At 38.8% G+C, this 72,089-nt stretch overlaps 1 protein-coding gene across 4 annotated transcripts; it reads left to right on the plus strand.

The window, feature by feature from the left end:
* Positions 1 to 3,489: 3,489 nt before the first annotated feature.
* On the plus strand, positions 3,490 to 44,815 carry LOC142339231 (uncharacterized). Of its 4 annotated transcripts, none has more exons than XM_075389087.1 (9): positions 3,490 to 3,752; positions 3,820 to 3,908; positions 4,476 to 4,571; positions 5,124 to 5,349; positions 5,856 to 5,981; positions 7,556 to 7,780; positions 10,674 to 10,799; positions 41,142 to 41,326; positions 44,007 to 44,815. In XM_075389087.1, exons 1-9 carry the CDS (start codon positions 3,491 to 3,493, stop codon positions 44,319 to 44,321), a joined length of 1,650 nt encoding a protein of 549 aa, XP_075245202.1. In that variant the 5' UTR covers position 3,490; the 3' UTR covers positions 44,322 to 44,815. The 4 variants fall into 4 exon arrangements, with proteins under 4 accessions (XP_075245202.1, XP_075245203.1, XP_075245205.1 ...); XM_075389088.1 differs by having other exon boundaries at positions 44,010 to 44,815; XM_075389090.1 differs by lacking the exon at positions 44,007 to 44,815 and adding an exon at positions 12,358 to 12,583 and having other exon boundaries at positions 41,142 to 41,277.
* The last annotated feature ends 27,274 nt before the right edge of the window (positions 44,816 to 72,089 follow it).

The following is a 72,089-nucleotide window of genomic DNA, read 5'->3' on the forward strand; positions in this document are numbered from 1 at the left end:
CGCTCTGCCTGCTTGAAAAACTCCCATTCTTCTGATATCTGTTATTTCCGTGTTTATGTTAAGGTGCTGCAAAATCAAGTTTACAGCTCGCTTATCATGCTCGTATCTCTGACGGGGGGTTTTGTCTTCTGATTCTGGGATTCCTCGGAGCCTTATACCATCCATTTCGATGTTTTTTGGTAGTGGGTCCGCAACCTTGGGTTTAGGTGGTGGCTGCTGCGGCTTTTCCTGGGCGGAAACCTTAAGCTGCTCTACAGCTTTTGATTTCGCTTATCTCTGCTTGGATTGAACTTAAAGCTGATTCCTGTCGCTGATGTTTCTCTTTGTTCTCCGACAAGTTCAGATGTTCTTCGTGACTATTCCTCTCTACACACCTATTGCACACATGCAGAACATTTTTCCAAGTTCCTTGAGACCAGCCATTGCTGTTTCAGAAAAACCCGTGCAACTTGTGGTCAGATGAAGAATGCAATCACACGCGACACAACGGAAGACTTCTTCACTTGAAGGAATGTCACTTTTGCATGTTTTGCATTTGCCTTGAGTTTCTGAGGCAGATTTTAGGCTTGTTTTATGCATTATGAATGATATGAAAGGAATTGAGAATGGAATGAACTGGGAATGGAATGTACTTGTACTTGAGCCCTGGTACCAAAACTAGGTCTCAGCACAAAAAACACAAGGGGAATGTTATGTACTTGAGCCCTGGAACAAAAACTAGGTCTCAGCACAAAAAGACACAAGGGGAATGGTATGTACGTGAGACCTTGTACAAAAACGAGGTCTCAGTACAAAAAAATACAAGTGGAGGTTCTATGTACTAGAGCCCTTGTACGGACACGAGGTCTCAGTACAAAAAGACTAGGGGGAAACAAGCTTTGGGGCAAAAAGATATCAGATATTGAACTCAAGTTGAGAACGCATCATAAAGATAGAACTTGAAACTGAGAAGAAATAAACTTGCACACCAAACCCTCGTACTTAAACAAGGATTCAGATAGCAAAAATATTAATCAAAGAATAGTTCATCTTCAGATATGTCAGATAGTTCGGAGTCAGAAAAAGGCTCGTACATATCTTCGAGTTGCAATTGATTTCGGTTTTGTTCCTTTAATTTGTTCCGTCTAGCCTTTGATAGTCGAGGGGGTCTTTTCTTTTGGATAATCGATTTAGCACTTCCCTTATGTCTCTTCACAATAAAGAAAGTCTTCAGTTCTGTATTTGCTGGCTGATGTAGTCGAAAGTATCTTCGTACAAACTTGGAATCTTTGGCTTTCTTTCGTGACAATATGTCTGGAATTATCGAGACCACTGGCAATTTCGTTTTCTTTAGTGTTTGAAATACGTCAGGAAGTTTTCTTCGTTGACAGTAAATGATAGATTTGATTCTGTTTGAAAACCGCGATAGCACTGGTTCAAGTTGGTTCTCACTCAGTTGGGTGTATCCATTACTCTTGTGTTGAGATAGGGAGTTGTTCACAACATCATGCCAAACCACTATACTTTCGTTGGGATACTTGTAGAGATAATATTGGGCGGTTTTCCGAAAGTTGTGTGCATTCAAGTTAAAGCTGAGGCCAGGTACTGTGATCATTGAACCATGAAGTCTCTTCTGTTGGTGTTTCTTCAGGGTTCTGATTGCACGATGCAATGAACTTGCTCCAAGAATCAACATAAAGGGACCACCACGGCTGTCCCTGGTTTCATCAAAAACTGAAAACACACTATTTAATAAGTTTATGTTTATTTCTGGCCAAACAGTCTAAAATACTTCATTCTGACATCAAATTGAACGTTTTCGACGACACATTGCTCTTTCGGAAAGATCTCAAGACACTCCTTTTGTTCAATAAATTTGATAACCATAATTTTGTTTGTTTTGATTGTTATGTATTGCCTCAGTGAGCAATTAAGTCTTATACTACTCCTAATGACCTCTGCGCTTTATGGATTTGGGAATGCTAGTTACTGAAGATCTCTGTTGGACAACACATGTTAAGATGAAACTTGCGAAATGTAATAAAATTTTTAATTTTTGAAAAGAAGCATACCGTTTCAAGTTTCTATTCTCCGCAAGAAAACGTTGTACCAAACGATGATTTTATCTGTGCTACTTTACTGCTCCCAAGCTTGGTGTGTTACAACTGGTATTTTGAAAGTGTTAGAAAAGTTTCAGCGCAAAGTGTTGCGCTGGGTTATTAGGTCTGAGGATTACAACGAGACACTTTCAAAACTAAATTTGTATCCAATTTGCTATCAAATTGCGCGAGCTGACCTTATTCTACTATGGAAAACCATGGAACAATGGAGAGTGACTTAAAGCTACATGTCAATAGTACGACACTCAGCTCCCGAGGATCAGTCAAAACCTTTTTTGAACGTTGAACAAAAAATTCAAAACTGACAACTGTTTTCGTAGTCGAACTATCCACTCCGCCAATTACTTAATTTCTATCAACGTCATTGACTTTAGGTCATCTTTCAATATTTTTTGTAAGAATTTAGATAATTTTCTCATAGCCAAAACACTTTCTTTTAATTACTATCGGCCATGTACATATTTTCTTAAATGTCGCTGTGTGGACTGCAGATCTTAATTTGCTACTGTGCTTTGTTAATTTGTACATTCATGTCTTTCTTTTACTATGTATTCCTCTTGTTGGAATTTAAGTCTTTTACTACTACTACTACTAATAAAAAACAGCAAGGTCCAGTTGCAGGCTGATGATATTAGTATTTAAGAAGTTGCTATCATCAGCAAACAGATGGTAGCACAGCCTTTAAAAGACTGATCAGCTCTCTTGTCTCTTGGAGAATCAATAATCTTCGTGTACGCTATTCACCAAAAGTGTTTTGAGGAAGTTAATCTTAACTTCCTCAAAACACTCCCCCCCCCCGCCACAACACTCCCCGTCCAGCATCCTCAAACTAGCGCTTTGATGATTTGAAACCAGTCCAGGTCTCCACCGCTTGACCTGGACCCCCATCGCAGGAGCTTTACACAAATTTGTTGAAAAAATTCATCCTTTTTGGTTTTTGAAACAGTGATATGCTGGGCCTTAAGAGCCACAGGAGAGCGTTGGATTAATACTACACTAATTTGGTGTCAAGCTTCCCCTCCTGCTCAACAAAAAAGATTTTGTTAGTAATATTTTCAAATTGTACAGACCGGACCAAAAATGGATTTTTCATGAGATATTTGATTACCTATTTCTCCGGAAAATGTCTGTTGTGTCCTTAAATGGGGTCTTTCCCATTATAGCCACCCCCCCCCCCCCCCAGCTTAGTGGTCAGATAACCTATAGCCCCCCCCCCCCCCCCAATCATGGTAAATATACCATGATGGGGGGATATATTTTCATGGGGGGAGGGGGGGGGGGCTATAATGGGGAAGACCCCTTAAATGTGCTCAACAGCTGCATATTATGGTGGCAAAATTTGTTTTTCTAGTGCTTTGTTGCTGAGTTTAAATGTGGCATTTTCAGATCTGATGACGCTGAATTCAAGTTCAGAATTTGATATTGGCGGCGTGGTGATAGGAAGAAATGAAGATGATCAAGATACATTTAAAGATACGAAACCAAGAATTCTTTTAACTGGAAGACAAAGATCTGGGAAAACTGCAATAAACCGTGTCGTTTTTCATAAAATGTCGCCGAATGAAACTCTTTTCTTACAGTCAACTAGCAAAATCCAGAAAGATTCCATCAATCATTCATCATTTGTTCGCTTCGAAGTTTGGGAGTTTCCAGGTTTGTGATTCCTGTTACAATATTTTTTGTTTAATTTATGGTGTCTACTATATGATGTTTTTTTTAGGGCAAGTGGATCTCCTGGATGCTAGTGTGATTGATTCTGAAAAAATCTTTTCGCAATGTCATGCGCTCATCTACATAATTGATTCGCAGGTTGGTATAGAACTAGTCAGTTTAGTAGTTATCATAATCCCATTAGAAAAACATGCAATCTGCCACAAAGCGGATCCTAGGTATGTAATAAGTTCTTTCAACATTACGTTGGGTGGGAACAAAAAATAATAGTATATACCAAAAATAGTTCAGGCTCATGCAGTTTGCTGTTACGAGCACTTAAACTCGTTAATTGAAACAAAACCGACTGTTAATGTTCGACGAAAATTTCTTCCATCGAACAGAATTTTTATATAACATCGTCAACAAAACTTAGTAATTTTGGAAGTGAAATGAACAAAAGGACAATTAGCGATCTGTACTGGAGTTTCTTCGCCAATAAATACAACTACGATATTAAATGCACCTGGCGGATCATTTGCAGGTACTAAAACTGCAATAACTGGAAGACATTAGAATAAACCTTCAGTCCAATGGTAATCTAAAAACTATCTAAAAAACTTGATGAGCTACATTTAGAGCTGTATTCAGATATTCAGATTGGGACTGAACACCCTTGAGGCGATACCTCAAAAGCCTTAACTACTACTACTTAATACTTTGCAGGACGATTATGCTGACTCCCTGGATATAATGCGAGCAGTAGTCACCAGGGCTTATTCCGTCAACCCAAATATCAACTTCGAAATCTTCATTCACAAGGTCTGCTGCTTTATATGACAACACATCCAAAATTTTTGTTAATATTTTTCAGGAAAAGCTAAATAGCTTACTCGTTTGTTGATATCTTAATCATTGGTTGTCTATAATCAGTATTTGGGGGCAGTTAGGGATAATTAATTTTAACGTTCAGTTCCTCATTACATTGAGGAAAATATTTTTGTTTATTAGCTCTCGAACGAAATTTGAACCAATTATTGTAGCCGTGTCATCTGTTTATTATTGTTGAAATATGGACAGTTGAGTTGTTGGAACCTTTTTGTTTATACACATCTGTAAATTAAGTTTATTAGAGTACTGTTTTTTGAAACTCGTTATTAGTGGTTTCACTCGTCATTCAGTTTCTGTTCAATCCATTAATAACCCGATGCGTCAAAAAACAGTAGTCTAAAGCCAAAAAGCCCCTTGGTGCGCGATTCAAACCCCACAATCGACTGTAGTAGCGTACAATGATAGAATCAAGCCCCCGAAAGTTGTTCGATAGCAAATCGGAAATCAGTCGGTTATGTTTGCAGTTGTTTTATGTATTTTAAGGTGGATGGATTGAACGATGACCACAAAATAGAAATTCAGAGAGATATCTACCACCGCGCCTACGATAAGCTCAATCAAGACGATCAGTCTAACATTACATTGTCTTTTTCCTTGACTTCAATCTACGATCACTCTATTTTTGAGGCCTTCAGTAAAGTGGTCCAGAAACTAATTCCTCAGCTGGCTACTTTGGAACAGATGCTGTCTATTTTTGTAGAGAATTCAGGTTTGAATACAATTCATTTCACTCATGAAATCATTTAAATTTGCTGATGCTTTGACTGAGGCTGTAATGAGCATGACATGGACTGGCATGCTCCTGCGACCTCAACACAAGTTTATGTTAGAATATAAGCCAAGTTCATCAACCTTGTTAATCAAGGACCAGACTAAAACATTGGATTTGGGAATGCAACTCAAGCGCTGTAGGCAAGTGACAACAGAGGTTGCTTTTCTTGCGTTCTGGAAAGCATTTTTAACGTGCCTATTTTTGAGGCGTTTCTTTAATCTTTCCTATTTATTATGTTGCGTATACAACAATTGCTGAACAAAAAGCCACAATTAAGAGTGTTTTGCCTTATAAGAGCGAATGAACTTGAATAGAAACCAAACGTGTGAGCCAACGGTAGGGCAAGTTACAATAAAGTAAAATTTTGATTGGTATAAAGGGGTGAATAACTGAAATGCTTTTAATGAAATGTATTGTCTACTACTTGTGCTATTGTTGTTTAGGTATTGACAAAGCCTTTTTATTCGACGTGGTGTCCAAAATCTACATTGCTACGGATGCCTCCGCAGTAGACATGCAGACATACGAGCTGTGTTGTGACATGATTGATGTGGTCATTGATTTATCAGGTACGTTAATTAACAAGTCACTTTGGCATTTGGTTTTGCACCATCATTGTGCTAGCTCAAGATTACAGTATGTTATTAGATTTTCAGTGTCGATTGAAAGCGATATTTTTGTTTGTGTCCTCTTGGTATTTTTACGGTTTTTCTCTTGATCGATTTTTCGTCTGGCGCGTTAGCTTTTCATCTTCAAAACGGAATAAACTGGTGAAGCCCAAGGGCATTAAGCACCCACCGAGCCAGTTAACCCTTATTAGGCGTAAGCTAACAGCTACGAACGGCAATGCCATCACCAGTCCATTGAGAGCAATTCGTCCGGCGTTAGTTGGTTATGCTCTTCAATCATAAGGTTTTATGTTCGGTTGAACATTTAATTGGACGAATTTTTATAAATTGCTCTTGAACGGAGTTTGAAGCAATTATTGTAAACGTGTCTTTTTTAATGCAAAAATTTTGCTTGACAGCTTTCTTCTAGAACATTCTTTCGATCGCATTTCTCGAGTGACTTTTTAACGCTTGGTTATTAGTTGGTATATGTTTTTAATAAGCGCACAGCGATAGCTGCGGCTATTATTGGCCTTCCCTTGGTTTTTTTAACAATTCAAAGACTTTCAATTGTTTGGTGAGCTGTCTTTTTTTTTAAAATCTGTTCACGCTTTTTGCGGCTTTTTCACGTCAGTGATGAGAAGTCAAATTAGAGCGGTGATTTTGATCACACTAAAATAGTAAAGAGAGCAAAAAATCGGGTAGGATTGAGGCGTACCTTTTTCAAAACATCTTTAAAGTGGAGTGAGAAATTGGTGTTTGAATAATTTGGCGGTTTTTGAGATGAATTTTTTTCAGATGCGTCAGTTTGACGTCTTTTTTCAGAGTCTCCTCTCCTTCAGTGGTTTTACGACGGTTCATAAGTATTCTAATTGTGCGTATTTGCCTTTGCTTGAACTCATTAAGGGACAGCTTTTATGACTTTGCAACTATTTGTGTTCATAAAATATTACTGAATTTTAGATTTTGTCCAATTTTAAAGTTATCTGTTGTCTTATTACTTGGTACCATTAATGAAAGGTCTGATTGGTTGCTAATGGGGCATAAAAGAACATAGTTAATGGCTCGAATTATAGCTAGTGGTTTTTCATGACTTTGACAATACTTTTTCCCAAAAGTTTTGAATTCTTCATTCCTGAAAGTTTTTACTGTACTTTTTGATGTCTTATCATTTAATCTCATTAGGGACAGGTCTCTGAAGCTGCTAGTAGGGGTTGAGTTTATCGATTTAATAGTTTTTGTTCAAAGCAAGGGCTTTCTATGATTTTGCCACTAATTGTTTTCAGTAATAATTATTGAATTTTTTGCGAGTTTTCCTTTTAACTTTATCGTCTTAGCTTTTTGTCTTTCTTAATGCTTTCTTTTTGAGACTTCAGGTCTACGAAGCTATTGCGGCTATTTTCTGGTAATCTGCAAGTTATGTTTGTTATATATCATTGCGCTAGGTACATTTGTATGCAAAATTATGTTGCCTGCCACTATTTGGGCCTGAAATTTTGAATTCAGTGTCTTTAATCTAATTTGGTTTGGTGTAGGTATCTACAGCAATGAATCTTTGCTTGAGGGTATGGAGGGAGATAGTGGGAGTGTGAACAGTGGAATGTTTGACCACCATCACTCTAACACACCCCCCTCAGTAGTGAGTGCCAGTCACACTCCCAATGGGGGCACAGCCATTCCTCAAACCACAGTAACCTCACCCAGTGGATCTTCTCCCAACATGGGAATGGTGCAGGCCAACAATACTGATAAGTTGCCAGGTAAACTCACTCACTCACAGACCATGATTCTTACACGTGTGTATAACATCTCAATATTATAGTTTTTAAAGGTACTTGAGCTGAGCTGCTCTTATGAATAATATTGTTCCTGTATGAATTTTTAAAAGCGTAAATTGTAGTTGTTGAGGCACTTTTCAACTTGAAGACTGCTTGATAGGGCACCAGACGAGTGGGAGGGGGGTCTCGCATATGGGCATTTATGGCCTAACATGTTGGTTGGCGTGCTTCACTTTAATGGCCTATTCTATTTGATAATCAAATTAAAAAAAAATAGGCAAACTTAGGATTACTCTTTTGATTAGTAACCGCGTCAGCTGCTCAGTCGGCTATTTTTGCGCCCCTATTTCTCTCCAACGTGACGAGGAGTATTGTAATTAATCGAAATTTTAATTAATCGAATTATAGCTAGTGGTTTTTCATGACTTTGACACTACTTTTTCCCAAAAATTTTGAGTGAATTTTTCATTTCTGAAAGTATTTACTGTACTTTTTGATGTCTTGGTACCATTAAGGACAGGTCTGATTGGTTGCTAATGGGGCATAAAAGAACATAATTAATTAATCGAATTATAGCTAGTGGTTTTTCATGACTTTGACACTATTTCCCAAAAATTTTAAGTGAATTTTTCATTTCTGAAAGTATTTACTGTACTTTTTGATGTCATTTAATCTCATTAGGGACAGGTCTCTGATGCTGTTAGTAGGGGTAAAGTTTAGCGATTTAAAAGTTTTTTTATGACTCCAGTTTTAGTAATTTCTGGATAAAGTTTAAAATTTTTTCAAATTTTTGGAAAATTTTTGTTCCAATTATATGGAACTTTATGTGCTTCTGAAACTATTTCTGGCTTGAAACGGGGATATCGGATAGTATTTTGAGTTAATGAAATGGTTCTTAAGATATTAATATCTTAAATTTTAGCAAGATTTTGAATTTGCATTTTTTCCCCAAATTTTTTAATTATTTTTTGTCCTTTTCTGAGTTTAACGACCAAAACTGGCCAACGAAACTTTTCAAGTCTCGTAAATGGGTTACTTGATAGAACTTTCGAGACAAAAATTGTTTTTGAACTTTTTTATTGCGAAGGTGAAAACTTTTTTGAATTTTTTCAGTTTAATGATTTTTTTTACTAACAAGGCTAGAAAACTAGAAGTTGCAGAGTCGAATCCCATCATGAAATTTTTTTTGTCTCTTTCTATCTCTGTCGGTTAGGGTTCCTTTCCTTCTCTTTCTCGTTCATGTTTTATCTCTCTCTCTCTCTCTCACTCTATCTTTTCTCTCTCTTTGTTGATGCCGCACTTCAGCTGCTTTCTTGCGGCGTAATGTCATCATCGCTGATCTTCATTAACAATGAGTTATAGTAGCAATGTTTTTTTTATCATAAATGGCTTGGCAGGAACTTTTTAGGAAATCCTTGTTAATTTCTCTCAAAGCAATTTTTAGCAAATATATTAATCCTGTTTCTCTTTTTTTGCAATTTTTCGCCTGGCCGATTTTTCGTCTGACCCATTTGTTTGTATTCAGAAACGGAATAAGAGGTAGCGCCCAGTTTGCATTAAAATCTCTTATAGGCGTTCAGCCAACTAGTCTTCAAGTATGCGATAAGTCTTCAAGTATGTTCAGCCCACTAGTCTCCGCTGCGTTCACTTTACACACCTTCAATTAATCTAAAGCTAGCCTCCCGAAACCGGGGCTAGCTACTGACGAAGCGACCGCCCCCCGGTCGTTTGAAAGAAATTCGCCCGACTTTAGTCGGTTATGTTTTAATTAATATCATTAGTGAGAGGACTCGACATTTAACGACAGGTCGCTGATGAGAAATGTTGTTTTATTGTTTAGTCTCTTTACTAAAAGCTCTCAGTTGCCTTTTGAAGCGGATTTAATGATTGTCAGTTCATGAATTAATACGATTCTTTGAATTGTATTTCGGACTTGTCCTGCTATGTTTTTTTTTAATTTCATTGTCAAGATTTTTGTTACGATCATGTGACGTCACAACCACTTTCTGCTTTTTGTTCATTCGTTCATGCAACTTCAACTGAAGTGCGTGCGTGACGTCATTTTTTGTTTTTAGTGAAGCAATTTCTTTTGTTTATTTGCGTGATTATGTTTTTGGTCACACTTGACTTACCTCTCTCTCTCTCTCTCTCTAAAATAACTTCCTGACTTTGAAATTGACTTTTATTTACTTTAATTCAAAGAGATAAGGACAAGTGAATTTGTGTCTCTCTAAGTGATGGTTATTTGGGAGCAGCTAATAGAGGCAGCAATGACTCATATAGATTCAAATCAAAATTTATCCTCGCAGCCTTCGATGAAAAGACTAATTTTTTTGTCTTTCTTAATGCTTTTTTTGAGACCGCAGGTCTACGAAGCTATGTTGGCTATTTTCTGGTAATCTGCAAGTTATGTTTACTATGTATCATTGCGCTAGGTACATTTCTTTGGTATTTGCGCTTGGTAAGTTTGGCTTTTGGTTGTGCACCATCATTGTGCTAGCTCAAGATTACAGTATGTTATTAGATTTTCTGTGTCGATTGAAAGAGATATTTTTGTTTGTGTCCTCTTGGTATTTTTACGGTTTTTCTCTTGATCGATTTTTCGTTCGAAAGCATTTTTAACGTGCCTATTTTTGAGGCGTTTCTTTAATCTTTCCTATTTATTATGTTGCGTATACAACAATTGCTGAACAAAAAGCCACAATTAAGAGTGTTTTGCCTTATAAGAGCGAATGAACTTGAATAGAAACCAAACGTGTGAGCCAACGGTAGGGCAAGTTACAATAAAGTAAAATTTTGATTGGTATAAAGGGGCGAATAACTGAAATGCTTTTAATGAAATGTATTGTCTACTACTTGTGCTATTGTTGTTTAGGTATTGACAAAGCCTTTTTATTCGACGTGGTGTCCAAAATCTACATTGCTACGGATGCCTCCGCAGTAGACATGCAGACATACGAGCTGTGTTGTGACATGATTGATGTGGTCATTGATTTATCAGGTACGTTAATTAACAAGTCACTTTGGCATTTGGTTTTGCACCATCATTGTGCTAGCTCAAGATTACAGTATGTTATTAGATTTTCAGTGTCGATTGAAAGCGATATTTTTGTTTGTGTCCTCTTGGTATTTTTACGGTTTTTCTCTTGATCGATTTTTCGTCTGGCGCGTTAGCTTTTCATCTTCAAAACGGAATAAACTGGTGAAGCCCAAGGGCATTAAGCACCCACCGAGCCAGTTAACCCTTATTAGGCGTAAGCTAACAGCTACGAACGGCAATGCCATCACCAGTCCATTGAGAGCAATTCGTCCGGCGTTAGTTGGTTATGCTCTTCAATCATAAGGTTTTATGTTCGGTTGAACATTTAATTGGACGAATTTTTATAAATTGCTCTTGAACGGAGTTTGAAGCAATTATTGTAAACGTGTCTTTTTTAATGCAAAAATTTTGCTTGACAGCTTTCTTCTAGAACATTCTTTCGATCGCACTTCTGGAGTGACTTTTTAACGCTTGGCTATTATTCGGTATATGATTTAAATTGCCGCACAGTGATAGCTAGGGCTGTTTTTGTTCTTCCCTTGGTGTTTTTAACAATTCAAAGACTTTGAATTGTTTTTGTGCGTTGTCTTTTTTTTTAAATCTGTTCACGCTTTTTTCGGCTTTTTCACGTCAGTGCAATGTCATTTTGATCACACTAAAATATTAAAGAGAGCGAAAAATCGAGTTGGATTGAGGCGTGCCTTTTTCAAAAGACCTTTAAAGTGGAGTGAGAAATTGGTGTTTGAATAATTTGGCGGTTTTTGAGATGAATTTTTTTCAGATGCGTCAGTTTGACGTCTTTTTTCAGAGTCTCTTCTCCTTCAGTGGTTTTACGACGGTACATATGTATTCTAATTGTGCGTATGGGACAGCTTTTTAGGGACATTAAGGGACAGCTTTTATGACTTTGCAACTATTTGTGTTCATAAAATATTACTGAATTTTAGATTTTGTCCAATTTTAAAGTTATCTGTTGTCTTATTACTTGGTACCATTAATGACAGGTCTGATTGGTTGCTAATGGGGCATAATAGAACATAGTTAATGGCTCGAATTGTAGCTAGTTGTTTTTCATGACTTTGACAATACTTTTTCCCAAAAGTTTTGAATTCTTCATTCCTGAAAGTTTTTACTGTACTTTTTGATGTCTTATCATTTAATCTCATTAGGGACAGGTCTCTGAAGCTGCTAGTAGGGGTTAAGTTTATCGATTGAATATTTTTTGTTCAAAGCAAGGGCTTTCTATGATTTTGCCACTAATTGTTTTCAGTAATAATTATCGAATTTTTTGCGAGTTTTCCTTTTAACTTTATCGTCTTAGCTTTTTGTCTTTCTTAATGCTTTCTTTTTGAGACTTCAGGTCTACGAAGCTATTGCGGCTATTTTCTGGTAATCTGCAAGTTATGTTTGTTATATATCATTGCGCTAGGTACATTTGTATGCAAAATTATGTTGCCTGCCACTATTTGGGCCTGAAATTTTGAATTCAGTGTCTTTAATCTAATTTGGTTTGGTGTAGGTATCTACAGCAATGAATCTTTGCTTGAGGGTATGGAGGGAGATAGTAGGAGTGTGAACAGTGGAATGTTTGACCACCATCACTCTAACACACCCCCCTCAGTAGTGAGTGCCAGTCATACTCCCAATGGGGGCACAGCCATTCCTCAAACCACAGTAACCTCACCCAGTGGAATATTCTCCCAACATGGGAATGGTGCAGGCCAACAATACTGATAAGTTGCCAGGTAAACTCACTCACTCACAGACCATGATTCTTACACGTGTGTATAACATCTCAATATTATAGTTTTTAAAGGTACTTGAGCTGAGCTGCTCTTATGAATAATATTGTTCCTGTATGAATTTTTAAAAGCGTAAATTGTAGTTGTTGAGGCACTTTTCAACTTGAAGACTGCTTGACAGGGCACCAGACGAGTGGGGGGGGGGGTCTCGCATATGGGCATTTATGGCCTAACATGTTGGTTGGCGTGCTTCACTTTAATGGCCTAATCTATTTGATAATCAAATTTAAAAAAAATAGGCAAACTTAGGATTACTCTTTTGATTAGTAACCGCGTCAGCTGCTCAGTCGGCTATTTTTGCGCCCCTTTTTCTCTCCAACGTGACGAGGAGTATTGTATGAGTGCCTTTTTTTGGAGTCAAATAAATCTTGTCTTTCTAATTAAAAGCTGTGTAGAAATAGCCAGGGCTATTTTTGATTGCTCTCAAACAAAGTTTGTAGAAATTATATTAGTCCCTTTAATAGACGCAAAGCGATAGCTGAGGCTATTATTGGCTTTCTGTTGGATTTTTTACACTCGAAGTAGTATTAATTTTTTTGAGGTTTTTTTAGCGGAAGTACTATTTGTTCAGACGGCGTTTTGACCGAAAATGTAAAATGAGTAAAATTGCCGCGTGAACTGATTTTTTTTCTGCGCGAGAGAAGTGCTCTGATCATACACTGCATTTAGTGGATAAATTTTTGACTTTGAGAAGAGTTTTTGACAGAATGGCTTATGGATATACGTTTATAGCTCAATGGGCCCAATTTTTTTTTGTAATTTGGTTTTTATAGCAATATTTTTAATTGCTCTTGAACGAAGTTAATAGCAATTATTGTAAACTTGTTGGTCTTTTTTAATGAAATTTTTTGCTTGACCATTTTGCGCTTTTCTTCTAGAACATTCTTTGACTTCTCAAGTGACTTTTTCTAGCTTTCGTTCTTCATTTTTGAGTGATCTCTATTGTTCTCACTAAAGTTTTTTGCTAATATAAAATCGATTGTAGCGAAGCAAATATAAGGGCGTGATAGCCGAGTGGGCAGTGCATATGGTTATAGAGCGGAACCCATAAACATATGGTTCGAAGCCCGGTGCTGTCAAATGTTTTTCCAACCGCCTGTCGTTCGAGAGCAATTCTTCCGACATTAGTCGGTTTGTTTTTTAAATTGTTAATATATAGCCCACTGAAATAGATACCAACGTGTTTTTGAGAGCCTAAAATAGCGTTTCAAGTTATAATGAGCAATTACTTTAAGAACTCATCTTGTCTATGACATCTTCATCAAAATATACATCTTTTCTCAAAATTGCTGATTTTTGTTTTGTGACAATTGTGTTTTCTTGATGTGACATTTGTTTTCTTGGTTCTACTTTTATAAGACTAATATAATGAGTTATTTTTTGACATTTTTTAAGCTTTGTCAGTTTTTTTGAGGCCATCCAAAGAATTTTGGCCATTTTTAACTTTACCAAATGATTTTATGGCAAAATGCAGTGCTTTTAGCTGTAAGTATGGTTCTGTGTGAAGTTTCCACGCATCGAGTTGCCAACGGAATTCGTCGGTTTCAACTGAGTTGCGTGTGTGACGTTATTTTACACCTTTATTGGGGAGTTTTTTTTCATACGCCTCATCAATTTTTTGTTCGCAATTGAATTACTTTACTCAAAAACGACTTCGTCACTCTGTTTGACTTTTCCTTACTTCAATTCCAAGAGATAAAGTCAAGTGATTGCTTGTCACTCTATTAGAAGGTTATTTAAGAGCACTAAAAAGTTCAACATATTTCAAATCAGAATATAACACCTCAACATCTAACAGTTCCTTTTTTGGTCTGTTTCTTTTTGTCTGTCTGTTTCTTGTTTCTTTTTTGAGACCGCAGATCTACGAAGCTTTTGCCGCTTTTTTCTGGCAGTTGTTACAGCAAGTTTTCATCGTCAAAAACAGGATGTACAAGTAAAGTCCGGATGACATAAAATGGTTAAGCTGCACTCTTAAAGCGTTACACCTTAGTAATCGCTACGTTTGCGGTCATCGAAGACCTCATCCATCCGGCGATATGGACCCCCGTCCCTCATCGTCCTCCTCCTCGTCCTCCTTTTGATCTTCCTCCTCCTCCCATTCCTGTGTAGCAATAGCCAGGGCTACGTTTGATTGCTCTCAAACAAAGTTTGTAGAAAATATATCAGCTTTTTAATAGACGCAAAACGTTAGCTGAGGCTATTATTGGCCTTTTTTGTATTTTTTACACTCGAAGAGTATTGGTTTTTTTGCGGGAAGTTTTTTTTTGCCGGAGGTACTATTTGTTCAGACGGCGTTTTGTCCGAAAATGTAAAATGAGTAAAATTGCCGTGTGAACTAATTTTTTTTTCTGAGTGAGAGAAGTGCTTTGATCATACACCGCTTGAAGTGGATAACTTTTCGACTTTGAAAAAAGTTTTTGACAGAATGGCTTATGCATATGCGTTTATAGCTCAGTGGGCCCAATTTTTTTGTAATTCGGTTTTTATAGAATTATTTTTATTTGCTCTTGAACGAAATTAATAGCCATTCATGTAAACGTGTTGGTTTTTTTGTGAAACTTGTCGCTTGACCATTTTGCGCTTTTCTTCTAGAACATCTTTTGACTTCTCATGTTACTTTTTCTAGCATTCGCTCCTCATTTTTGAGTGATCTCTATTGTTCTCACTAAAGCTTTTTGCTAACATGAAATTGATTGCAGCGAAGGAATTATAAGGGCCTGATACCCGAATGAGCAGTGCATATGGTTATGGAGCGGAAGGTCAGTGGTTCGAATTCCGGTGCGGTCAAATGTTTTCCCAACCGCCTGTCTTTCGAGAGCAATTCTTCCGACATTAGTGGGTTTGATTTTAAGTCGATGCTGTGTTAATACGGAGCCCACTGAAATTAATACCACCGTGTTTTTGAGAGCCTAAAAATGCGTTTCAAGTTAAAATGAGCAATTACTTATTTTTAGTTAAGAAATCATTTTGTCTTTGACATCTCCATCAAGAGAGAAATGTATCTTTTCTCAAAACTGCTATGATTTTTGTTTTGTGACAATTGTTTTCTTGATGTGACATTTGTTTTCTTGGTTCTTCTTTTTTAAGACTAGTATAATGAGTTATTTTTTGACATTTTGTTAGCCTTATCAGTTTTTTGAGGCCATCCAAAGAATTTGGCCATTTTTTAACGTTACCAGATGATTTTTTGGCAAAAGGCAGTGCTTTTAGCTGCAAGTATGGATCTGTGTGAAGTTTCCACGCATCGAGTTGCAAACGGAATTCAACGGTTTCAACTGAGTTGCGTGTGTGACGTTATTTTAACATCTGCTGGGGAGAGTTTTTGTTCATTAGCCTCATTAATTTTTTGCTCGCAATTGACTTACCTTACTCAAAAACGACTTCGTCACTCTGAGTTTGACTTTTCTTTAGTTCAATTCAAAGAGATAAAGTCAAGTGAGTGCTTGTCACTCAAATAGGTTATTTGAGATCACTTATAAGTTCACTACTAATTTTTTTATCTGTTCTTAAGACCATATATTTTGATAAACAGTTCAACTCTGCTTTTTTTGCTGAGTTGATTGGGTGACGTTATTTTTGGAGAGAGTTTTTCATTCGCCTCATTGAGTTTTTGGTCGCACTTGACTTACTTCACTCAAAAAGGACTTCGTCACTCTGAGTTTGACTTTTTTCTTCAAGTCAAAGAGATAAAGTCAAGTGACTTTATCTCTTTGAATTGAAGAAAAAAGTCAAACTCAGTGACAAAGTCGTTTTTGAGTGAAGTAAGTCAAGTGCGACCAAAAACTTAATGAGGCGAATGAAAAACTCTCAAAAAATAACGTCACGCAACAGTTGAAATTTTATGAAAGAATGCAAAAAAAGCCGAGTTGAACAGTCTATCAAGTGTTTAGAGTGCTTGTCGCTCTAATAGAAGGTTATTTGAGAGCGATAAGTTCAACAGATTTTTAATCAAAATATAACACCTCAACTTTTAAAGTTTCTCTTTGGTCGGTTTCTTTGTCTGTCTGTTTCTTGTTTCTATCCTTTGAGACCGCAGATCTACGAAGCTGTTGCAGCTATTTTCTGGCAGTTGTTAGAGCAATTTTTCTGACGCGTTTAACTTTTCATCGTCACAAACGGGATAAACAAGTCAAGTCCGGATGGCATTTAATGGCTGAGCAGCACTATTAAAGCCTTACAACTTACTAATAGCTAAGTTTGCGGTCATCGAAGCCATCATTCATGCGGGGATATGGACCCCCGTCCCTCCTCCTCATCCTCATCGTCCTCCTGTTGTTGTTGTTGTATGTGAGCCTCTTCACTCGGAAGGCTCAAAGATGTGAAGTTTTACGTCATCAGGGTTTGATTGGAGGATGTCTGGTGTCTGTCTACCCCCAATGGTCTGTTGTCTTTCTGAGGCCAATTTCAGGCACTGAGGAAGGAAGGGGTTCGCGTCCTCGTCGGATTGGGTCGTGCAATTCCCAAAAATCGATGAGTCCGATCTTCCGAACTGTTTCGTGTGCTGTAGCCAGGTTGCACTGTTTACTCTCAGCTGGTTTAACTTGACTTGAGATTCTCGGGATGGATCGGAGTTTACGGGCAGTGGGTATCCTCCCTGTGATGGGGTGTAGTGCCAGAAGTCCTTGCTAACTTCTGGGTATCTGTGAAGCTTGTTGTCTTCTCTGGTCAAGTTGATGTGCTCTGATACGTTTTGTCTTGACTGTACGGGTGCCATCCTTTTCTTTGCCGTGCTTATCCGATCTCCTCTGAAATTTCCTTCGCGCGATTTGAGTCTGGGTCTGGAAGCTTTGGATGCTAATTGGTGTAGAGTATGGTTTCTGTCCCTGTTCAGACTGTGCTCGTAGAGCTTTGCTGCTCCATCTTCACATTCTTGTTGTAATGTTGTTAGTTGTGATTCTGCGAACGTTTGCGGAGTTAGGCTACCTCGAGGAAGTCCTTTTATTATTCTGGCTGCAGTATTGTTAGTTGTCTCTAAACATTTGAACTGGGTTTCTGAGGCGATTGGACCGCACAACTCCATAGCGTAGGTTCCCCCGGGACGGACGTTCGTCTTGTATAACCTCCTGAGGTCAGCTTCTCGTAGTCCCCAGTTCTTTCCTGAAAGCTCTTTGATGTTGTTTTGGCTACTCAGCTTTTTCTTTGCTTCCTTTGCATGTTCCCTGAATCTCAGCTGGGAATCTATTGTCACTCCTAGGATGGTGAGACTGGGTATCTGTCTCCTCTAGGCTAAAAGTGAAATACTTCTGTTCTGCCCAAGATCCAAGCGCGTCCAAACCTCGCTGGATTCTTTGTGCTGCAGCCTCGGGGTTTGGTGTCCGAGATCTGAAGTTTCAAATCGTCCGCAAATTTGTTGACCAGTACTTCAGGGCAGGCTGCCGTTATCGCTCGCGGGAGGATGGCTGTAGCTCTGCAGTATAGCAAGAGGGACAGAGGGCTGCCTTGTAGGACTCCTTGTGCGAATTTCCTGCTCTGACCAAACACATTGTTCCATTGCACGCACGCAGATCTGTCCGCCAATCAGTTTCTGAGCCATCTCAGCATCCTTCCGGTCATGCCGTGGTTCGCCAGGTCTCTAAGAAGCCCTGACCGCCAAATCTTGTCGAACGCAGCCATGAGGTCGACCACGATGACAATAGTTCTTCGTTTCTCCTGTAACTCGTCAATGGCAGTTTGGCATATGTTCGCAAGCACGTCTTGGGTTCTGTTCGCTTGGAAACCTGCCTGTTCTCTAGGGATGCCTCGGTTTGTTTGTGTCCATTGTTTTAGTCACCTGCATTCAATGGCCCCCGCTTCAATATAGGGACGATCACCGCTGCTTTCCAGGAGTGTGGTACTCTGGACTCTAGCCAGCTCCTGTTGAGTAGTTGTAGGATGGTCTCTCTCCCTTTATCCCCTAGGTTTTAAGGAAGTAGGGATGTATCTCGTCTCTTCCGGCTGACTTGGGCTTCATATCATTAAGACACTCCTTCACCTCGAAGATAGAGATAGGCTCGTTGACTTCTAGCTCTTGAGTCTTCGCTATCGCTTGTCTCTCTCTCTCTCTCTTCCGTTACACCCCACAGGGGGTCTGGATGCTTTGCTAGGTTCGACAGATATATAGGGATACTTGGTTGTTTAGATAGATTGGTTGCTACGTGGTTGTAAAATTGGCTGCTGCTTGGTTGTCGTTGTGTTTGCATATGGGGGTGGGTGTTGGGTTGTTGTTGGGTTGTGGAGACTCTGATTGTTGACCCTCTATTGGGTACGTCAGCAGAGTTTCTCCAGGCCCCGGAAAATTTCCTTTGTGAGGTCTTGGAGGTGCGCCGGTGAAGGATGTATTCCGTCTCCGCACACGCCTACGTATGTGAATTTTGTGTACTCTTGGAAGACAGCGCCGTTCTTCTTGGCACACGATTTTAGGGCCTTGTTGAGCATCTTGATTTCGGTCTTGTATCTTCTTCGACCAGGAACCTGCAACACGGCTACTCTAATCCCCTCGTCTTTGAAGGCCGCGATGAGCCTTTTCAATCTCTCTAGGATCGGCTCCACTGGAGTGACGGTCCCGTCCCTTGCAACAAGATCATTCGTTCCGCCTAGTATTGCTAGCCTTTTGACGCCGCAGCTTTTGATATACTCTCGTATCTCTGGCACGGCCATTCTCGAGAGGGTTGCCCCCGGGCAGCTGATCACAACAGCGTCACGAATGAACATTCCATAGGCGATAGAATCGCCTAGCACCGCCATGGTGTACTGCGGTTGTAATGCCGTTCTGACAATTGTTCGAAACGGGTTTCGTGCATAGTCAATGAGCGTGCCCTTGTTCACGAGGGACCTCGTTAGTCTCTCTTTCCTCGTCTCCGTCAGATTGAACCGCACATGTCTCCTTCGGCCAGCGATGTTGGACCGATTCGGTCGATTCATGACTTTTCTGAAAAACAGCAATGGGTTGACCCTCTATTGGGTACATTCACGCCCCCTTCTCTTCTGTGAAATGAACAACGGCTTATCCTACAATCCATGTAGGTTTTTCCTGTGGCGGGAGAGGTTACTGCTAGTTATCAGCGAGCCACACTCGGGGCACGCTACCCTGAGGCTGTTTAGCCTCTTTGGCTTTATCTTGTGTTCCCTCAGGGGGCAGCTCTCTCTTATGTGTCTTGTCATATTTCCTTCCGAGATTGTCCTACCACAGAGACACTCGTTCATGCTCGTTCCTTTGCAGATCTTAGCATGGTTTGTGAGGTTGCATTGTCGCGCAAAAACCCTTTGGCATTGGCTACAGCTGAGTCTCGCTGTCTTCTTTTCGTGCGCTCGTTCGTGCTGTGCCAGCCCGGTTTTCGTTCTGCACTGAGTGCTGCATCCTTCCCACCTGCAAAGCCTTGGGCCCGTTTCTCTCTTCTTTCTCTGCGATCTGTTCGGTGCGGATGTGTCTCTTTTCCACTGGCACATTTTTTCTTCCCAGCTTTCCAGAAAGGTTCTGCGGGCTTGGACGATTGACTTCCATACTTTCCGGTCTTTAGCCAGGTTCCCTACATTCGTCCAGTCAATGTTCGCCTCACCCAGTAAACGCCTCCAGTCTGAGATGGTTCCGCCTCGCAGCTTGCCCTTCCCAGCTCCTCGGTGATCCCACTGCCCCAGGACTGCTCTCTTGACGGTTCTCGCGTCAGGCATCCTGAGGATGTGTCCTATCCTCTGTAGGGATCTCGTTTCTATTTTACACCTGAGGGAGGCAATTTGCAACTTCTTGCGAATTCCGAACGCGTTAACTCCTTCTTTCTGCATTCTGATTTTGCTTAAACCTCTCCCTTCGTTCCAGATCCATCTGTACGCTTTATCCGCTACGCTCTGCAACTTCCTGATTTCGGATTTATTCCATGAATGGACTGTGCAGTCGAACAGGAGGGTGGCTTCCACAGTTGCCTGAACGATTACGGCTCTGGTTCTTTTGCTCAAATTCGACTTCCAGAACCATTTCCGAACTTTGTTCCAGGTTGCGTTTCCTCTGTTGATTCTGGCTGCCAGGTCCTGCTTCTTCCCGATCCTGGTTCCCAGCATTCGTGTTTTGTCAGTAGTTTCAGTTCCAAACTCAACGAACTCCTCTTTACCGTCATGACATCTCTCTTCGAACTCGGACATAGCGGCCTTAACCTCCTCCTTTCCTGTCATCAGTTCGTCCGTCCACTCGATTAGGGTTGAGTCGTCGGCAAAGAGACTATCGGTGATAGTGAAGAGTTCTCGGTCTGCGCTCCTTAGTGCGCGCGACGTGCTGAGTGGGGGTAGACTGTCTCTGCCACTCCAGGACCACTTCAGTCCGCACTCTTTGCCAGCGAGTTCCGCTGCTGTTTGTCGCCGACTTTGGGCTAAGCGCGTTGATTCTGCATGGTAGATGTTAAAGAGGATAGGCGAGGTCGCACATCCTTCTCTTAGTCCCCGTTGCGGGGTCCATTCCTGGCTTAGTTCTTCCCTTCCTTTCACTCGATAGACTGTTTCCTCGTGGAGGTTTTTCAGTATCGTCAAAGTTGCTTCTGACATTCCCAGCCGTTTTAGTATTGTCCGCAGCAACGGTTTATTGACTCTGGGATAGGCTTTCGTGATGTCTAAAAGCACAGCTCCCGGTCTTTTTTCGCACTCTTCTCTTCCCAGCACTCTCCGGGTTTCTTCTTCAACTCTAATGGCAATTTGGGTGGTATCTGCCGTTGACCTGCCGCTTCTGAACCCGTTCTGGTTTTCTCCAAGAACCCCTATTTTCTCAGACCAGTTCCTGAGTCTCGAAGCCATAATTCTGGCTATAATGCGGCTGGCTAGGGGGAGTAGACAGACACCCCGGTAATTATTGAGATCATTCCTAGCCCCTTTCTTGTGCAGTGGTATTACCCAGCCTTCTTTCACTTCGTTTGGCCACTCATTCGCGGGCTTCTCCAACAGCTCGAGGATGCATTGGTAGATAAGTGTTCTCACTTCTGGGCTGGCGCATTTGAGTGCGCTTACCCGAACGTTCTCCACTCCAGGAGCTCCATCTTTGATCTTCGTTAGTTCTCTCTCGAACTCTGTCCAGCTGATCTCCTTGTCTAAAATGTCAGCATCACCATTCGCTGTTCTTTCGGATGTTGTCTCGGCTGTCTTTAAGATTTCGTTGACAGGTCTCTCGAAGCGGTCCTCTGACACTTTCATGAAGTGCGTCCTGAATTCCTCCGGTGTGAAGTACTCCTCTTCAATGCTGCTAGAGTCCTTCACCCCAATTCTTCTTAGGGTCTTGTACAGAGCGCGGACATCCCCCTTTACTTCCGCTTTCTTGGCCTCTTCCACAACCTCCAACCACCATTCCTCTTCCCAAAACGTTTTCGCATATTTGATCTTTTTCCTGAGGTCGCGTCGTTGTTCCCGTGCTAGTTCTCTTCCATCAGAGTTCGTGGTCTTGATTCTCTCTGTGAGACCCGACAGCTCTCTCTGGAAGGCTTCCATTTCATCTTGATGTGTGTCTAGCCACGGGTTTAGATGCGCTTTCTTCTTCCCACAGTGTTCTGCTCCAGCTTCTCTAAACGTTTTCATTAGTTGCATCCAGTTCAGTGTTTGAGCGGAATTCTCCACCGCTTTGTCGACTCCTTCCCTAAACTTGATCGCAACCTCTGGAATTTTTAGCTTATCCCAGTTGATGTTGCATTTGGGTTTGCTATTATTTGGCTCTCTCTTCTTTGAAAACGTTAGTTTTGCCAGCATGTACTTCGGGTCGTGGTCCGACAGTCGATGTCTCATTTGGATTGTCTTTATCTTCCGGACCCATCTGGAGCGGTCTTCTTGTCTCACAAGGAACCCGTCAATTTCGTGCCATCTACCAGTTCTCGGTTGTCGCCAAGTTCCTGGTTTTGCTTGCCGGAAGAAGGAGCTAGTCCAACACAAGTCAAATTCATTGCACCAGTCAATCAAATCAACGCCGGCTGTGTTTGTAGTTCCTAGCCCAAAAGCGCCAGCAGCATTACTGACTCCCCTCTTCTCGGTGTTTCCTACACTGGAATTAAAGTCTCCTCCGACAATGATCTTTCCCTTCCAGTGTAGCATGGCTTGGAGTTCCTCTTTGTAATCTAGGAGTTCGTCAGAGTCCCCATTCCACAACGGCTTGTATGTTGAGACGAAGCGATTTCCATCAACGTCCACAGCCGTGTTCCTGTCGCCGAGGGTTTTCTTGCAACCTTGTTGCTTCCACTTCACAGCCCACTCGCCTTTGAGGAAGACTCCGCTTCTCTTGCCGTGCACAAGAACTCCGTACAATTCTCTTGATTTCACCCATTTTATGCCCGGATCTTGCTCGAGCATTTCGGAGAGCATTACTACTTCCACGTTGTTTTCCGCAATGACTTTAAGAATCTCCATGAAGCGGTTCTTTCTCGGGAAACTCGCCCTGGCTCGTTGCACATTCCAGGTCCATATGGGTGTGACCTTTTCCCGGCCAATGCGTTCGGCATATTCTTGCCATTTCCGATCTCTCTTCACCTGTCTCCTCCTTCTTCTAGCGTTTTTCTGCTTCCGTCTCCCTTTCTTCGCTTCAGCAGTCACAATCCTTCCCTGTCGACCCTCTGTTGGGTACGTCGGGATTGCCTCTTCCCCCTGTTGACCCTCTATTGGGTACGTCGGGGTATCTGCTTCCGCGGCTCTAGGAGGTGGAGGCTCGCAGCATTTGCCTCTGAAGTGCCGATTCCATCTTCCGTGCTGACCCAAGTCCGTACAGTCCCAATGGATCCATTGTCGACATCCGTTGCATTTGACCGACCACTGTGATCTCTTTATGGGCTGTTTGCACTCTGTGCAGAGGAACTTTTGTGGCCCTGGATTGCTTTCCCCCTGTTGACCCTCTATTGGGTACGTCGGGGTATCTGCTTCCGCGGCTCTAGGAGGTGGAGGCTCGCAGCATTTGCCTCTGAAGTGCATATTCCATCTTCCGTGCTGACCCAAGTCCGTACAGTCCCAATGGATCCATTGTCGACATCCGTTGCATTTGACCGACCACTGTGATCTCTTTATAGGCTGTTTGCACTCTGTGCAGAGGAACTTTTGTGGACCTGGATTGCTTTCCACGTCATGCAGCAACCTTTTCTTCGCTAGTAGCATCACCACTCTGTCGTCCCTAGTAAAGGGTTTGATCGCCTTTGAGTTGCACATGGGGTCGGCTACTCCCCAGGTGTTGTTGTGGTTGAAAGACTGTCCGGCAGTATAGCCTAGGCTAAACATACTGCCGGACCCCATCCTTCCCCCATGTGGCTCGGTTTTTGCTCGCACATTGTGCTCCGCGCTCTTCCCCGCTGGCAGGGACCAAACCATCGAAGAACCTATCGCTTGTCTCGTCGCCCGGTATGCCTCCTCGTCACTCCTCTTAATGTTCACTCGACTGACCTCGGCATATACTTGACATGCTAGGTCTGTTTTTGCTTTGGGTTGTCTCAATTTTCTGTGGTGTGACTATAGGCTTGTCTGATAGTCTCTGCTTGGCTCTCCCGTCCATTCCTCTTATTGTGTTCCAAATTCGACTCTTCGGCGTTCTCTGGTTAAGGAATTCGATGTAGTCTTGCCAGCATTTACGGTTAGCCCGGCAAATGGTGTGTGTCATCCAAGGTCTTCTGGGCATTAGTAAGCTCCTTGTAACAACCCTGAACTCCAGGGTTGGCTCCCTTTTCTTCTTCGCCTGCACAAGTGCCTTGTGGGCTTCATCGCACTCCGGAGACCACCAGGGTTTACCACCTCGTCCTCATCCTCCTCCTTCCATTACTCTTCTCCCTCCCATTCCTCCTCGTCCCATTCCTCCTCCTCCCCCTACTCCCCTTCCTCATCCACATTTTGAGAGCATTTGGCGCGATGTTAATCGATTATGATTGAATAACAGCCGCCTTCAGTTTCTCAATGGTATTATTTAGGCGCTTTAGTTTTCAATTCGAAATACTGCTATTGTTTTGGTGTGGTCTTTTTTACGATCAGTTTACTTTTGCTTGGTTGAATCAGCGGGCAACTAATGCTTTTTATGACTTTGACACCATTTATTGTCATAAAATATTACTGAATAATTGATTGTTGCCCTTTTATATTTGTTGACTTATCACTGATGTACCATTAATGACAGGTCTGATCGGATGATAATGGGACATAAATGAACCTAATATACTATCGAACGTATGCAGTTTTGTCAGTTTTTATTGTTCACTTTGTAGTGTTAGCTCTTTGTCTTGTTAATGAAATTTCTCTTCTTGCTAAGGATGCTCCATTCAACCGAATTAATGGTTCTAACTCTTAGCAATAGCTTTCTTTTCTATTACTTATACGCTGTTCGTTTTCAAAAATGTTAATTAATTTTTAATAGCCGCCCTCATCCTCTCAGCCGGCTATTATAGCGCTCCTATTTTTACAATTCAAAGAATTTGAATTGTATTGCGGCGCTGTCTTTTTTTAAAGATCTGTTCATACATTTTCATGATTTTTGAAGTCAAATTGGAGTAGTGATTTTGGCCACGCCGAAACAGGAAATGGAGCGAAAAAGCGAGTGGTTTTGCGGCGTGAAACTTTTTCGCTCTAATTTTAAAGTAGAGTGAGAATATGGTGTTTGAACAAAAATTCGCTTTATCGGTAGTGATTTTTTGTTCACATGCGGCAATTTCACTTTGATTTTTACTGTTTTTTCGATTTTTTGGATAGGATTTTTTTCTAAATGATTTTTCCTATCCATTCATAGTCCGTTCTAGGTCTAGTTTTCTGTTTAGTCAATGAAAATTCTTTGAATTGTACGTCAGGACTTGATCTGCTATGTTTTTTTACTTCGTCGAATAAAAAATGTTTCGCTTTACCTCATTTTGCCGCTTTTTCAACATTTTGCGTGATATCTTTTTGACTTCTCTAGGCTAGTTTCTCTCTTCTCTCATTCTGCTAAAAGTGATTTTGAACATCAGTTGCTCAGCAAAGCAATTCAAAATGAACAGAGTCAGTATTAAAATTGAAGTCAGAAGTAGAAACGGGATAAACCCATAAAGCCCAATTTTAGATGCCCGCTATTTAAACGTCGTCCCTATAAGTCTTAGTTACCATCTCTAATGCTTATTGGTATTGATAGTAGCCACTGTAGCCTCTCTCTAAGAAACAGAAGTACGTTATGTTCAACTACGAAATGACATCAAAATAAATCGGACTTAAAAAATGTTTTTGTACAAAAATCTTTTTTTTTTCAATATCTTCTATTCTTTCAATCCCAATCATGCTTATTGGAATCAACGGCGGCTATTTTCCGGCAATCAGCCGGGTATGTTTGAGTTTTGCTAGTATTTGTTTTACTTATTGATGTCTCATCACTTAATATCTTTGGTTCTCATTGGTTGCTTGTGAGGATTAAGTTAAACGAATTAATTGTTTTAGTCTGTAGCTATTGCTTTCTGTGACTTTAAATTTTTTGTTTCCAAAAGTATTAGCGCGTTCTTTAGTTTTTGCTGGAATTGGCTGTTTTTTGTTGTCTTATCCTTCAGTCTCATTGATGACAGGTTTCGCTGGTTGCTTTGCTAATGAGGATTAAGTGACTCTATCTAGTTGCTTCAATTCATAGTGTTCTCTTTTCATATTTTTGACTCTTTCTTTTCAAAAAATAAGTTGATTTTTGTATGTTGCTATTTTTCATTTGATCTTACTGCTTATTCTGAAAAATAAGTTCTTTATGGTTTGTAATGTGGCCAAGTTTTTAACACTGATTTCTAGCAAACGTTCTCATTGACTGAGAAAACGTTTTATTTCGAAATGTATAAGTGTTTAACCGAATCGTTCCCTGAATTGTAGTTCTGCCATTAGAACTGTTAAAAGGTATTATATGACTTCTAAAGTTTCTTTAATTTGATGACTTTCTTTAATCAGATGACTTTCAAGATCTGATGTTCGCAAGTTTCTGTATTTTGTGCATCCTTTTGCTTTGTCTGTCATTGATTCCCACAAGTTTTTGTAATTTACACTCATTCTGAAGATGCGTAGAGTAATTATTTTTTATAAGGGTTTGTTATTTTTACTTGCTCTCAAATGAAGTTTGTAGCAATTATATTAGTCGTGTCGGTCTTTTTTGTGCGATTTTTCGCTCGGCCGATTTTCGTTCTGACCCATTTGACTTTTCGCCCTCAAAAATGGGATAAACAGGAAGCGCCCAGCGGGCATTGAGTGCTCTTAGAGCCTATCAGCGCACTAGTCTCCGTTTATGCGACTCACATTTTTGGAGACTTATACGTATGGTGTGAACGGCTGTGCTAACAGGTTGACGCCCCCCCCCCCCCCCACAGCACTCCCCTCCCATCAGCCCCCCTTTCACTTCACCCCCCCCCCCCCAATGCCCACCCATGCACATCGTTCAGGCCGTAAGAGGGCCATGCAGCCAAAAACTTTCCTTTTCACCGTTGCATACCCCGACCCCACCCCCCCCCCCCCCCACTGCTGCCCCCACCCCCTACACACAATGTTGCCCCCCGCTGCGCTCACCTCACGCCCCCTTCAATAAAGCTAAAGCTAATCTCACTAAACCGTGGCTAGCTACAGACGAAGCCAACAGCTCAACGGTCGTTTGAGAGCAAGTCGTCCGACGTTAGTCGGTTATGTTTGGTGATTCTTAAAACAGGAAATCAAATTTTTCAAATGTTTTTAGATTTTTTGAATATAGGGTTGGCGCATATAGGGTCATGGGCTTTGACGTTTGTCTTAGTTTGATGCTTCTTCAAAAATGCGAATAGTCAGGTCCTAAGCTAATTCAATTATGTGGATTGTATTTAAGGATTTTCCTGCTATGTTTTAATTCGCTTTACGTTTCGATTACGTTTTTGGTTTAAAATAAGTCACGACTTTCACTTTTGACTTCTGACTTAAAGAAGAATTGAATTTTAGAATCTAACTGAAACTGCACACCAATTTAGATGACTTTTTGACACCTAGAAAAACTCTGTGAATATATATATATATGTATATATATATATATATATATATTTATTTAATATATATAATATATACATACATATATATATATATATATATATATATGTATATATATATATATATGTATATATATATATATATATGTATATATATATATATATATATATATATATATATATACATATATATATATAATATTTATACATATATATATATGTATATATATATATATATATATATATATATATATATGTTCTTTTACTGTTTCAATCCCTGTATGCGTCAAGCAGTTCAATGGCGGCTATTTTCTGGCAATTTGCGGGCTATTGCCGCTCATTGTTGTGTTTTAACTCCGCATGAAATTTTGTGGCAATCTGATGTATCCCGGTTTCAATGTCTGCGGTTGATCTAGTTTTGGTTCGACCGCACTCATTGGGGGAGCAACCCGACACTCAACTGGGTTTTAACTTAGTTGATTCAATTGTGTTGGTTTCTAGAAAATTGTAGAACGTGAAAAGTGTGTGTTATCACTAGAAAGCCTATCAAGCGCAGAATATGTTAGAGGACTTTTTGATATTTGTCGTCCTCGGGGAATTTTCACGGTTTTCAGTTTTCCGAAGTATTAATGAATTTCAGCGTTTTTGTTTAATTTTACTTTCGTTTTTTGTATTCCGCGTTTTTGCCTCAATAGTTGTAAGTTTTTGATCAATCTAGTATCTTATTCATAGCAGTCATTACAGTTGTTAAAAGTTGTTTGGTCAGAAACAACTTTTTGATTCTTGCCTAGTTTTATCGGTAATTTAACAAAAAATTCATAATTTGGTGCAAATTCTGCCATTTTTGACTAACGGTGTCCATTTTTGTGCAAAGAAAAGAACACGTAAGAGCCACTGCCAATTAGGTTTTCGGAATGTGATGTTTCCTGAATTTGATATGGTTCTCCGGTTTTCAGCCTCCTTCCATCATTTTTACAAACAATTTGTTCTTTAACTTTAAATTATATGCTCTTATCATTTGTAGCTCAATTATTAATTACTTTCGAATGCAGTTATTATTGTAAAGGTATTGGTCTTTTTATGCAAAACTTTTACTTGATCGTTTTTGACTTTTCGAGTGACTTTTACGTCCTTGACTTTTTGTTTTGCCCGATCTAAATTTCTGTCTTATTCAGAAGTGTCGGTAGATGAACTCAAGTGGCGGCAGTTTATTACTAAAAGTGAAATGAAAAGAGCCAAAATTGATGTATTTTTCACTTTAAATTTTATAGCTAGCTATATTTGTTGATAATAACCCCTGATGACGTCATTTGAAGCCCCCTTAATGAATTTTGTTAGCGAAGGTCTACAGCCGCTACTTTTTGGAGTAGCAACTTAAAATATTTTTTATCAGATGCTCTATCAGTTCTTCCAGTTTTTTTCTCTTGTTAATAGCCGCAAAGCGATTGCTGAGGCTATTATTGGCCTTCTCTTGTTTTTTTTGTCAAGATTTTTGTGACTTTTTGTTCAATCGTTCATACAATTTCATCTGTATTGCGTGCGTGACGTCATTTTGTGCGTGACGACTCTTATTGCACTGAGTTCTTTGTTCACTTGAGACAAACAGGTAAAGCTCAGTGGGCATTAAGTTGCTATTAAGCTGGTTTCAGTTGTCTTTGAACAGCTAAGTGTTTTAAAATTGCTGGGAAAACCTAAATTCAAGTTGAAATTGTCAGTTTTCAAAATTTTTGAGCCCAGATTGACGCAATTTTTCCTTGTATTTGTCAATTGCGTTAAACTGGTTATTTTGAATGCCGTTGATAGTTTAGAGGGCTATTTTGTTCTAAGAAATGTTCTTTAATGATAATATATTGGTTTATGTTTGTTGGTTATTTAACACCAGAATCAAGGTATTTTTCGCTAATTTTTTTTAGTTGCCTTCACTTTCGGAGGCCAATGAAAGAATTGGGGATGGTTTTATTGATTGATTATAACAACACACAAAAAATTTTGGGGGATAATAACAACCCTAATTTAGCAAATTTTGAATAATTTGTGCATATATGAGCTAATGCTGAGATTTTTCATGTTATTTAAGATGTTTTTGCTTTGGAGGACAATAAAACAGCTAAATGTTTGAAGATTGTTTGGGGGTCAAATTTTAACAACACAAAATTTTGTATTATTTTTTAACCTAAATTTTAGCTGCCTTTAAATAATTTTAATAATTTTTTCATTTTTAATAGCCGCAAAGCGATAGCTGAGGCTATTATTGGCCTTCTCTTGGTTTTTTTTTATTTCGTCATCAAGATTTTTGTTACGACCATATGATGTCACAGTCACATCAAATCTGCTTTTTGTTCATTCGTTCATGCAATTTCAACCGAATTGCGTGCGTGACGTCATTTTTCGTTCTTAGTGGAGCGAGTTCTTTTGTTTATTCACGTGATTAAGTTTTGTTTACACGTGACTTGCATCACTCAAAAATGACTTCCTCACTCTGAAGATGACTTCTTAATTGCTCTTGAACGAAGTTCAGTGCAATTATTGTCAACGTGTGTCTTGTTTATGCAAAATTTTTGCTTGACTGTTTTGACTTTTCGAGTTATTTGCAGCTGAACTCAATTGGCGGCAATTTAATACTAAAAGTCAAATGAACAATGCGCCGAAACTGGTGCAATTTTTCACTTTAAATCATAACAGTGGTATATCTTAACCTCTAATGTGGTTATTTGAAGCCCACTATTGAACTTCTCAGTCCCATTTAGACCACCCCCCCCCCCCCCCCGACTGGAGCAGGCTTGAATTGATTAGAGCTCCCACTAATCTTTCAAGAGCAATTCTTCCGACGTTTAGTCGGTTATGTTCTCTAGTTTGATAACTTCACTCTGATTGAAGGTTATTTAATAGCAGCCAGTAGAATCAGCAATATACAGATTCTTAACCAAAGTTTAACATGGCAGCCCTTAATGAAAAGAAAAAATTTCTTTGGTCGGTCTTATTTTTTACTTTTTTTGAGACTGCAGATCTTCGAAGCTATTGCGGCTCTTTTCGGGCAATCTGCCAGCTATATTTTGTGATTTGATTTTTAAAATTAGAGTTTTTGGAGGGCGACAAAAATTCTGAAAGCTTTAAGTCAGTTTAATGGAAAGATTTTAGTTTGACAGAATTCACTTTGTAGATTAAAACTTAAGGATCTTTAGCATGATATTGGTTAATTCTTTACGTTTTGATTAGTTTTTTGACACTGTTTTTCTCGTATATAACCGGCCACTTCTCTGGTAGCTTTTATAATTTTCCTTTTTTAAAGTAATTGGCAAAAATAGCTGATTTTGAAGAATTGTCTGACGATTTTAACTATACGTTTAACTTACGTCGTTTTTTAGTGCAAAATGCCATTTTGTTCTTTTAACGCAAAGTGTCACTTGATAAGTTCCGTAGCTTGCTGCTGGGTTCTTCGATCAATTATAAAGTACATTTTTAATTGAGAAAGTTTGGTTCTCATCTCCACCAGAGTATCTACAGTTGATTCTGTATATGATAGGTTCTTCTGAATTTTTGAAAATGCTATTTTTCTGCTTGCCTTGTTTTGTCGAATTGCTCTGTTGGTCAATTTGGGATTTTTCACATATTTAATTTATTTCTTTGGTTTGTCTTTTGGGGCCATTGGTATGTTTTTTTTCACAGTTCAAAGAATTTGAATTGTAATGGGGCGCTGTCTTTTGATCAGTTCACACATTTTCATGATTTTTTGAAGTCAAATAGGAAAACTGATTTTGATAACGCCGAAACAGGAATTTGAGAAAAAATCGAGTAGTTTTGGGGTGTGAATTTTGTTTACTTTAGTTTTAAAGTTCATTGAGAAAATGAAAATTTGCTATTGATTTTTTTTTCACATGCGGCAATTTGATTTTTACTGTTTGTTTGCAATTTTTATTGTTTTTATTGTGAATGTTTTTCTGAGCCCATTCTCTGACATTTCTACGTCTAGTTTTTTTATTTAGTCGATGAAAGTTCTCTGAATTGTTGGTCAAGATGTCCTGCTATGTTTTTTTTTAATTCTCTTTACCTTTCGATCATGGTTTTCGTTTTACATAAGTCATGGACTTACCTCACTCAGTTTTTCAACTAAGTATATTTTAAATTCTTTCACTCATTGAAGTACGCAATGCAGTGATTATGGCCAAGTTTTTCAGAATCAAAAGAAAGGGGATAATCCGAATAGACAGGTTATTAAGTCAAAGTGCATTAGTTTATCAAAGTTAAATAGGAGGATTGCTAGCTGGCATTAGTATTAAGCTCAATAGCCTTCAGTTTAGAAGCAGTGTTGACCAACTTGCTTATAAGATCGATTTGACAATAGTAAATTCACAAACTTTGGTTTCAGCGGTAAATTGGCATGGAAACATATGGGCTAAAGTTAGAAATCAAATCATGCAATAGTCAAATTAAGAAACTTGCGAAATATTGAAGCTTGAGCTTCAACACTCCGCGAGGAGAGGAGGGCGCGCTTTAAAATTAGGGCTAGACCTGAATACTCTGGTACTAATTTAAAACTAATATAAAACATATTGAGTTTGTGACTTGTAATCTCTTTCGAAGTTGTTGATCTTCTCTTTGCATTGTAAGCTGCATTGTATGATAGGCAACCTTGTGAGCTGCTGCTTACTTGATTTGGAATGGACCGGTTTGATCTATTTGGCTTCTGATGTTGTTCTGAGTTGCAATTCGCTATCTCGCGGTGGCTTGACATCTAAAAGCTAATTGGAATTTTTGACAAAATTGACAATCCTCCCACACAACGAGAGAAAAGGGTTAATAATATTATTGAATGTTGAATGATTGGTTTCCAGGAGATGAGTAAGTAAACAATTTGGTGATAATTTTAATATAGTTTTAAATCAAGTTGGGTTTGTTGCTGCGCTCCTTGTGATTTCCGCTTCTTCTTCATCTATGACTCGTGACAATTTTACTGCAGGGCGCGTTAGTGTACCTGTTGCTGTGTGAATGTCAAATGATCTTGGTATTTCGTCGGCTCCATATTGACATTTGGTTATCCGTCCAAGGGGCCAAATACCTCGGGTAAATTCGTTCGGAATCCAGACTAAATCGCCCACTCTGAGTTGTTTTGACTGCTCTCTCCATTTTGCTCTGCTTATTAGGTCTGAAGTATACTCTCTTTGAAGTCTTTTCCAGAAGTGGTCCAAAAGCGTTTGTGTATAGTTGAAATCTTTCTTCCTGAAAGTTTTCAGTTTTGATGTTAGAGGGGCTAGGGCTAGATGTGGTCGTCGAAGAATGAAGTGGTTGGGTGTTAGGGCTTCTTCGTCGTTGTTATCAGAAGAACCGTAAGTTATGGGGCGGGAGTTTAGGATGCCTTCCGTTTCTGTCACAATTGTTTGGAAAGTCTCTGCTTTCAGTTGCTGACTTCCTAAGATTATGAGAAGAGTTCTCTTCGCTGTTTGAATTATTCTTTCCCATATACCTCCGAAGTGTGGAGCAAGTGGTGGATTCATCTTCCAAACTATGTTCTGCTGCGATAATTGTTGAGCAATATAAGAGTTGTCAATGCTGATACTATCCAAATTCATAACCCTTTTCGATGCTGTAAAATTTGTTCCGTTGTCGGAGATTATTATCTCTGGATATCCTCTCCTTGAAACAAAACGTCTAATTGCAAGTAAACTGTCGGTGTCTAGACTATCGCAAACTTCCAAGTGCACTGCACGGGTTACTAAACACGTGAAAATGCAGATGTACTGTTTTTCAAGCTTGCGAGTATTATCCTGAATGTAGAAAGGTCCAAAGTAATCTAATCCTACATTAATGAATGGGTATTGTTTTTCGGCATCAGCAAAGCGAAAGTGCGGAAGATCAGACATCGTTGGTAAAATATTCGGAGCTCTCCATCGGCGGCATATGAAACATATCTGGCTGAGTCTTCTTAGGAACCTTCGAAGTCCAGTGATTAAAAATGTCTGTTGTAGGTGCGCTCTGACAAACTCCGTTCCCATGTGTTGACAGCTGTTAGTGTGAGCGTCTTGAACAATTAACTGAGTGACATGGTCTTTGATGTCTAGTATTATGGGGTGTTTTTGATTCCAAGGTATTGGCGCAGCCTTCCTTTGGCACGCAAAACTCCATTTCCATCCAAAAATGGATTGAATTGAAGAATTGCATCCCTTCGTTCCAGTTGTTGTCCAGTTTGCATTCTGATAATTGCTTTTCTAAAAGTGTTTTGTTTTGAAATCTTTATCAGGTAATTTTGGGCTTCATTCTGACTGTTTAGGGTATCTCTTTTCCGCAAAATGTTTGTTGCTTTGTACACGGTTGTTGTCCTTCTGAGCAATCGTTTCCAAATTGAAAATTTTGATGGTTCTATGACAGGGTCCATACATTTAGGTAATACTAAATTTGTCGTTGTTAAAAATTTTGTTTGATCAAAGTTCCAGTTTTCAGGGTCTTGAAAAAGAAATTTTGGTCCTTGTAGCCACTTTTCTTCAAGCTCTGATGGTTTCAAACCTCTGGTACCATGGTCGGCAGGGTTGAGCTTTCCGGGTATATGTTTCCATTCCTCTGCTTTAGAATGTTCCAAAATTTTGTTGACACGGTTAGCTACGAAAACTTTTTGCCGTTTGTCTGAGTTTATCCATCCTAATGTTGCAGTACTATCCGTCCAGAAGTGAACTGAGGAAAAATTTAATGTCATTTCTGTGACTACAAAACTAGCTAGTTCGGCTCCCATTGTGGCTGCCTCTAATTCCAGTTTAGGTATACTTGTGTGCTTTATGGGGGCTACTCGGGATTTGCTAATGACATAGTTCACGATGACATTCCCTTCAGTAGTTGTAGATCTCATATAAATAACCGCTGAAGTTGCTATATTTGATGCATCTGTGAAGACATGAAGTTGTTGACTGGTCGTTGGTCCTGTTACAAGGCATCTTTTTCTTGTAATATCTGGCATGCTGTTGAATTCGTTAATCAATTTCTTCAGGTCAATATGAAATTCGGCTGGTACTTGTTCGTCCCATTTCTTGCCTTGTTTTATGACTGCTTGAAGAAGGCTTCGAATTCGTATCGCAAATGGCGTTATCATCCCCAGGGGGTCGAAAAGCGAAGCTGCTGTTGACAAGAGTTCTCTTTGTTGTAAACGTTCAATTTGGATGTCTAAATTGGGTTTCCTAAATATGAAGGTGTCGTTTTTGACATCCCACGTCTGTCCCAGAACTCGTTGCGTTAATGCTTTATCTCCTTCAGTGTCGTCATTTAAAGGAAAACTCGAATCGTTGCTGAAGAATTTCGTTAAGTTGAATCCTCTTTTTTAAGTGTTTCTTTGATGCATGTTGTCTGTTCAATTGCTTCGTCTGTTGTCTCGAAACTCTGTAAAAAGTCGTCCATGTAAAAATTATTCGTTACTGATTGACTGGCTTCAGGTGATTAGTGGTGATTATCGATAGCACATTTTCTAAGTACATAGATAGCACAAGAGGGCGAACAGGTTGCAGCAAATATGAGTCGCTTGTATTTGTATATTGTCCTTCTTTCCTTACTGCTATCTGCATAAACATGGCTTCTATATCTCCGGTAACTGCTATGGCAAACTGTCGAAAGCGTAGTAGGAGTCCAACTAAACTGCAGAGAAGATCTGGTCCAGTTAGAAGCGCTTTATTCAGTGAATGTCCTTTATAAATAGATGCTGTGTTTGTTACACGACGAATCTTTTTCTTCTGTTTGTGCTGTACAGGATGATGAGGAAGATACCATAATTGGCTGCAAGTTGGGGAAGGTTCGCGGTCCCTCTCCTCAACGTAACCTTTTACAATATCGTTCTGAATTAAGCTGCTGTAGATGTCGGCTAACTGTTTGTCTACATTGAGGCGCTTTTCCAATGATCGTAAATGGGCTTTTGCTAGAAAGTAATTGTTAGGTAATTGTATGTTTTGTTTCCAGGGTAGTCCAATCTCATACCTCTCTCCGTTATGTTTTACTGTATCCTCAAAAATTTGTAGGGCTTTCTTGTCTTCTTGGTTTACTGTATTAGGTGAAGCCTTTGTTGTTCTTGTTCCTTCACAGGTCCAAAATAATTGCAGCATGTCTTCGTCCAAAATTGTCTCTTCTGACTTAACCCTATTGAACAAGGTTATATTACGATTGCATTGGTTCTTCTCTGTAATTTGTCTATACTTGTTTGGGACTGGTCCTGTTATTGTCCATCTTAATTGTGTGAGAACTCCGTACGGTGTTCCCGGTGGTCCGATTGTGTACTTGAGTGGAACTGTTGCTGTAAAAGCATCGGCTCCTATCAGAATACCTATTTTGTTGTCTCTGATTTGAGGAAAATTGATATCGCTTAAATGACCGAAGTCCTTACAAACGCTGTTGAGCATCTGAATTGGCACCGTCGGCATTTGAAAGTCTGTGGTAGAAGTCGCAAAGACTGGTAAGTTAATGATAGGTCTACTGCTGTCGATGGCTCCAATCCCAAGAAAAATTTCTGTTGTTTCAATCGTGTGTTCTTGGTATAGTGATGCTACGGGTATTGTAACACATTTCCTATCACGAATTCCTAAAGCATCTGCTATTGTCTTGGTAATTTGCGTATTGTCACTTCCACTGTCAAGGAGAGCGTAAGTTTCAATGGAGACCGTCTCCGAAAACACTGTTACCGGTATTGCTTGGAGCTGAACATGTGGTCGGATCCAACTGCTCGGCTGGTTATTACTGCAAGTGTAGTTCTGTTGTCGGTTATTGCTGCCTGAGAAGCTTTGCGAATTTTGGTCTGTTGAGTGCTGATATTGTTGATTAAAGTTTCCTGATGTTGGCTGCTGTTGTTGAACATTGGACGTATTGGGCACTTGATGTGATTGCCCGTAATAGAAGTTCCGGTTATGTCTGTTGTAGCTGTTACTATTGTTGTAGTTACCGTTTGTGCTACTGTTGCTGTTGATGCTGCTGTTGTTGTTGTAGTTGTTGTTGTTGCTGCTGTTGTATCGGCTTCTGCGTTGCCGGTTGTAACCACTGTTACCATTTTGTCTAGTTTGGTGATTGCAGTTGGGGTTACTGCTGCTCAAATTTTTGTTCCACGAAGAACTGTTATTTGTGAAATTGAACTGGTTTCTGTTCAAGTTATCTCCGTTGTGTCGATATTCAGATATTGATTGGTTTTGTCCTTGGTTACTAGGCTGTGTTGTGTTGAAATTGTTACGGTGTATTGTCGAGTGATGAAAACCGTTACAATTGTCTACCTGGCATCTGTATTTGCTGTTGCATTGTCCTTTTGGATGTTCGGTAAGACAATTTGGGCATAAGTGCAGTTGTCGCACTGTCTGCTGTCTGTCGTACACGTTTTCACTCAAAAATTTTTGACATTTTCCTAAATTGTGGCTTTGTGAACAAAGCGGGCAATTCTTTCTGGCGTTGATCCTCTGTTCAGATTTTCCACGTTGGTGTGTTCTCTCATAGAATGAATTTCTGTTGTGAGTGCGTGGCATATCTTCGCACGCTTCGGCATACTTGTCTATCCAATCTTTGAAATGAATCAAATTTGGGTTAACAAGTTCTTTGCGGATGACATTTTGGTTCCACTTTATTATCATTGCAGGAGATAGTTTTTCTTTGGCTACTCTGAGAACGGCGGATGATTGTAGGTCCGGCGTAAACTCGTGAAGAAGAAAAGTTTGTACTAATTGTCTGAGAAATGCTGCAAATGAAATGAAGCTGTCTGGGTTGTCTGTCGAAGGCTTGGGCCAGCGTTCCAGTTTGTCAAGATATGCTGCAATAACAGTTTGTGGTCTTCCAAATCTTCTCTTGAGTTCGGTTATTGCATCGTGGTAAAATTCTCCATTATATGAGTATCCACAAACGCTTTCCTTTGCGCGATCTGTGAGAGCGTTTTGGAGATAGGTGATTTTCTGTGCGTCCGAAAGAGGCACGTTATCATGTATTGTTGATTTGAAATAACAATACCACTCGTGCCATTTGAGGGGGTCTCCGTTTTATGTCTTCAGTTGTGTCTTTGGCAAATTGATATTTATGTGCGGGTTTCTCTGATTTGGTGTAAATTGCAGATTGCGAAAATGTTCGTTGGTTGAATTGGTTGTGTGATTTTCATGTTGTGTAGCAGATTCGAAGTGAACTGTGGGTTGTCTGACATTGGAGCTGTCTTCGTATCTCTCCATACTGTTCTCTCTGATTTCGTGTATTGCATGAGACTGGTTGCGGCAAGACCTTCTCTGTATTTCCGTGTCAGATGTGTCTGCTGATACTGTTGGACGGCTGTAGGTTGTCTGTGTTAACATGGTATTCTCATTGCAACGAGGTTGATTCCGATTTTCGGGTGAGAAAATGTTTCTATCCCTTGTTTGTTTTTGTTTATTCGAAGCAAGAGTTCGTGAATTTGTTGGGCAATTTTCCTGTTGTGTTGATTGTTGGTGAGTTGTGCTTCCCCCAATAATTTGTAGTTTGGATGCTTGGTTCTTTGAGGAAACTTTTGCACGCGAATCGTTTCGTTGGTTTGTCTCTTCATCGCTGTCACTGTCGTCACAGCTGTCCTCTGAGGGACAATTGCTAATACCTTTTTGTGCTATGAGCAGTTTTGAATTTCTGAGTTGTTTATCTGGAAGCAGATGGCTTTTAAATATTGCTGAGTGATTTACTATTGATGTTGTTTGGGGGTCCTGATTCTTTTTGCTGGATTTCACAAACTGAAATGGTTCGGCAAATTGATTATGCCAATTTGTTCCAATGCACTCGTTATGTTGATTGCTCTGGGTTCCCTTGGAAAGTTCAGGTTGTCGTTCATTTCCTTCGTTTGAATCTTTAGGTTCACTATTGGAGGTCTGTTCAACAAATGTTCGAGAAGACCCCTGTTGTAAACTGTTCCGGTCCCAATCTATTCGTTGATTACTAATTCCTATGCTGTTGTTTGCTGTGTTTTCTACAGTTTCTCTAATGATACGTTTGCAGGATTTGTTCGACACAACTGTATCTCTGCCGTTTTTTCGAAGACTGTCAGGTGAAGAATTGTCGGTGTCATTTCGAAAATTCAGTGATTGATATCTATCAATGCTGAGTCCGATTTCATTTGAGACAGAACAACTGGTATTGTTTCTTTCGGTCAGTGTCGGGCATGAATCTTGTGGCTGTGATATAGAGATTGCGTTGCGCAGACTTCTATCTGATGATGATTCTCTCGAGTTGTTAGATGAATTATGTCTGTTGCGTAAGTTGTACCTCCGTGTGATTTTGGGCTGCATTTTCTTTGTGCCTGGTGTATCTGTTTGATATAATTTCGATGAAGGCGCATACATTGTGGTTTTTGTAATAGGATTGTCTCCTGAAGCACCAACTGTGTTCATCTTTGATTTAGACAAACCATTTATAATTTTCTTCCATTTCAGCAATGTTGTTGTGCGTTCACCTGAGCGTTCGGCAAGTGGGATGTTCTCGTTAGTTGTAAGGGTAAACTCGGAGATACTATCCAATAACTTGTCCAAGCATGCCTTATGTTCCAGCAGTGTGTCATACGTGAGCTGAAGAACGTCAACGTCATCGGTCTGATACTGTTCCTCAAGAAAGTTAACTGCTGAGCCCCACTCAACTTCACGTCTCATGATTTGTTGGATCAACGTCTCTTTCCTTTTATTTGTTTTTGGTGCCATTTGTTTCGGTCTAATTGCTGTTTGGAATTGTTCGGGTTATTCTTGCTTAGTGCTTAATTAGTTTGCAGTTTTGAACAGTTTCAGTTTCTATGCAAATTTAAACAGCACTATCAATGAGAGCCCCTGTCTTGCTGCGCGCAAGAGTATTCAGTTTTACTTGAGGTTGGTAAAGAAGCTGCTCTTTCTACTTCCGTTGTCTGTTTTTTGTTTAGTATTCTCCAATATGTATGCAGCGTAATGGTTGTGAGTTCTTTTAATTGTCAGCCTATTTGCTGATAAACGATTATTTTTACTTTTTTCGAAAGAAAATTCCTTTGTTTTGGTGATATGCTAAAAGAGCAAAATTTATCTCAGACCCGAGTGTGCTTTTATATTGTTGTGATATTAGTGAAGGTATGGTCTGAGTTTCTTTTATCCTAAACTTGGTTGGGTCTGTTGGACTTTGCAGATGGTCAGAGAACGTCAATTTTTTTTAAGGAAAATTAATGTCAAAAGAAATTATTTTTACCGACTTTTGATACGTGGCGTTACTACTTGACGTTTAAATCTTCTCTGCAACGAACAACCTAAATCCGAAGCTTTGTCTACTGTTTAACGTGCCCTCTGAAGTAGAAAGTGTTTGACTGTAGTTGCCGTGTTCTTTCTTGCTTTACATTTTGAAGAGATTGAAAATTCAAAAACTTCGATATCTATCTACGATAAAAAACAAATTTTATTGTGTTGTTGTTTTCTTTATGTGTGTGTATGTGATTGAACACTATCTACTTCAAAGCAAAAAACGATGTACACGCATCTACAGCTATTAAACTGCTTTCTAAAAAAGGCAGTGGTTTTTTTTGCAATAAGTTGTGATGCTGTTTAGGCCTATTTGCACAATGAAACTTTTTCAATGATAACAAAGACGCGTGGACAAAGTCTTTTTGTTTATAAATATGATATTAGGTATATAAATATATAGGTAAAATAGGCTTATATAGATATAGGTTACTTCGGATTGAGACCCTTTTACTTTTGTTACTTAGTTCTTTGTTAGAAAGATAGAACTATAAAAAATTAGTTGCTGGCAAACTATGCTTCACTTGTCATATTCCGAAACTCTTTTGGAATTTGTATATGGTTATGCTATTTCTGCATTTTTTCTGTTCTCCTTCTTTTTTGTGAGTTTTGAATTTTTCCTCTCTCTTTTTTCGTATTCATTGACGGGCTGTAGTTGCAGTTCTAAATTGTTCTAAAATAAAGAAAACATTGAGTTATGTGAATACAGAAATTCGGTATTGAAAAGAATTCAAAGGTACTCCCTGTCTTTACGTCATTTTTTTTAATGTCTTTACAATTTTAATTTTATCTCAGAAGTTTTTTAGTTGCAGTTCGTTGTTTCGGGGTCACCAATGTTGACCAACTTGCTTATAAGATCGATTTGACAATAGTAAATTCACAAACTTTGGTTTCAGCGGTAAATTAGCATGGAAAGATATAGGCTAAAGTTAGAAATCAAATCATGCAAAAGTCAAATTAAGAAACTTGCGAAATATTGAAGCTTGAGCTTCAACAAGCAGAATTAAGTATAGTTTTAGAACCTAACTGAAACTGTCATCAATATGACACTTTGAAAAAGATTCCTTCCTTTTTCTTTTCTTTTTCTGTTTCAATACCTATGTGCATCAAGCGAATCAACGGCGGCTATTTTCGGGCAATCTGGCGGCAATTTTTTTGGGCTTGCTGCTAATATGCTGCTAAGTGGAGTTGCTGCTAATATTTCGCGCAACTGTTGAACGGGTTAGTGTGATGCATAATAAATATGATCTTGACTATTATACAAGACGTTCATTTTGATATGGTTTCAACTGGACAGTCAATATTGTTTTTCGTACGCTATTTTTGAATCTAGTGATTTGTCATGTTGTACGGTCTAAGTATTTCGAACTATTCGATGCCTTGATGACCTATTATGTGTTTTTTCAGGTGCTATGGTGGGTAGTGAGGGAGGAATATTGGACGACGGGAGTATTGGGGCAGGGGGTGGGGGTGGTTCATATGACAACCAGTCGAGCAGTGTGATCAAACTGACAAATGGGAGTGTTATGGTCCTGAAGGAGGTGAACAAGTATCTGGCTCTGGTTTATATCATGAGAGATGATCACTACAATGTAAGTACCACAGCACACCCACACATTTATCATTTTACTTGTCTGTGCTAACGTGAATATTGCAATTAACACATAACTGGAGGGTGTCCCGCCTTTATTGCGCAATTGGCGGCAATTTACTACTGAAAGGCGCCAAAATTGGTTTCATTTTTTTACTCCAAATCTTATGAGCGGTCTATAATCTCTTTTTTTTTTATTTTGCTCGCATTCTCAATTTTAAGCAGCTGAACTGAATTCGCGGCTGTTTACTGAAACTGCGCTGAATTGCTTTCATTTTTTTGCGGTCAATGTCAAAAGAGCAAAAAAAAGCCAAAGAAACGGGATTAACCGATAAAGCCCGGTCGTTGGTACAGAGGACCACAGCTGACTTTAGTTGTTTTTAAGTTGCTTAATGTTCTGAAGTTGCTAGGAACGTCTAAATTCAAGGTGAGAAGGTCGCTTTTGAAGTTTTGACCACAACATTGTGCTCTTTTTCTTGTTTTTGTATGTTTAAGGTTTTTCTTAAACAGGATTTCAAGTGACATTTGTTTAAGATCCTAGTAGTCTTGTGCAAGCTACAAATGCGCTTCATAGCCGTTTTTGAGGTATATGTTTTTGTAATGCTAACTTAATGTTTGTCATTTTTAATAGCCGCCGTTGGCCTCTCAACGGCTATTATTTAGGCGCTCTCCTTTGTTAAAATTTGCTTTCCCTTTTGATCACGTTTTTCGTTTTACATAAGTCACGATTTTCACGTTTGACTTCTGACTTACCTCACTCGCTATTTCAACTGAATAGATTTCAATTTTTTTTACGCATTAAATTACGCAATGTAGTGAATAAGTACATTGTAGCGGCTAAGTACATAAGAGCGGCTATTATAGCGCTCCTATTTTTACTTCATCGAATAAAAAAAATGTTTCGCTTTACCTCATTTTGCCGCTTTTTCAACATTTTGCGTGATATCTTTTTGACTTCTCTAGGATAGTTTCTCTCTTCTCTCATTCTGCTAAAAGTGATTTTGAACATCAGTTGCTCAGCAAAGCAATTCAAAATGAACAGAGTCAGTAGAAAAACAGAAGTACGTTATGTTCAACTACGAAATGCCATCAAAATAAATCGGACTTAAAAAATGTTTTTGTACAAAAATCTTTTTTTTTCAATATCTTCTATTATTTCAATCCCAATCATGCTGGAATCAACGGCGGCTATTTTCCGGCAATCTGCAGGGTATGTTTTTTCTCTTCTGTTTCAATCCTAATGTGCGTCAAGCGGATCAACGGCGGCTTTTTGCCGGCTATGTTTTGGATTTTCTGATCTCTCGAAGCTAGTGAATTATTTTTAGGGCATTAAAAATGCTTTCTAGATAGTTTTTAGTGACAACGAATTAGTTTTAATGATAAAAGTATGAGGATTTTTCGAATTCCTCAAATTGTGACATTTTTTTCAAGTTTTTAAGTAATCTTATACCAATTTTCGAGTTCTTTGACCTTTAAGGTCTAGTAAGTCTTATTATGGGCTTTAATGTGGGATAGTGGATGTTTTATACAAAGAACGGAAGTTTTGATTTTGAGGAATTTGCACAATTTTTTGAAAATTTTCAAGCCAATTTCAAGTTCTGTTAAATTTTTAGGGGCCGGTCCAGCCTTTTCCAAGCTTTTTTTTGTGTCAGTGCCTAAACTGTGTTTGTATAAATTTGGTTATGAAGACATTGGCCTAAAAACTTTATTTTGGCTGAATTATATACAATTTTAATTTTTTTTGTTTTTGCCCTAGTTTGAGATATACAAACTGGTGTACAAACAGGTTTTTGCTGGCGTGTAAAATATTTATTCATATAAATGCATATTTTAGCAAGGACGATTTTATTTTGATGACCTAAGTATATCACCGTAAATAATTTAAACAAATATACAATAATTTGTAATTTTCTGTTTTTTATTTTTTTTTTCAATTTTCCTGAACTCAAGTGATCAAATAATTTTTTTGAGGTTAGTGCTTCCCTCACAGGCAAAAAAGGAGTTACAACTTTGGTTTTGAAGACATTGACGTCAGGAAGATAAAGCGAATCTGCAGTTTTTTGCCTGCTTTTGCCTAAGATGCATCCGTCAAGTTTTGTTTTTGATTCAGTTTCCTTTTCTGCGACATTTTTGATTGAAAAGTATTGTATTCTTTTTTTTTGATTGACGTTATTGTTTTTCTCTAAGTTTGTGAGACTGTCTCTTTTTGATTCGTAATGGTCATTTGGTTTGATGGTCAGATAGTGGAGTTTTTAGTTCTTCATTCAATTCTTTGGATTGTTATTGAGGACGCGTCCTGCTGTTTTTTTTGTAAGATTTTTTCAGACCTTGTTTATGACTTCGAGTTTTTGAAACGTGTAAAACTCGGCGGGTATTAAGCTGCAATTGAGGACCTCAGCTGACTTTTAGTAGTTTTTAAGGTGCGTAACGTGTTGAAACTGCTGTAAGGTCTAAATTCAAGGTGAAAAGATCGGTTTTCGCTGTTTTTGAATATCCGGGGTTCAATTTTATCATTAGCGTTTCAGTGAGGCTGACAATGTCCTTACGATAAGGATAAAAACAGGTCGGAATCGGCAAAAAAAGCTGCGCTGATAAAATTTTCACCGCCTTATAAACATGGAGCTTCAAATGAATACTGACGGAATTTGATTTTGACAAATTTGATTCTTGTTTTTGTACAGCAGAAGGCGCCCTTAGTGGACTACAACTTCATCTGTTTCCGAAATGGGATTGAGAGAGTGTTCAGAGTGTCAAATCAACAGGCAGTCGCAGCAGCTAACAGGAACAAACAATTCAGTAAGAAAAACATCACTTCTGGAAACAACAAAGGCAAGAGGTTGCAGACACCTAGTGCACAACAGCAAGATAGGGAAGGTTCTCCAGTGAGGGGACCCAATTCACCCAAAGGTATCCCATCCTCATCCCCCTTCACACCCTCGCCCTCTTCATCCTCGAACCCTATGCCAATTGACAGCCATACTGCGTATATTAATTGAAGTGACGCGACACAGCTACCAATAATAATAATAACAGCTGGTACGATCTATCAATCATTCAAATAGGAAAGTACAAATTGAAATACCATCAATATGTGAACAACAAAACACCGATTAACTGACAAAAATAAGAATAGTGATTAATTGTTTGATACTAATTGTCACTGATGTAATTGTATAATTTGAAAATAAAGGTGGGCGCCGTTGGCGTTTTTCTGTCCGGCTGTCACTTGATGCAAACTTGAAATCCATCTACAAATAAACGAATTGAGATCTAAAACGACAAATTTTTACAAAAATTGTGGCTTCTCATTTCATTTTTTTGGGCGACATGGTGAAATTGATGCACTGTTTGCTTGAACGCAAATGATTGAAATGTTGACAATTATTAACTAATGATGTAAAAGAGTTCTCTATTTTGTAAAAATATTGCTGCTGTCTTCTGCCGAGCATCTATCTCAACTGTAGTTAGATTAATTTACTTTCTCATCGCAGCTTACCCTTTTTTATTTGAGAAAGGATCTAAACACTCAAAATTGTTCGTGGAAATGAGCTGCATTTGTTGTTGAGTGAATTTTGGTCAACGAATATATTTTGCTCAAACGAATGAAAGGTATCACTGGAAAGACCTTGAAAGATTAAATCGAATACTGAAAAGAGGTTTCCATTATCTGCTTTCTAGAATTTCATATATTTGATATCATATAGAATAGGGTAAGTGGCCGAGTTTCTCTTTAGTATGAGTAGGTAAATCGAACCCCAATATTGAAAATTTCTGAAAAAAGAATAGTTTACGCTACCCAAAATATCAGTGGAACGCGACAGTGGGACTATATTTTTACTTGCTCCGATACGGTCTCCCAGAAGTACAGTCAGATGAATTCCACACAAATGCAACCGAAAAAGGAGGCATGGCCATGGACTGCGAGGCATGGCCAATTGCACTCACTAAATATTATGCTAAATAATCGTTCTGGTAGTTCAACGTTAGGATAGAATATTGGGTATATTTTGGGTATTTTGTCACATAGGGTATTTTGTCCTAACACCGGATAAAACACAAAATTTAATAGTTAAATGGAATTTTTGGTAATCAGAGACCTCAATTTTTGTTACCTCACATCCCCCCGCGCTCTGGAGCTTAAACTAGCTACAAATAACGCCATTTCTTTTGACGAATAGTTTGATTTCGCAAAAAAAAATTAAGAGTAAAATTTTTAGCAGAAAATGCTGTGAATAACAATCGCGAAATTCGAAATCAAATATTTGCTATCCGATTTATTAAAGATTTTTTTATCTCATTGATAGCCGCACAGCGATAGCTGGTGCTATTATTGGCCTTCTCTTGGTTTTTTACAATTCAAAGAATTTGAATTGTATTGGGGCGCTGTCTTTTTAAGATCTGTTCGCACATTTTCATGATTTTTGAAGTCAAATTGGAGTAGTGATTTTGGTCACGCCGAAACAGGAATTGGAGCGAAAAAGCGAGTGGTTTTGCGGCGCGAATTTTTTTGCTCTAATTTTAAAGTAGAGTGAGAAAACGGTGTTTGAACAAAAATTCGGTTTTCGGTAGTGGTTTTTTGTTCAAGTGCGGCAATTTCACTCTGATTTTTACTGTTTTTTCAATTTTTTGGATCAGATTTTTTCTAAATGGTTTTCCCAATCCATTCAAAGCTCATTCTAGGCCTAGCTTTTTGTTTGAATTAAATTTTCATTTCTCGCTAGTGGTTTTTTTGTTCACATGCGGCATTTTGACATTGATTTTCGGTTTATTTCTTATTTTTTTCTGATTTTTTTAAAAATTGTTTTCTCAACTCACTCATAGTCCATTCTAGGTCCAGTTTTTCTGTTTAGTCAATGAAAATTCTTTGAATTGTACGTCAGGACTTGTCCTGCTATGTTTTTTTATTTCGTCGTCATGATTTTTGTTACGACCATATGACGTCACAGCCACTTTTTGTTCATTCGTTCATGCAATTTCAACTGAATTGCATGCGTGAAGTCATTTTTCGCTCTCAGTGGAGCGAGTTTTTTGTTCATTCGCGTGATTAACTTTTTGGTCACACGTGACTTACCTCGCTCTCAAAAATGACTTCCTCACTTTGAAATTGACTTTTTTTACTTTAATTCAAAGAGATAAGGTCAAATGGGTGTTTGTCACTCTAAATGAAGGTTATTTGAGATCAGCTAATAGAGGCAGCAATAACTTATACAGATTTTTAATCAAAATATAACAGATCAGCCTTCAATGAAAAGACAAATTTTTTTGGTCTGTCTTTTTTACTGTTTTTTTTAGACTGCCGATCTACGAATCTTGCGTTTATTTTCTGGCAATCTGCCAGCTACGTTTTTTTGCTGTTTGTCTAATACGTAGTTTTTATTATTTGAACACAATGGACTTTTTAACTGTTCTTCAATTTCTGACGTATGGTAAGCTTAATATGGATAATGTACACTTGGGAAAATTAGTGTCTAGGGTATTCGATCGAGGACATCGCTCACCCTTGCTAATTTTTCGGCCTAGCCCTTGAGTACACATACAGAAAGCGCCAGTATTGGTTAAGTCTCAGATCAGGAGCACCTGACATTTGTTTTACAATTTTTAAAATGGACGTAAGAGCCCAAGCGTACCTCTATTTTCAATTTTTACTGATGAACAACTATTTCCATACTTCAAAGTCTCATTTAATTATTTTGAGCAATAATTCTTGGTTTAGGCCAAGATACTGAAATGATCTATTAAGGTCATAACAAGTATCACAGTTTTCATTTAAAAGTTGATGAGCTGTAATGCAATTCTCTCTCTGTCAAGGATAGGGGGTTTAAGATCTTACCATATTGCTCAAAATATCATACATTCACTATAACTCGCACTCCAACAAATTGTGAATAATTTGTCATCATTACTATTAGTACATGGTGAAATGGTAAGTGGTTGAGTGTTTTGTTTGCAAACGAACAACCTGTGATGCACTTCAATCGATCTATCTACTCTAATCACCACTTGAGATTATTATTTCAGATTCCCCATCTCAACTAATCTTCGTAATCATGCCTTTCCTGTAGATATTGCTGTGATCATTCAATTGACAAGATTGCATACATGCGCAATAATTTACTTAGATCGAATTCATGTATTTGGACAAAAAATGGACGAGGGCGTTTACAAAATTTTGGAATTCCTGTGTCTGAGAAACATGTTAATGTGGGTTTACCTTCAAGAGATTTTTGATGATAGGAATGATTGGTAGGCGGCAACATCATAATTGCTTAAAATGTAAAAAAAAATTCGGCAACAGTCGCAAGGAAAAGGTGGTTGCCTTAAATTAGGAGATTTTTAATAATCGGCACTTCGGTGACAAGATTTACTTCTGTGACAGGTATCAAGCGGCCTTTACATCCCGCCCTGCTTGCTTTACTTTGAACAATGCACATTATTCTGCTGCCAGTTCCACTAGCTTGACATGGACAATTTCTGTTTTCAATTTATACTCGCTTTTCACCATCTTGCTGTTTTTGCAGCTAAGTTTCACGAAGATAAATATTTTGTTTACAAAAGAAAATTGTTTTTATTTCAAATCCTCAATTTTTTGTGGTTTAGAAAATTTATTCGAGCCTGGCATTTTGATAAATGATTTTTGGGGTAACCAATATTTCTTGCGGAGATAATGAAGTGGTGTCAACCAAATAAATCTACCCTTGAAAAGAGATTTTTATTTCTCAAAACATAAATTGAAGGTTTGAATTTATCAATTCTTTGTATTACTGACTTTTTCACGCTTCGTATAGGCTTAGGTGCTTAAAATGTTTATCAGAAATACAATGAAATCAGTCCAATAAAATTGTTATCAGAAGTTTGCCAAATAAAATTGGCTCAGCAACACTAAGCAACCTCGCTCAAAGAGCGAAATCGTGGTAATAAAAGCGCCAAAATTTTTTTGTTGGAAAATCACATATATCAATTCAAATTCTCTTATTCCATTCAAATTGAAAATTTTTCTACTGCAGCATGCCTTCCAATGTAAAATTGAGCACAAATTCGATTTATCTGAAATTTTAATAGGGACATTCTCCACTAATCGTATTTCAGTTGGAGAAGTTGGTGCATACATTCAATTTAAATGACATGTTTCCGAGTGCAAGTCATGCTTGACAAGTGTAACTTCGAAAAAGTCTTCATGAATCCCTAATTGCCAGAAATGGGCAAAATGCTTGAATGTCAATTAATCTTTTTACTAGGGAGCAACAAACAAACATCATTGAAGTTTCGTTGATTTCATACAGGGACTCTATCTGATTTCATACTGACCATACTCGATTTCTTGATAAATTGACAAAATAAATTGTTTTCTTACAAGTTTTGCATCGTTGATTTTGTGGTATCAGAAGCTTAGAGAATAACGATTGGAACCTTTTGAGAGTAAGTCTTAATTTTTCTAAGATACTTGTATTATTACCAAGAATTCATCTATGAGCTAGTACGATTACTAAGAATCATGCATTGCCTAGTACGAATCAAAATATTCTATGATCGGCTACCCGGGTGAGGCAACTGTTGGTTGGTCTCTGATCACAAGTTTTTGAAAACGTTTCTTCATTTAGCAATTGCGTTAGAAAGAAAGTTATGTATCAAGTTTCAAGAGCGCTAGCAGCTATTCAATTTCTAAAGGGAAAATAATTTTGCGATAACATCAATAAAAATTAATCTGAAGCTGAGAACGATAGAAATGATTCTTCGATCTTGTAAGAAGAGCTTTCTGCTCGAGGATTGTTAACTTGATACTTTCAACATTCTATTCTAATTCCACATATATGTTTCGTAACAGTTCCCTAGTCAAGACCTGGAATTTATGAAAAGACCTATTAACTCCAGGTGAGAGGGTAAATGTTGAATGAAATTACACGGTCGAGGACCCTGCTTAAATTCGAGGCTAATTCTTTTGATAAGTCCAGCCAAATTCTTTTCATATGCAAAAATGGGGCAAACTAAAAACTTCCGACAACACCTGGATTCGACCTCGTGACCTTCTCCAATCTTATCCAATGCTTAACCAATTGCAATACATGTCCTTAAATTTGTCCCGCCAAATGTTTTATTGTCCAGCTAAACTCCAGAACAACTTTATTGTCCAGCCAAATTCCAGGACGTATGTTTTAGTTCCAGCCAAATTCTAGGACGATTGTTTTAGTTACAGCCAAAGTCCAGGACATCACATTAGGTCCAGAAAAATTCTTCATACTCAATATCAGTCGAGGACAGTCTTTTCATACCTTAAATCTGTCGAGGACAGTCTTTTAATAGTTCCAGGTCTCGGCTAGGGTTATTAAGATATATTAATCGGTGATAGGGAAAAACCGTTGTATATACTCAACTTGGCATTCGCTAAGAACTTGTATAGTATTGGCTTATAATTGTATAGTATTGGCTTATTCGCCTGTCAAGTGCTTAACTTAGTTCGGATTACATTAAAGCTGTGATTTCTGTTCCCCTGTAAACAGGATTTTTCGTCTTTTTGATGAGCCACGCAATCTACTTTGTGAACTTTCATCTTTTCAGCGAAATAATGGAAATATTTTGCAAAGTGTTTAAGCTGAAACAATTTTGAAATGGATTCGCACTGGGACTGAAAACTCATATTTGTAACGTCATATCTCTACAGAGATAACAAAACATTCTCTCTCTTCCATATTTATAGTGACGATTTTTTATACAACTGTAGTTTAGAAATCATAGGTATGAATCGGAAAGCAAACATTAATGACAATTTCAAAATGAACAAGTCATCGGTTTTAGAGAATTGGTTTTGCGCAGCACCAACTTATGTCTGTCTTTACTTAAAATCCGTGTATACTTATTCTTTCGATGTAACATTAATTGTTTGTGTTAGTCTGCCGCTTTCATTGCCTACTGGCGTTGTCAGCATGCTTCTGTGTCAATTACCGCTGGGGATAGAGCACTTCTGGGGAAAGCCTATCTTGGAACCTACCTTGCCATGTGAAGGCTGGAAAATCCACCTAATTATGGCCAATTTGATAAGGGAGGAAATTTCAATTGATGCTTTTAATGCATCCCTCCAAATCGAATTGATTTGCCTGTCAAACCTATTTTCGAAGAAGAGACAGGAAACTCTACTGCACCTGCAAACTAAGAAGAGCAGTTGCGCAGTTTATTAATAGCCGCACAGCGATAGCTGGGGCTATTATTGGCCTTCTCTTGGTTTTTTTTACAATTCAAAGAATTTTTACAATTCAAAGAATTTGAATTGTATTGGGGCGCTGTCTTTTTTTTTAAGATCTGTTCACACATTTTCATGATTTTTGAAGTCAAATTGGAGTAGTGATTGGATCGGATTTTTTCTAAATGATTTTCCCAATCTATTCACAGCTCATTGTAGGCCTAGTTTTTTGTTTGAATTAAATTTTCATTTCTCGGTAGTGGTTTTTTTTTGTTCACATGCGGCATTTTGACATTTTCTGTTTTTTTCTTATTTTTTTTATCTGATTTTTTTTAAAATGGTTTTCTCAATTCACTCATAGCCATTCTAGGTCTAGTTTTTTTGTTTAGTCAATGAAAATTCCTTGAATTGTACGTCAGGACTTGTCCTGCTATGTTTTTTTATTTCGTCGTCATGATTTTTGTTACGACCATATGACGTCACAGCCACTTTTTGTTCATTCGTTCATGCAATTTCAACTGAATTGCATGCGTGAAGTCATTTTTCGCTCTCAGTGGAGCGAGTTTTTTGTTCATTCGCGTGATTAACTTTTTGGTCACACGTGACTTACCTCGCTCTCAAAAATGACTTCCTCACTTTGAAATTGACTTTTTTTACTTTAATTCAAAGAGATAAGGTCAAATGGGTGTTTGTCACTCTAAATGAAGGTTATTTGAGATCAGCTAATAGAGGCAGCAATAACTTATACAGATTTTTAATCAAAATATAACAGATCAGCCTTCAATGAAAAGACAAATTTTTTTGGTCTGTCTTTTTTACTGTTTTTTTTTAGACTGCCGGTCTACAAATCTATTGCGGCTATTTTCTGGCAATCTGCCAGCTATGTTATCTGAAAGTTGCATGGAAAAAAATGTCTAAAAATGGAAGCGATAGCGATAAACCCTGGAAAATATGCCACCGAAAAGCAGTATTTTTGTCATTTCTGAGTCTTGATTCGGAAAGACAACCAACATTCAATAGCAAATATTGTCATGGTAACGTTGACGGCACAAAAACTAAATAATAATTGCTTGCTATGGAGTAGACAATTATTTGAACATGGTAACTTTTTCTTCAATATCAAATTTTATTAGAAAACAACTCAAAGGTGAATCATTTGAAATTTTTTGAAAACCTCAAGAAACTTGCTGATAATTGTGATGTAGGAGATAAGGAAGATTCACCAAACTAGATCCACCGTAAATTTTATTGCACGCCATCTTAACGTAAAAACAAGGAAAATTGCCAACATAAACTTTAATAATAAATGACAAATTTAAACCAGACAATATTTGTCTAAAATGTAAGAAATAGTTTTTACTTTGGCATTCGCAAACATTTGGACAAATTGTGCTGGAAACCAAGAATTTCTCTGGAGACAAGGTTCCTAAAAACAACGTAAATAACATGGATGAAGCCATAGAACAAACAAGGAGGCTCGGTAATATGCGTACGCACATAATGTTCCGACCCCGCTCATCCACATTCTTAACTTAATTGTCTACCAAATGATGAAGAGATCAAAAACATATATATCGTTCAATAAACAACCAATGGAATATAATAATGCTACGCTAGAGAGCCGATGACAGTTTTTGATTATAGAACTACTAAAAAGGACCGTTAAAAAAATCAAAAAACAGACATTATTTACGACCACAACTCGATATCTACAATAAAAAAAATTCATAACAAAATCAGACTTGCGTGAAATAAAATCTAAACAAAACAGTTTAACCTATACTTCATTAAAAAAAAAATGGCACCGATTCTCAATGCGATTGGCTAACAGGCCGACAAAAAAGTGAAAAAATAGCAAAGAGGTACAAAGTTAAAAAAAAGGTTTCTATTTTTGAAAACAATTAACTTCACAGTTATTAATGTCATCAGATATCACCTGAAATCACTGAAATTTTAATTTATATGTTCCTAGAAAGGAATTGAGACAAACCAGAATCCAAACTTCAATTGCGCAAAATATTAAAACCAATGGGACTTACGATTATTGTTATAAACCAAAAAGAAAACAAAAATCCTCTAAAATGCACAAATATATAAAAATCTCAAACATTTTATGAAGTCTCGTAGTAATGGTAGTAAAAAGCCGAGGAACGAAAGTTTGAAGCTAAAACTAGTACAAGGGTTAATTTATAGCTTACTGCAAACGGAATGTGACCTGTGTTTACAAAGACTGAACTACAATTTGACCAAAGAACTATTTTAAAAAATGACAAAGCACAAAAACCCAAATTTGTCTTGGAAACAAATAGTTCCAAAAGTCATAACAGATTTAAGATTAAGTTGCAACACTCCAGGAAGTCAATTGGGCCTATTAATAATGAGACCACGCAACGACCCCACAAAATAACAAATACATAACAAACAGAAAAAGAAGCCAAATTTTCAAACAATTTTACAACATCTCAGTATTCAAGACACTTTACGTATAAGATGTTATCCGCAAGAACTGTAAATCATCCTTTTCTTCTCATCCTAACATCAACCAGCCTTCCTTATAAAAGGACAACGTAGACACGACAACAAAGGGAAACCCAAAATTTGAACAGTATAAAAATCTCGAAACTTTTTTCTTTGAAAATAAATGGTCGAAGAAATGAGTCACAACGTATAAAAAAGCGAAATAAAAGCGGATGAATCATCAAACGTAATTGAGACTTATAATCAGTGAGGTTGAGTTACATGGTGATCAAATTGAAAGCAAAAAGAGACAGTTGAATAAAAATGTTTTAAAAAATTTAACTTGAAAGTCATTAAAACAGTAAGCTATAAACTGAAATCTTTATCTAGATGAAGTTATACGTCCTGGGGAAGCAGGCGAGTGCTATTTTTATCAGGTATATAAAGGACAACAACAAAAGGAAAGACAAACATAGAAAAAACAACAAATAATCCACAAAATTTTTCGGGATATTTTGGTCTCAGCCCAAGAAGCATAAACTATTCATCAAAAAAAATTAATATATACAGATACGCTTTTTTGCAACGCTGTTCAAATTTGTTGCTATGCTTACTTTCAATTAGATTTGCCAACAATGTGCTAATTCGAGAAAGAAACGAAATGGACTCATAAAAAATGCAATTATGCTCAATGCAAAAAAAAATATTTGAAGACGCGTAGTATCAAAACAAAGAAAACATAAGTTGAATATAAAACCGCATCCAACAATAATTTATTACTCACACGGAATTGGTATTTGCCTGCTTTTACTGAGGCTGCGCCCGAAGTTGAGAGAAATAATATAAAATAGTGGCAAAGTTCAAAAATTCACCGATCTTTTATAAAAGACAAATATATTCAAAGTCATAAGAGACATTAGATAACAACTTAATGAATTGCCTAAGTTCATCTATACCTCCTAAAAAAATAACTGCATTCTTTGATTGGGGACACTAAGTCGTTGGGCTACAAAAAGTATAACAAATGAAAGTAAAACTCAATAAGTCTATAAATTTTTTACAAAATCAATTGATCAAAGCCATAAAAACCATGACCTTAACATTTTAACCATATTATGATTTTGTTGGATATTTTTTTGCAAATAGTATCTGTCATTAATTGAGCCCTGATTTGAGATTCTTGTCAGTAATTTACATAAAACATCTACATTGCGGAAATGCTTTGAAAAAAAGGTCGCGCCCCAATTGAATCTAAAAAATTTTTTATCGTAAGGATCCACGTTGAGATCAAGATCAGCCCACATATTGCTGCGCGTCTAAAAAACATTCAATTGCTCAAATGATTCCGAAGTAGATCAATTTTTAAACAAAATTTTTAATTTGTCAAAAAATAAATAATGCTTTTTTTTGTAATTATCGAGTTTAAATTTGCAAAAAAACTTGCAAAATTATGATCTAGAAGAATCATAGAGCTAGCGGGATTACAACTAGCTTCATTTTGAGCTTAACAGATTTCGACCGCAGTTTTAAGGTGTCTACTTCCATCAAATTTAAAAGCAACTGGGCTAAAAAAAGCAAATACTTTTCTGGAAAAAAGTCTTATTTTTGAAAAATTTAGCATGAATTCTAGCCAAAAAAACTCGGATCAAACAACTCAGCAACCGATTTTTATTTTTTTATTTAGAGATCAAATAAAAAACAGTACAGTTAGCAATTTTCACATTTTTTTAAGCAAAATTGACAAAAATTTGGTCAAAAATACTGAAAATGTGAATAAAAACCGCAATTATTCACAAAAATTTAAACTTCGATAACTCCCTATGAAAAGCGAAAAATGAAAAAAATCTTTTTAATTCCTTATTCTACGCTGGGCTGGCTTTCTAATGATACCACTCACAACTCTCTACAATGATTATATCGATCGGCCAAAATTGTCTGAACAAAAAAAACCCATTTGAGTATATAGTTCCTCCCTCCCCACTAAAGTGGGGGTCGGAACAATAACAAACTGAGAAGAAGAAACTGGATTCCGTTGTAAATATTGCCCTCAATTTGACTCCGATTGTTCTTTTTCTAGCGATATTTGTGTAGTCGCAGTCTCTCATGATCTATAGTTAATTGAGTCTTTGAATCAAAACTTTACTATCTGAAATGTTGAAACAAAATTATTGGTGTATTCTGGAAGCGTCTGTACAATAGTGAACAAAGATCTGACCGTTAGTGATTGCTGCAGATGAATCTTCTATTTGGGTTACCGACCTGAAAGGAGATAGAGATCTATCCGACCAATTTGCGTTCAAAAGCGATAAAGTTCGACAAATTCGCTCAGAACGAATAAATACGATGTCAGTTGAAATTACGTTTTCATAAAGACTCTAAGATTACTGTCCCAATTTGGTAAATCTAAAATAAATATCTTTCGCTCACACTTTCACAAACTATATATATACCCACTCATCAAGAAGGAAGGAGAATGTCAATAAAACTCAATTGAAGGTCAATTTAAAACTAAAAAACTCATAGAAAATGCAAACACTAATTAATTGAAAAAAAGGTCAAATCGAAAATTTTTATAATCAACAGACATCAGAGTTAAGCGAGACCAATCACTAAAATTACCTCTCAATTTTAAGAATTAACTAACTCTCACATTCTCACTAACAGATTACAAATACTTAACCATGACAGTTTATTAGATTGTACCACACAAAATTTGAACGAAAATGACACCTAACCCAGCTTATATTTCACCATTTGTTTAACAGTACATTGAAGACATAACCAATATCTGCAAATTTTTCCTCAACCATTGGTCCTTTACTTCATGAATATTGTGAACATGGTGAGGTTGAAGATCATATGAAAGTAGCCTACAAATGTGTATGTAAATTAGATGCCGGTAGCTTCAGAATTAATTTATTAAATTGCCATTTTGCGAAAACAGAAAATGAATGGCTTGGTTTCTTATTGCAAAATTGGCCTTCAGAACCTAAAACTGCTCCAATTTTAAAATCAATTCCTGCTAAACAATCTACCTAGGATCCTGAGCTCAGTACCTTTCTAAACTAAAATTATCCCCAAATTAGCAATACGTTCTCATCCATTTCATTCCTTGTAAAAGAAAGCAAATAAATAATTTTTTATTCAACAATTAGAATTCATTAAACTGCAAATAGCACAAGCAAAAGAAAATACCTTTACAATCCCGATTTGCAAACCTGTATCAAATGCGGTGTATCTAGCGCAAGACTTGGAGCTGCATTACAACAACGCACAATTATAGGTTTAAAACTGTTGCGTTTGCATCACTTTGCTTCCATAATTGAAATGAAGAACGCTATAGCTTAAAGGAACCTGAAATATTGGGAGTAAATTGGTCTGGAAAATGATTTAAATATTATCTATTTGGTAAGTCATTCTCTATCAGTTCCGATCGTAGAGCACTGGTCCCCATCATAAAAGAACATTGTTCCTATAAGTCCTATAGTAGTAGATGGAATGGATCGATTGATAACCGTTCCCAGGTTGAGGTCCAGACCAAAATGGCTTCTGATCAGACCGTCCCAGACAAAAGCGACCTCTGATCAGACCATCCCAGACCGATTTGACCTCTGATCAGGCAAGTTCCAGACCATTGTCCAGACAAAAGTGCGCTCGAAGCCTTTTTCATACCATGTAATTCGAGCGCACCGAGAACATGTGTGCGCTCAAAGGTCTGGCCACCTTGACCTGGGTTATCACTTGACTGCAACACTGATCACAACCAGGTCGCGAGAGGAGCTAAGTGTATTTAATTTTTTCACTAACTGAATGAAGCAGCAAAAGTGGCTAATCAAATAGATATTGAATATGTATTAACCATTGCCCGCATTCGCTGCGCAAGTCCAAGCTTTATTGTGAATGCCAAATCATGGCAAATAAAGTTAGCGTCAAAGAGCATTCAAACACGAGCTTTCACTCACAAATCGATCCAAAAAAAAACAAATTTCTTTCATTATATTCATAATTATCAGTCACCAAATACAAATTTGCTACCTGCCTTCAGTTGATCTGCAAATAAGTTGCTCAATTCTTAGCTCAGGAGATAAAACCTCAATTTGAAAATCGGCAACAAAATTTGATCAAGAATTACTCGAAAACTGAATCGTGGGCTCACTATAAATTTCCTTGCGGTTTTAACGAGTTCTGAGATGTGGACGCCAACAACAACAAAAATCAATGTAAGGCCAAAGTCCCTCTGCCCTTTTGCGTGGACTTCCACGTGAAGCCCGGATGCTTTTGTTTTGGCAATCGGATGGCGATTCAGAACAGTATCCATGAATCAGTAACCGAATCAATTGACACAACCCCTTTGGGTGGTTGGAAGTTGATGCCCTCATCCCAATACAAATGATACTTAAACGTACCGTTAAGTTCTAACATACAGCTTGAATGTGTCCCATTTACAAAAATTAAAACCAAAAGCCCCCGCATCATATTAAAAGTTTCCTTAGTCTAATAAAGTGGTCCAATTTTCGATTAAAAAAACGCTAAAATCTACTTTTTGCTTGTATAGATTGCTATTTAAAACACTTTTCGTCCGAAGTCTGGAAAAAGAAACGGTTGATGTCTTAAGTTTTTTACGAGAGTATAGTCTTACACGCAGTGTCCCTCGAAATATCGGCCTAGATCAAGCTCGCTGTTTAATTTGCAAACAGGTGAAGTCGTTCGGCTTAGAAAATTGTATCACCATTCACAAGACTCCTGCGAACAACGAGCATGAAACCGATAAGTGGATTGAAAGCTGGAGAGTTAGCGGGTGGCTTTTCTGTATCAGAACTCCCGCATCATTTAAAAAAGTGTTTAACCTAATAATGAAATACAAATTGATTTTAGGGGTCCAATTTTCAATGAAAAAAAGATAAAAATTTAATTTTTTGTTTTTCTAGATTGATATTTAAAATATTTTTAGGGGAAATCTGAAAAGAAGGTTAATGGAAATGCAGTAAAATCAAATGCAGCTTTAATTGGCAAACAAGTGAAGTGGTTCGGCTTAGAAAACAGTATGACCATTCACAAGGCTCGTGCGAACAACCAGCATGAAACAGATTAGTGGGGCGATTGACACGGACAGTTAACGGGTGGCACTCCAGCATCATATAAAAAATGTTTTAACCTAATAAAGAAATACAAATTCATTTCAGGGGTCCAATGTTCAACAAAACGAATGCTATTTTTTTGCGCGTATATGATGAAGTTTAAAACATTTTTCAGCAGAGTTAGGAAAAAAGGCTGATGGGAATGTAGAAAATTTTTTGCCAGAGTAAAGTCTTAAATTATAGTTTACCTCAAAATATCGGCTTAGATCAAGCTCCTTGTTTAATTGGCAAACAAGTGAAGTCGTTCGGCTTGCAAGGGAGTATAACCATGCACAAGGCTCCTTTTTCCAAACGAACTATTGAAAGTGAAAGTGATAAACCAAAGAATAAAAATCTAATCGATTCTAAAACCAAAAGCAATTAAACCAATAAGCATTCACTGAGCGAATATCCCTTCAAGTAAAGCTAGCCCGCAAGCTGCCAGCCAACAAATGCTCCAAAATGAAGTTGCAATCTTAAGAGACTCCAGTTTCTGGGTTCGACATAATTATAAAAGAGCCATCAAGAATATAGAACGAAAGCAGAGAGGCGATAAAAAAAAAACGCTGAGACGTGGTGGAGTTAACTCTCCGGTACTAACTTTTACTTTTTAAAATGTCCAGAGTCCACTGGAAAAACAAAAACCCCGTAAATCTGTTGTCGAGGCTATTTACCCCCAGGTATCTGTCAAAAACAATGCCTAACTAGAAACCACAACTAGATTTTGAAGACAAAGTAACCCGCAACAATCAATATCATCAAAAAAGCTCCAAATTTCTGCGGGATTGAGCAATCCGATACTACAGCAAAACAGACATCCATGTGCCCAAAAAATTCATAAAGTCCAATCCAATACTCGAATCAAAGTTAATAACCTCTCATGGGTTGTGGAAATCATTGAAGTAGTACAAATTCTAGCCTCTACAGTTGAATTATACAATTCTGCTGAATAACTTTTTTCTACCTCTCAATGTGCTATCTTTCTGATAGAAACTATACGTATACGGAATATGAAGCTGAAAGAGACGTGGCTTCTTACGACAATGGTGAGATAGAAACTCACCGTCTGATTGTGAACCTCCTTCTTTTTTTCAATTTTGATTCCAGTTGAACATCATTTTCAATAATTTCAATAATATCACTAGCGGTGATAACCAGTAAAAATATATCATGTTAGTTACTGTAATCAAGACATATTGTTGATATTGGTATTATAATATTGTCCCATCCTCGATACGCTTCTTAAATGAATTGCAGTAATTCTATTTGCTCCTGACGTGGTCAGATGTATGAAATGCCGTTGGCATTATTTTGCTTTGACTTCGCTAAGCAGTTGAAATAACCTTCGATTTTTAATGTTTGTTTACCTGTGAACTTGACTCCCACATTTCGGTTTTGTAAATTCCTCATATTCACGCCTGGTTTATCGTCAAACATTCATTCTTAAACTTTTGCATCTTAAAGATTATTTGCGCCATATTGGCATGGCAACTACAACATTCCCGTTCTACCTAATCACATAGTCAACTCACTTAAGTATTTTTGTTGCCAATTTTTAAAATAATTCCTAACTAGATATCATAGATATGAATTTTAGAAAACAATAATTAATGAAATTTTTGGAAACAACCTGGAAAAGCCCTTGATATTAGGGACCTAATAAGCATATACTGACTGCTTGTCTCTTTTGAAATCCTTCTATTTAATTTTTACTGCCTTTACCATAACAATAATATAATGTGTTAGAGTGCTGCTTTAAACAAACACATTTTGTTATAATCCATTGTCATGAACTACGGAACCTCAACTATCCAAATGAAGCGAGCAGTCTGTTTCTTTTTGGAAAGATTATTTAATGTATAATTCAGCGTTTTCTAAAAAGCACAATTAGATGAACTTTTCGTCTTGTAGATAAAGTCTGCCTAACTTTAGTAGAAGCTAATTCTATGTGGAACTTTTAGATGATCTTGAAGCGTTCATTCATTAACAAAAACAGATCTGAACTGATCATTGAACCCAGAGAAAACCGATAGCTGGATGGCTTCAACTGGAATCTAGCCCCGTGTTCAATGGTGGTGAAAACATCACATTATAAACGAGCCATTGTAATCTGATGCCTGAGTCTGCAATACCGACTGAAATGAATTTTGGACTGGCGGCGAACGTTCAACTCCTCTTTAGTTTTCTGCACAGAGACGTAATTTTTTCTACGTAATTGTTGATTCATAATACAGAGCAAAAGATCGCCAATCACATTGAGAGTACACAACGAAAATAGGTGCGGCAACAAAATTTTCCGACATAGTGGAGATAAACATTCGTTTGTGTCTCCTGCTAAACTTAAACTCAGAGAACACTGACATCGCGAAAACCGCATAAAACCAGCGTCGCCATTGTTTTTGAGACGAAAGTAACTCTCAACAATCAAAATACTAAAACGTCGTTGAGTTGCAAATTTCAATAACTTCGAGCACTTTGATACATCACCTATAAAACAGCCACCTATACCCCCGGTGTTGATAATATGCATACAAAAGCTGCGTTCACTAATCGAACTAACACTACTGCTATATGTAAGGCGGATACGCAAGGCGTATCCAAAATTCAAATCGATTATACAATTAAATAATTGGTTGTGGAAACCATTGAAGAAGATTGAAGAAGGACATATTCGTGCGCCTCGAGTTGAACTTCAAAATTCTACTGTACAACTTGTTTCTGCTCCCAACTCGAGAACTCGTTATCTTTCTGACCAAAAGAATACTTATACAGAACATGAAATTGAAAAAAAAAACGAGGCTTCCTACGATAATGCTGAGATCTAAACTTACTATCTGATTCTTATTTAGCAACATTACTGAACACTCTCTGTTTGCACCTCGTTTGTTTTCGTTTAAATTTTGTTTGCAGTTGATTATCATTTTCAATCATTTCAAAATTATCACTAGCGATGAAAACCAAGCGAAAATTTCCGTTAGTTATCATAACAAGTACATGTTGTTATTAATAGTATATTTATATTGTTCTAGTAATTCCTTGACGTAGTGCAATACTGATTTGCAGTTGTTCATTTCATTGTTTAATGGGGACTATGTACAGAAATGCCGTTGGATAAAGTTCGATTTGCATTCGCTAGGTGTTTTTATTTCCGACTTTACTTGACCTTGGAGTTCTGTTTACCTGAAAAGTATACTTCCTGGTTAATTCCTGAAGTATAAATTCATACTTGATCGAAGTCTTAGCATTCGATTGGATCTTCCTTCCTGGTTTCCGATCTCTTGAAAGCCCTTCTTGGTATTTCTTAGAATGCTTCTTGCATCTATTTGAGTTTTTAGATGATCGTGAACTGTTCATTCATTACCAAAAAAAAACTGAACTGATCTGATCTGTGAAACCCGATTAAACCAAAATTTGGATGGCCTTTGCTGGTCTCTAGCCCCGTGTTTGATGTTGGTGAAATCATCAGAAACAGAATCAATTATGAAAGAGCCATGGCAATCTGTTCTAAGCTGTCGAATCTTCCTGCGTTGGCAATTTTGACGGACTTTGAGTGCGAGGAAAAGATTTATTTTTCTGGTTTCTGGCATTAATTTATCAAGCAGTTTCCAAGTGCCGCTCCTTATTTTTATTGACCAATGCCTCCTTAATCAGCTGTGCTTTCTTGTTCTCTAAGTTCTCAAGACTCTGCTAGCCGATGTTGTTCCAACTCTCATCTGATAGGAGTCGCGTTGGTCTCAACTTATTATTGTGTGAACAATATTTATATATCTAATTTCCTCAGCATTACCGTAATAAAGCAGCCGGTTGTCGGGATCAGTTGATAATCTTGAGTGGTGTGTTCAGCTGTCTTACAAAAGGTGCTTGAAAGGAAGCTATTTCTATTAATAGTTGTCTACAAATTCTTAATAATTCAGGGCCCATTTTCTTGAAATCTTGTAGATTTGTCTGACAATTTGCTTTGACGTTCGAAGCAAACCAATTGACGTTTCATGGCTTGTATCATTCGTGTGACAAGACCAATAAGGCCACGGTCATTTATTTGAGATGCAATTGTATTGGTCCTATGATTCACTTGAAAGTGATATCATTTCATTACTTTTTAAGCAATTCTGTTTTCTTTGCTTATGTTTCTGTATAAACTAGGATTGTATAAATACATTTGCGGACGTCTGTTGACATCACTTTTCTACGACTCCACCTTAAGGTGAACCATTTTGCAGATAGCTATTTACTGAACCTATCTCTAATAACGCGTAAATTGTTTGTCCCCATTTGTCCAGTATAGCGCACGTGAAATCTGACCAAATCTTTACGTGTGGTTTTAGACTTTTGGTTGGGTTGAAGTGGGGTATTGAAATTAAAGCTTCCACGAGGTTCACTTTTCATTGAACTCATTAGCTATCGCAATCAGATCACATTTGATGCAGCGCTACTATTTTTTAAACAACATTTTTTGTGCCGCAACTCACTGGGTGGCTGCAAGGAAAAACTAAATTGTCGCGTCTTTCAGTATTTCAGGGCTCATTTTTTTGTCAACGAGGCGGTATGAATGAACTTTTCAGAGGTTTTAGCACCTTTGATCTTTGTTAAGGAATCTGCTAATGTGAACCATTCAAGAAGAGCGATTTCTTACCCCTCCAGTTGAAACATACAATTCCACTGTACAATTTTTACTGCTCCCGACCCGAGCAGTTGCTATCCTTCTGATCGAAACTATAATTACACAGGATATGAAACCAAAAGAAGCGAGGTTGCTCACGATAATGCTTAGACAGGAACTCATATTCTGATTGCGAACTTTTTCCGTTTTTTCAAGAAACAACTTGATTGCACTTGAATATCATTTTCGATTACTTCAAAAAATATCAGTAGGGGTGATAACTGTTAAACATATCATGTGTTAGATATGGTAATCAGGACATAAAAATAAACTTGGTATATTAATATTGTTCCAACCTTGATACGCTTCTTAAATGAATCGCAGTACGCCACTTCTCTGTTGAAGGGATGTGATGTATGGAAAAGCAGTTTCATTTGTTTCGAGCTGTAACCGCTGTTACCGAGTAAACTAAATGAACAACGCGCTATTTAAATAAAGCAGCGAGAAAACTATTACGTAATCTCTTAGCCATGTAAGCCTTATAAAAAGATTAAATGCACACAAAATACGTTCTATTTGGCATAGAAAGCTCGGAAAAAGTTCGTTAAACATAATTTTCGTTGAGCCTACTAATATACTGAATCGATTGCGCTCTTTTTAGGCTTAATATTTTTATGTTTCGAAAACGTATCGGTGACCAATCTGAGTCGAAAATCGGCTCAGACAAAATACCTGCTAGCAAATATAGCTAGATTTGCCGGGCCATTGAGATGTGCTTTTTTGCCTTGATTCGTTGAAAGACAGTTGTTTCTATCATGGTTTGCTTATATAAACACGCTATAGAATAAACGTTATCGAAAGAGTGTTTTATTCACCTTTATTTTTGGTACCGCGCCCCTCTATAATTCCGTTAATCCCATTGCATTTAGCCTAATTGTGGTGACAAACTTATAAAATAGATCTATATGTCATGGCTATCCAACTTGACTGGGAGCAAAAGCCAGCAGCCGCCGCCTCCCAGCGACGCTCAAGAAAAGGCGAAAGAAAAACGAGATGCTGCTGAAGTCCTTCAGAAGGCCAGAGAAGTGAGAAATAGTGGTAGCTATCAAGCATTTGATCCAGAGGGACTTGAAAGAGCGGCTAAGGCCATCAAAGAGCTGAATCAATCTCCTCGTGCGCGATCAGCAATTGACCTTCAGCGTGATAAAGAACGAACTGATCAGCTAAAGATAGAAGAGAGTATTGGACAAGCCAAAGCATATGAAGAAGAGTACAAAATCAAGTTAGCCCAAGTCCAGGGGAAGAGAGGCCGACGATTGGAACCGAGTACAAGACGGCACATGAAGGCAGAATCATAACAATAGATGCAGCCAGGCAGACTAAGGTCTTTCGATACGTCGGAGGAGGACGAGTCAGTAATCTCTGGGATGGTGACATCAGCAAATGAAGAGGGGAACAAAAAAACTGTAAGAACTGTCCAAACTAAAACTTTGTTACTTGAAATCTTGATGCTCTATATTTATATTCGGGACCGGCAAATCTAGGCAACCATTCCCCTAACTTTTTTTTTCTTATTATTTTCAGAGTTTAAATTCTGTTGGTCACCATCAACCCACCCCCATATATTTTTTTCCTTGAAAAACATTGAATTTGAAAATTTTTGGTCAAAATTTTGGAATTGACCAAATCGGGCTAAATACTAGTTATTGGAACGGGTAAAGTCTTATAGGAAATAAATTCACGCGAAGCAAAAAAAAAAAAAGTTTGAAAAAATTGACCAATTGTGAAAAATTCTTTAGCATGTTATAGAAAACTGATTCGGGATGCAATGATTGCATAAAGTTGTCAAAAAAATATAAAATTGGTCAAGTTTTTCAAATTTGGAAAAACAACTCAAGTTTTTTTTACAAATCAGCGCTTATTCTTGGTAACTCGTAAAAATCGTGCATTTAACGTCAAGGTTCGGAGTTTGAGCAAAACTCAAATCAATTATGTTGTAAAAACATTATATGGTTTTCATATTAGCTGCAAGTTCACTTCATCACGCCATAAAAACTTTGCCTCAAGCGTTACAAGACCATTATAAAAAAGGAATTTACGCATTACCGGGTCTGAGTTTTAATCCTAACGCTTTGAAAGTCCGAAAAACCGCGCAATTTCAATTGAGTCACTTCTTCCGTGATAAAAAGAGGCTAGTTATATGGCATGATGTGGTGAACAATTCATTGTCCCGTCATCGCAGTAACAACAATAAGCCTTTAACACCTTCGCAGCTTATTGAATTGCTTGAAAAGTATCAGGAGCGCATAGAAGCTATAGTGTATTGCACCAGAGAGGGAACTCCTGATATTTACAATCAGCTCAAGCGTAGTACTCTAGTTACCATCCATTTAGTGAAAGACATTGTGTCTAAACGTAAACAGAAAGATCTTAGTTTACTTAAAGAGTACAGAGCATTACACCAAAGGCCTGCGCTTGAGCTGAAAACACTCACTATAGTCTTAGCTCATAAGAACAACCTCCAGTCCTTGATAACAGGCTCCCGACCGAAGAAACTTTCAAAGCGCCGTCGTAAAACGCTTCGCACCCGTCATGCGTTCGAGGAGGCGGAACTCACACAAGCTTTTGATAACCTGAATGTCACTTAGTCTTGCGCTGTTGTGGGAGTCTACCCGCTGACTGGCGGTGTGACTTAGTTAACTCACGAGTTACGGGTTAGTTTGTGGTTGGTTCTCTCCGATAGCGCTTTACTAAACGTTTCGCTCTCCCCATTCTTCGAGTTTTTCACTACCGTCCGTTTTCCGCAGGTTATCTGGTTTCATTTTCCGCTTCCGTCCTTTTGTTTCCTTGTCACTTTGTTTCCTTCTATCCCCCGTTTATCTGTTGTATGATGTATGTTGAGTTTCTACTGTAGTAAAACTTCTCTCTGCTGGCATGCTGGTTTGTTGTGTAGTCTCATTCCTTGCTAGGGTGTGACTTAAGTTCATTCTGGAGTTACGGCTGGTTGGTTTCGTGACTTTCACCACACTGGTTTGCTAGCAATTTGTTGTAGCTTTATTAATTTTTGTAGTATGCTCTTTTGTTGTCTGGGTATGGTGGTTTGCTAGGGTGTGACTTAAGTTTGTTCTGGAGTTACGGCTAGTAAATTTCCTGACCCTTTCGACTTTTGGTTATACTACATCGTTGCCGTAAATTGTTTCATGTTTTGATGCCGTTGATAAAACCCCATAATGTTTGTGCTAGTTTACCTGGCAGTAGCTCCTCTCCTTCTTTCTAGGGTGTGACTTAAGTTTATTCTGGAGTTACGGCTAGCTTGTTTGGTTGAGTTTATTGCTGTGGTCTGTTAGCATCGATCTTCCCGCCTCCTCGCTTGTGGTTTTCGCCCCGTCCGTGCCAGTTTTCCCGTTTCGTCGCGCGCCATCCGCCCGACGTTTCCGCCCCGCCCGTGCCGTTTTCCCCTTTCGTCGCACGCCATCCGCCCGACGTTTCCGCCCCGCCCGTGCCGTTTTCCCGTTTCGTCGCGCGCCATCCGCCCGACGTTTCCGCCCCGCCCGTGCCGTTTTCCCCTTTCGTCGCGCGCCATCCGCCCGACGTTTCCGCCCCGCCCGTGCCGTTTTCCCGTTTCGTCGCGCGCCATTCGCCCGACGCTCTCGTTTGTCCGTCCGGTTTCCCGTTGCGTCGTGCGTTATTCGTTCGGCGTCTCTTCCCGTCCGTCCCGTCTCCCGTTCTGCCCCCTTTTCGTTTTTCGGCCTGACATTCCTTGCATGTATTACGATTGGCGAAATTCTTGAAACCGCAGGAACAGTTCCAATCTCCAGGTCTCCCGCGATTTCCACCACCATCAGCTCCACCGCCAAATCTCCCGGCTGAACTAGCGCCTGCACCCTCAGGTCGACTCTCTCTGCATTTTCTGCATGAGGTACGATCCATAAAGTTGGTCGATCCACAGGAGCACGTCCATTCTTCCCTCTGCTCCCGAGCTGCGCCACCTTCAGATTTTCCTCCAAATCCACCTCGGTTTCCCCCGAATCCGCCTTCACTCTCGTCATTTCCTCCGAAGCCACCTCCTCCAAAACCACCCTCGGCTTTTCTTCCAAATCCACCTCTGTCTCGTCCGTCCCGTCTCCCGTTCTGCCCCTTTTCGCGCTTCCTGCGCACCGTTCTTTCTTTCTTTCGCCGGGTACTATTGTACTCGACGAACATCTTTGCTCCTTTGCGGTTTGCTAGGCAAACCGTCACACTAGGGTTCGGTATAACCCATTTGTGTTGTGCTGTTGCATGTCTGTGTACTTTATAGTAGTACTAAATTAAACTTGTGGCTCCTGTTTTGATAAGACCATGACAACTTTGCAGGACAAATTCAACAAACTTTATAGTGCGAGGGCAAAATTAGAGGCTGAACTTTATAACATCTATGGTGAAATTAACAATGCTGTTGATAAGCAAGACAGGAAAGTTAAGATCGAACGTCTGATTGTTAAGTGCAAGGATGCTTTTACTAGAGTAGTTGATAAGAATGAAGAGCTCTTTGATCTGGCACAAAAGACTGAAGATCCAGATGCTGCCTGTAAGAACCTTGAAAAATGGTTAGAGACTGTAACAAAGAAAACTGATGAGTTCACTGCTGCTGCTCGAGGGTATATCAATTCGGTCCAAGACAAAGAGAAGGCAGAGATGTATACCTCTCACCACTCAAGATCAGGTTCGCATATGACTTCCTCAAAAAGATCAAGTCAGCGTCAACGAGAATTAGAATTATCAAGACCGAAAAGGGAGGAACTTGAGAAACAACATGAGGCAAAGCTTCGCATTGCTAGACAACGTCTTGAAATTGAAAAACAAACGAAATTGCGGGAATTAGAAATTGAGCAGCTTGAGGAGGATCATCGCAAGGAAGTAGCTGCTGCAGCCCTTGAGGAAATTGAGTTGATGACAAAATCAGCAACAGACGGGTCTAATACAAGCGAAATGAGTGGGCTCTTTACCGAAAGAAGTTCAGTCAAGAGCAAGAAACTTGTTCAAGATTGGGTTAATTCGTCACCGGCCGGGAACATGGCAGATGTTGCAAACGAACCGAGTTTGCACTTTTCTGGTTCCATCGCCCAATCCAACCAAGCAATTGTCCAAGGACCTTCTTCAGCTCAACTTCCAAAGTCACACTCTAATCTCAATACTCATGGTCAAGTTGAGGCTAACATCAACCTCCCTGTCCATGAGCCGCAAGAACCAAGTACTAGAACCAATGTAACCAATGAAGCACATAATGCAAACAACATCATGCAAGAACAGCAACAGCCTCAATATACGCCTCCATCACCAGTAAACTTTGGTATGCCAACTCAACTAAACGCCCCAAACACAGCCCGACAACTGTCTCAAGCAACAATGCACTTCGATGGTTTACAGTTAGATCATCAATTCCCTCGCAGGTCGAGCATGCCGGGACAGTTGAATTTAGTCAGCCCTCCGCGTTCACCACCTTTAAACACACTCGTTAATGCTCCGCTAGCACTTAATCCGCAACAATCACACATAAATGTACCAGCCCCCCCATCCCCCGTTCTAAACCCCGCACCACCGCATTTCCCGTTAATCCCACCAGCATTCCGCTTTCCTCCTTCGCCGCCACAAGCACTCCCACTACACGCAACTAACCCCGTGGCGAATAATGTCAATCTGTTACCCCGTTCTCCGCCTGCACCATTCGTTTCCTCCGCAAACGTTTTCGTGCCTCAATTAATTCATCCACCACCTCCACAAAAGAGTTTTCAGCCCCAAAATTTTGTACCCATAACCCACGCACCTCCCGCTCCTCCAGATCCAAATGTCTGGCGTTTTCCAGCAGCAGTCCCATCTAATGCAGTACCACTTGTACGATCATCCGCAAACTTATACACCGTACAACCGGCCCCGTTAATCAACCCTCATATAACTACATCTCACCACTCCTCTCATGTACAAGCAACAGCAGTGCCTCAAAATTACGTAACTTCAGATTTCATGCAAGCGAATCCATTTAGTTCCTCCACAGGTATCGCCCCCACCTTTGTCACTCCGATCATTCCGCCAACGTATGGAGCTACCGTTCCGAACCCGTTGTGTTGGGGTGGCCCGCCGCATCCCACACCTTCGGCTCCTTCTTTGGACTCTGCGGATTTGATAAAGCAGTTGGCAGAGGCAATTACTTGTAAGAAGAACGATCCACTGCCCGAGTGGAAGTTGTCACAGTACAATGGTGATCCACTGCAGTGGCACGAATGGTTCGGACAATTTAAAAGCGCCATCGACGCACAGTCCTTGACTGATGATGTCAAGTTAACATACTTGAAAACTCTTGTAACTGGAAAAGCTAAAACCGCCATTGCTGAGTTCGCATACTGTGGTGTAATGTATAAGGACGCACTTAAGACACTCGAACGTAAATTTGGCCAACCACAGGCAGTAGTCAGTGCACATTTAGACAAACTCAGCTCTTTTCCTCCATTAAAGATGCACAATAGTGATAACATCATAAACTATTCTGCAACAATTTCAAGTCTTGTTGGGGTCTTTAAATCACTTTCATATGACGCAGACCTTAAGAGCGCCTCACTTCTCAATACGGCTGTGCAAAAATTGCCGCCCAATCTGAAAGAGTCTTGGTCACTCTTCACAGTGAAGAAACATTGGGTTAAGCCAACACTCCTTGACTTCAACGATTGGTTGAAGGAGAAGGCCGAGGCACATGATTTAATGAAACAAACTACATCAAAGGCAAGAACTGAGGATAACACCAACTCAGTAGTAAAGACCAAAGTTGCCTCAAGAACTTTCGCCGCTAATACACAAACTAAGGGCACTCAGAGACCAGCCTCAACATCGGCAACGCCTGCAACCCCTCGCTGCATCGTGTGTAAAGGCAATCACCGCATCTGGGAGTGTAGGGTATTTAAAGAAAAGTCTCCCACTCAGCGAGCAAAGGTAGTGGCGGAAGCAAAACTGTGTTTCTCATGTTTAAGAGAAAAGCATATGTTCAGGCAATGCCCAAACCCCAGGAAATGCAGGAAGGACGGTTGCAACAGCTCCCATAACACACTTCTTCATGGAGCTGAGAGGGTTTATCCATCAAAATCCCCTCCAAATGGCAACAACAGTAATTCTAATGCTGGCGCAAATCAAAGTAAACTTCCTAGTGTCCAATCATCGAGTAAGACCACCACTTTGTCATCTGTGAGTAATGTGAAAGGCCTCCTTCAGGTGACTGAATTACATTTGAAGAGCTCTTCCGGTAAAGATACCACGGCTTTAGTTTTGTGCGATACCGCTTGCAGTAACTCTTGGGTGTCCAATGATCTTGCAAATAGACTTGGTTTGCACGGTACAGCATTGAAATTAACAGTCAAGGGTATAAATACCGAGGTGGTCGTAGACACTAAGTTAGTTGAACTAATTGTAACACCACGCGACAACCAATCATTTGAACCATTTAAAGTAAGCCCTTATGTAAAGGAAGATTTAAATGTAGGCGCCGATGTCATCAACATTAAAGCACTTCAGGAAACATACCCGCACCTAGCAGTCCTAGACCCAATTACATATTGCTATGGAAACATCGAGATGATACTTGGACAGGATGTGTATCATGCCATCCGCCCGTTAGAGTACTTCGCTGCCGATGAGAAGTCCTCGCCCTTCGCTGTTCGCTTGCCCATAGGTTGGGTTCTAAGCGGCCCTCTACCGTCGTCTTCAGGTTTAGTATCGACTTGTTTCAAAGCCAATATGGAGCAGGATTTTGAACTCGCTAGTCAGGTAAAATCTTGGTACGACATGGAGTCGTACGGCGCACTTAAGCAAGTAGACCCACGATCCGCCTCGGATGCACGTGCGCATGAAATTCTTGAAAACACCACCGTGCATAATGGAAAAAGGTACGATGTCGGAATGCTATGGGCTGAAGATAACATCGAACTGCCCAACAATTATTTCTCAGCGCTTGTTCAATTAAAGTCTTTGGAAAAGCGGCTAACGAAAGATCAGACATTAAGGGAAAAGTACTCGAATACCATCAAAGAGGACTTAGACAAAGGCTACGTAGTAAGGGTCAAAGATGCTCATAAGGTGGAAAGTCGCTCGGAACGAGAGTGGTACCTACCACACCATCCGGTTGTTAACCCGAACAAGCCGGGCAAGGTTCGTAGGGTACTAAACGGAGCAGCAAAATTCCATGGCGCATCTCTTAATAAGTCATTACTCACCGGACCTGACTTGCTGCAAAACCTAATCTATGTACTCCTACGGTTCAGACAACATCCATTTGCCGTATCCGCCGACATCGAGGGAATGTTCCTCCAAGTTGGAGTGTGGCCATGTGATCAACCATCATTGCGCTTTTTGTGGCGGGAGGACCCCACATCAAATGTTGTGGTACACCAGTATACGCGCCACATCTTTGGGGCAAAAGATTCACCCACCTGCGCCAACCACGCACTTCAGCGCACGGCACGCGATAATGCTAAGGAGTACCCAGAAGCTGCGAAAGCCGTCCTTGAGAACTTCTACATGGACGATTACTTGGACTCAGTGGAATCCCCCGAGAGGGCCCTCATTAGGTCGAAGGAATTGGTACATCTTCTCCATCTAGGTGGGTTCAAGCTTACTAAGTTTGTAAGCAATGTACCAGATCTGGCTGACCGAATTGATGGGTCTACTCAATCCACTGAACCGAAGGTCATCGTTTCATCGAAGGAGGAATCAATGCACGTGCTTGGACTTAAGTGGGATCACAACAACGATACTCTGGTTGTGAGCAGGGGTACTAACAGCACCATCACGAAAAGTTTAACACAGCGCTTGGTCCTAAGTCTTGTGTCAAAGGTCTATGACCCAATTGGTCTTGTCGCACCGTTTACTGTTGGTGCTCGGTTAATCTTGAAAGACATTTGGCGTGTCAATGGACAAAGTTGGGATGACGAGTTACCTAAAGACACAGTTGACAGATTCCTTGCCTGGTGTGTTGAACTGCCGCGGTTAGCTGAGATTACTATACCGAGAAGTTTCTTTTCAGGACCATTCCAACATCTTGAACTCCACATGTTTGGTGATAGCTCGCAAGACGTATTCAGTGCAGTAGGATTTCTTAGGGCTCAAGTAACTTGCTCCTCCGGGGAGATTATAACAGAGCTGGCGTTTGTCTTGGGCAAGGCCCGTGTTGCACCTATGAAGGTAATGACAGTTCCTAAGTTGGAATTACAAGCCGCTCTCCTCGCTGCCCGTTTAAAAAGGGAAATCTGTCGAGCATTAACGGTTACTGTGGACAAAGTCTTTATGTGGACAGATAGTACCATCGTCTTGCAGTGGATAAACTCAACGAACAAACACCCCATCTTCATTGCAAATCGTGTTAGTGAAATCCTGGAGAACACCAGCGTTGACCAATGGA

This window comes from Convolutriloba macropyga, chromosome 5 (assembly GCF_964194025.1).
Source record: "Convolutriloba macropyga chromosome 5, txConMacr16.3, whole genome shotgun sequence".
Taxonomy (NCBI): Eukaryota; Metazoa; Xenacoelomorpha; order Acoela; family Convolutidae; genus Convolutriloba; species Convolutriloba macropyga.

Coding starts and splice junctions, on each gene's coding strand:
- LOC142339231 (XM_075389087.1), top strand. CDS start 3,491: ATGACGCTGAATTCAAGTTCAGAATTTGATATTGGCGGCGTGGTGATA. Junction 4,572..5,123: donor TCGAAATCTTCATTCACAAG/GTCTGCTGCTTT, acceptor ATGTATTTTAAG/GTGGATGGATTGAACGATGA. Junction 41,327..44,006: donor TGAGAGATGATCACTACAAT/GTAAGTACCACA, acceptor GTTTTTGTACAG/CAGAAGGCGCCCTTAGTGGA.